The sequence below is a fragment of the Arachis hypogaea genome, chromosome 13 (assembly GCF_003086295.3).
Source record: "Arachis hypogaea cultivar Tifrunner chromosome 13, arahy.Tifrunner.gnm2.J5K5, whole genome shotgun sequence".
Taxonomy (NCBI): Eukaryota; Viridiplantae; Streptophyta; class Magnoliopsida; order Fabales; family Fabaceae; genus Arachis; species Arachis hypogaea.
Window position 1 is genome coordinate 112,991,871 of NC_092048.1, and position 72,089 is coordinate 113,063,959.

General features: G+C 38.7%; 1 protein-coding gene and 4 non-coding genes across 5 annotated transcripts; 3 read left to right on the top strand and 2 right to left on the bottom strand.

The window, feature by feature from the left end:
• Positions 1 to 25,175: 25,175 nt before the first annotated feature.
• LOC112740005 (small nucleolar RNA R71) lies at positions 25,176 to 25,283 on the bottom strand. The gene has a single exon (XR_003170940.1). It is a non-coding gene; the product is annotated as a small nucleolar RNA R71 (small nucleolar RNA).
• Positions 25,284 to 34,438: 9,155 nt separating this feature from the next.
• On the top strand, positions 34,439 to 34,546 carry LOC112739965 (small nucleolar RNA R71). The gene has a single exon (XR_003170898.1). It is a non-coding gene; the product is annotated as a small nucleolar RNA R71 (small nucleolar RNA).
• An 11,281-nt stretch (positions 34,547 to 45,827) lies between these two features.
• On the top strand, positions 45,828 to 49,534 carry LOC140177680 (uncharacterized). The gene is made up of 5 exons (XM_072210828.1): positions 45,828 to 46,305; positions 46,399 to 46,910; positions 47,044 to 47,229; positions 48,058 to 48,619; positions 49,161 to 49,534. Exons 1-5 carry the CDS (start codon positions 45,828 to 45,830, stop codon positions 49,532 to 49,534), a joined length of 2,112 nt encoding a protein of 703 aa, XP_072066929.1.
• Positions 49,535 to 56,036: 6,502 nt separating this feature from the next.
• Positions 56,037 to 56,143, top strand: LOC112739094 (small nucleolar RNA R71). The gene has a single exon (XR_003170035.1). It is a non-coding gene; the product is annotated as a small nucleolar RNA R71 (small nucleolar RNA).
• Positions 56,144 to 71,023: 14,880 nt separating this feature from the next.
• On the bottom strand, positions 71,024 to 71,131 carry LOC112739007 (small nucleolar RNA R71). The gene has a single exon (XR_003169950.1). It is a non-coding gene; the product is annotated as a small nucleolar RNA R71 (small nucleolar RNA).
• Positions 71,132 to 72,089: the final 958 nt, after the last annotated feature.

Genomic DNA, 72,089 nt, shown 5'->3' on the forward strand with positions numbered 1-72,089 from the left:
GTCTGTTTGTCTTCTCTGTGTTTCATTTATTTTGAGTGAAAGGAGAAGAGAAGAGTGGGTGAGTAATTGGGGGGAGGGGGTGGGGCTATAATTAAAATGACGTCATTTTATCACTAAGTTGTCACTTAACGTTAGACGTGTAATACCGTTAATATAATGGATTAAACATTTGACAGAAGGACAAACACGATTGACGTAAATTTTTAGGGGACTGATTTGATTAAGAACTCATTTGGGGATGAAAATGGCGATTGGACAATCTTTTAAGGATTAATTTGACCATTAACCAGAAATCTCACACATGAGGATCCGATGGACATTTGAATATAGATCTTTTCAGGCGATACAAACCAACAGCTGGTAAGGTTTTGTAAGAAATAATATGCTTAGGTCTGGAAGTATAGTTAAGTTCACTGTATCATCCCTTGATGAAACTCTTATGCATGCGAATGTGTTGCCGGTTTCAACCTAAACAGAGAAAAAATGTATCGAAGTGGTCCATTTTGTTATAAAAGGTTACCTTCCCGTATTTTGTGGAGTGATTCCCTGAACCATTACAGCTGGTATTCATAAAAAATTGGAATTCTTGAGTAAAATGTAGTGCTCAAATCATGATGAAATGATGGTTCAGAGAGTTACTTCTATCAGTCTTTCTTCTCACGCGTTTAGTGGTATCGAGGTGGAAGGTCTCTTGGTTATATAACTTATTTGTATCAGTGGCATGCATCTTAAATATATATATTTGTTACTGCTTGTCCTTAATTAAGTTCTATTATTGATGCTGGCGAGGTCAAGTACAATATGTGCAACATAAAAGGAGAGCATAAACCTAATTTCACTTCCTTTAACATTATGCATCTAATACTTGCAATGGAATACTAAACCAATTAAACAAGCATCCTAGTTTAGACCAAATATCTTTCATTCTTTTATAGTAAGCTCCCAAATATCATGTGTTGTAGACTATAAAAACAAAGCGTTATATCCAACTCGCCTTCTATGCATTTAAGTTTTACTCCATTATAAATTAAGATAGTAGATTACAAATTAAAGTAGTAGATTGGCACGATACAAAAAAAGTTGAGATAGAATCATTGTTGTGAATTTTTTCATGAATCTATGTGTCTTCTAACTCACACAAAATATGCAAACATGCATAGAATTTGGCCCTATCCTTATATACCCAACTTGCATCGATATATGTGCTCAACCACCAGAAATTGACAAGCCAATCAATCAACGCCTCTGGCATAACTACCACGATGTGTTTATAATGTGATGAACAGATATTTTATACGCTTTTTAGCATGATTTTCATATAGTTTTTAGTATATTTTATTTAGGTTTTATTAAGTTTTTATAGGTTTTAGTGTTAAATTCATATTTTTGGATTCTACTATGAGTTTTTGTGTTTTTGGACAATTTCAGGTATTTTCTAGCTAAAATTGAGGAGTTAGAGCAAAAGTCTGATTCAGAGACAGAGAAAGTACTGCAGATGCTGTCCGGATCTAACCTACCTGCACTCGGAAGAGCTTTTCTGGAGCTATAGAAGTCCAAATAGAGCACTCTCAATGGCTATGGAAAGCTGACTTCCATTTCTCTCCAGCAATATATAATAGCCCATACTTTTCTTCGGATTATAAGGCCCAAAACTGGCGTCCAACGACAGCTTTCTGCCCCCCTTCTAGGCATCCAGCGCCCAAAAGAGCAGAGACCAATGTACAAACGTCCAAAGAGGACCCCTTAGCTGGCGTTTCACGCATAGAGACCTCATATCACGTGGATCTCATCAAAGCTCAGCCCAAACACTCACTAAGTGGGCCCCAGAAGTGAATTTTAGCACTAAATAGACTGTTTTACCCTTACTAGTCATTTGTTTAGTATTTAAAGTGTATTTTTCATAATTATTCGAACAACATCTACCTCTTTATGCTATTTTCGAGTTTTACCTTGTGTTTTACATCAGTATAAGTTTCTAAACTTCCTAGGTTGAGGGGAGGAGCCCTGCTGAGTCCTATGAATTAATAAAAGTATTACTATTTCTTGATAGAAGAGCGCAACCAAGAGCAAGGGTAGGAATTTTTCTCAAAATTGGGATTAGCGTCGTAAGTATAGTCCTAACCCGAAGGATTGGCCCCTCAAATAAAATTAGAGGTTCACAAGATATGCCACAAGCAAAACCAAATTAAAACCGAAAGTATTAGACTCCTGAGTCATCTCCCTAGGAGCACTTTAGAACAATGAGTGTGCAATTCCGGTTGTAGTGATCAACGGGTTATGAATGAAGAAATGAACTTATAAAGCAATAAAAGAACATGCAAAATTGTAATGATTGAACTAATTAAGAAATTAAAGAACCGACTATGTAATATAAACAAGTAAAGTATGAAAGAAATCAACATATAAAGGTATAAAAGAGTGAAAGCATTAAAAAGAGTCTTGGCTTGGAGTGAGCTAAGGGTCCTTTCCTTGTTGGAACCACAACTATGACAATTATGATGGATTAGTCTCACTTGATCAACCCTCACATAAGAAAGTAAGTTAAATGGGCATAAGTGTCCTTAACCCACAAATTCTAACTTGCTTGCTAATTACCTTAGCAACAAATTAGCGTTAGTGGGAACAAGAACAATTAACAACCCACGAATTAAAACTAAATGTTGGACATTCCAACTCTAGGAACCCAATTGCTCACTTTACCCAAGCCAAGAACAAAAAATTTAGCCTAAAACCATGTTTGATATTTTATCAAACACTTGGTGGGCAAAAAGCTTAAACATGAGGAAAATGAGTAGAGACTTGAAACTAAAAGAAACAATTGATCTCAATCAACAAGAATAACACAAGAAAGCATGTATCAACATAAAACATCAAATTCATCAACAAGAAATTGAAATTGCAAGAGAGAAGCAAAGTTGAACTATAACTTGAATTAGAAGAAAGAGTAATGACAATGTAACTATAAAGAGTAATAACAAGAAAATACTTACAATAAAAGCTTGCAAAATCCAAGATAAAAAATGGAAATGGCACTTGAATGTAAAACCCTAATATAAACCCTAATAGAGATGATGAAAAACTTAGAGAAAAACTAAACTAAAGCTTCCTACTACTACTCCTAAACTATTCTAAAATGATATGCTATGTTATGTCTTCATTTCCCCTCCAATATGAGCTAGAAGACTTCAGAAATGGGCCTCCAAAGCCCTCAAATTACGAGGCACGTGCTATTTTAATGAAGTCATGTGCAGACACCTGTGCGGACGCACAGATACGTGCGTTCGCACACTTTGCAAGAAATCCAGGCCTGTGCGTACGCACACTACGCAATGCTTGGCTGGACACGCGACGCGCTCGATGCAATCCACGCGCTCTGCTTGGGTGGCTGTGCGTACGCACAGGTAGCTGTGCGCACGCACACGTCTCTGAGCTCACTCCTTTGATTTCTCTTGCTTCCTCCACTTTGCATGCTCTTCTTCTATTTTCTCCAATCCATTCCTACCTTATATACCTGAAAGCACTCACCAACAACATCAAGACATCGAATGGAAGGCGAATGGAATAAAATAGATTCAATTAGGTGTAAAAGATCATATTTTCATAATCAAGCACAAATTGGGAGGAGAGATCAAAAGCATGCTATTCAGGGGAATAAGTGTGAGTTTATGTGATGAAAATCCATTCAATTCTAACCAAAAATCATCATCAAATATGGATTCATCAATTCTCCCACACTTAAACACTCGCATGTCCTCATGCTAAACACACAAAGGAGATAGATGAAAGGAAAAATGACTTATGCTATATACTACTTAAATGCATGCAACTATCCTAAGGCTAATCACTACTATGTACTATGATGTGAGTTGGTAGAAACAAACCATGAAATTCCAATCCATTACAAAAAAAAACTTTAGGGCCAATGCAAAGAGTTCATGCATTAAGATCAATGTCCAAAGAATTGAATTGAGTTTATCAAAGCCATCCAATTAAGCAACTTGCAAGAAGACGCAGTATGAGGTGTAAAAACATGGAATTGAGCGATCGAACCCCTCACTGGATGTGTATCCACTCAATTAGCTCAGTGTTTAGGGTTTAACCACTCAATTATCCTTTTATCATGCTTTTCAAAGATTTGCAAGTCATCTACCAATCAACTAGTATTTAATGCATGAATAACAAGTATCATGAGGTCTTCAGAGGGATGTAATGGGGCTAGGGTTTAGGTAGGATTTTTTATGGTCAAGTGGACTTAAGGAATTAGTTCTTTGATTAGCTTGAGCGTCCACCTAATCCTATATAACCTATATACACATAACAATGCAACCTTCCCACCCATTTCCTTTTTATATCTCATCTTACTCATGCATTTTCTTTTCAAACATGGCATATGCATCCTTTATTTACTCTTTTTATTCATACTTTGTTATGCACAAGGTTTTTTTTTAAATTGAGCTATGAATTCATATGTTTCAATTAATGAAATGCATGAGCCTTACCTAATTGCCCAAAAGATTTTTTTCACAAAGAATTTATGCCTCTATCATCAATGCTTCCTAAATTTCTCCCACACTTAGAATTTACACACTAATCTACCCAAGCTAATCAAAGAGTAATTCAAGGACATCAATGGTTTTTCGCCTAAGGGGAGTAATATGCTATCATCATAACAAAAGGGGATCCATAGGATCAAAGGGATTCACAAAGGTGAATGCAAGGGTTGGTCATATAGGTTAGTGAGTTTATCATCAAAGATGGCCTCAATCATGCTAAATGCATCCAAACACAAATACAGGACATAAGGAATCATGCAAATCAAAGATCACAATAAAAAAGGACTACAATCGCACACAAGAACAACATTATGGTTAAAAAGTGCAACCAACTATTAAAGCTCAAATCTCACAAGGTATGTTGTTCGAGCTCCTTTTTCCATGTTCTACAAACAAAATACTCCAAGCAAGTTGGTAAAATATATTCAATCAATGGTATGCCCTTAGAAAAGGATTTCATGGAAATTCCTTGGTGTTTCACCACTTATTCATCATATCATGCAGAATGCAAATATTAACTACTAAATATCCATAAACGATAAAGAAATATTCACAACAAACCAAACAAGATGCAATAGGAATAAAGCTACTCAAAATAAAGAAAAAGTACTACAAGAAACATTACAAAGTGTCTCTAAGAAAGAAATTTTTTACCCCCTTGAAGTCATCGATCCTCCCCCACACTTAAATTGTGCATGGTCCTCCGTGCATGCTCACGATCCGGGAGGAAGAAGAGGGGGCCACCTTCAACTGGTGGGCTAAAAAATGGGATGGTCAACTGCATCAAGCTCCTCTCCAGCTAGCTCAGATGAAGCCATAGGAATCGGGCCAAGGTCTCTTCCTTCTAACTTTGCCGCTATCCACTCAAAACGTTTGTGCTCCAAATGCTCCATATGGTGAATATCGTGCAAGATATCGCGGAATAGATCTGGAAGAGGATGGAGAAAAGGTAAAGTAGTTGATGGAGTTGGTAGACTTGATGGTGGTGCTGTGGGTGTCTTCCTCTTGGAGGAAGTAATTTTTGTTGATCTCTCTAAATCTCCCCTCAGAATGAACTTGTTGCCTCTAGGAAACTCAAGCATTATATCCATTGGTCGCCTCTCTACCCCGCTGTATTTGCTAAATGCATCACCATCGATGGAAATGGAATGCTGACATTCTTCTTCTCAATTAATTTCCAAATTGATTTGTGCAATAAGGGCAAGATGGCTATATGCTTCCCTTGCATAATAGCCCAAAGTAGCAAAGCAGTTCTCAATCTCACATGGGTAGTGTGGGTGCTCGGGATGATGTAGTCTGCCACAATTTGATGCCATATACGAGCTTCAGCATTCAAATCAGAGTATACAATACTATTGGGAACATAATTCTTCCCTTTGCAATACTCCCAAGATGCACCAGGACGGCCTATTATCTCAAGAATGGGAGTCAGAGATACTTTTCCTTCGAAGACATCCTCTTTTATCTTGGAGTATCCATCTTTCTCAAATGGAATGTGGGAGATATTCAGGATAGCTTCTAGAGCTTGATTGGATGTATCCAATATCCTACCCCGGAGGAAGACTGACTTTGTTTCCCAAGCTTGGTAGTTTGCATAGAATTCCCGCACCATAGTCTCATTGACTTTAATGGGTTCTCGCTCGAGAAACTCCCAATGAAGCGAGGCGATCCTTTGGTGAATAATCGCCTTGTATTGGCTTGGAACCTTCAACGGCCGCTCCCAATGGATTTTTCATTTCTCAATAGCCTCGTATTGAGAGTTAGCCCTTCGGTTCACCAAGGTATATTATCACCACGGCGATTTCACCAAATATCAGGAGAGCGAGCGGTAGTTTGCTCAACCGGCGAAGAAACCGGTGCCTTACCCTTCTTCCTCATCCTGAAAATACAAACAAAAGGATTTCGAGATCATAGGGCAACATTAAAGTAAAAATCATTGAGGAAGCACTAATAAGATTAAAAGAGGCTTAGATAAGTGGTGTGATTTACAAAAACACGGTGTATATATTCCAATGATGCACGCGGTTGGAATACACACACCGGCCGGTCATCACGACAATCATACCCTTAAAGCAATTCACAACTCAAAGCTTTAAGCAAGCACCGAAAGGGAATTGGCAAATGTTCATTCTCAAGAAGTGGTAATCACACATATAATGGTCTTAAATTGAGTGCAAAAGATGTTTGATCAAGACATCAACTAAGGTTGAACCATTGTATAGTGATTACTGTTCATACCCTGGGTCGAGCTATCCGACCCGGGATGTTTAGCAACAAAGCAACCGACCTCTTCAGGTCAGACCATCCGACCTCTTCTCAAAGAGCTCGGCCAAATTGCCAAGAAAGCCTAATAAAGGGCCCGAATAGAGGAACACGACCCAAATTCAAAGGCAGCCCAAGCCTATAGAGATAAGGGTGGTTCCCTTGAAGATAAGATAACCTCACCCAAAGATAAGATAAGATAAAGATAACTAACTTATCTTATCTAAAAAGGTCACTCCACACCATTATAAATACACTGGAGCACCCAGGTATAACTCATACTCTGATTCTACTAAAAACCTGCTTAATACCCTTGCTAACTTAAGCATCGGAGTCCCTTACAGGTACTCCCACCCTCTGGTGACGAAGGATCAGTAGCATAGCCAGTCCACAAGTCGGATACAACAGCTCCGGCCGCCACACACCAGCCAGACACGTCATCTCCGACCAGTGCGGAAGATCTCGTCCGAGATCGACGTACAGTTTCAGGTAACCCTCGGAACATTGGCGCCGTTGCCAGGGAACCTGGAAGTCATCCCATCACCATGGCAGATGACCATGACAACGACCACGATTCGGATCTGGAAGATAGAACGCCGCACAAGAACGCGGACACTACACCAAAAGATACTCCTCAACCTAACAAAAACAACGATTCATCAAACGTGGGAGCCATGGAGGAACTTCAAAATCGCTTAAAGCAACTCGAAAAAGAGGCGGAGCACCAACGAGAAGCTGAGAAAAACCTATAAAGGGAAATAAAACGACGCCGGGAATTGAAGGACAAACTCCTAAAAATCGAAGCCGATCTCAAGGTCAAAGCTAATCGATCCTCTCATGAGGATAGCTCCCGCAAGGACCAAGATCCATTTACCAAGGATATCATGAAGAACAAAATCCCAAAAGACTTTAAACTCCCAGATATGACTTTGTACGATGGCACTACAGATCCCGGATATCATCTCAGCAATTTTAGAAGTAGAATGTACCTCACCGACGCCTCAGATGCAGTTCACTGCAAAGGCTTTCCAATAACTTTAACAAAGACAGCAATAAAATGGTTCGACAATCTACCTCTTAGGTCCATCTCAAGCTTCGACGACTTAGCCAATAAGTTTTTGGCCAGATTCTCCATCCAAAAGATAAGGCTAAACACGCCCTAAGTCTATTAGGAATCAAGCAAGGAGATCGGGAAAGTCTTCGCAACTACATGGAAAGATTCAACAAAACATGCCTGGACATACAGAGCCTACCAACAAAATCCGCCATTATGGGCCTCATCAATGGCCTGTAAGAGGGACCTTTTAGTCAATCTATATCAAAAAAACACCCCACATCTCTGAACAAAGTGCAAGAACGAGTAGAGAAGTACATCAACATGGAAGAAAACTCTCGACTCGAGAAGACCTCAAAATCTAGATTCACCTATCCCTCCCGGGATAAGGATAAAGAGCCCAAAAAGAAGGAAGATCAACATGGGGAAAAAATAAAAAAATATCACAATTACACTCCTCTTCGGGTGTCCCTTGTGGATGTCTACAGAGAAGTTTGTCACACTGAAAAAATACCCCCAGCTCAACCACTCAAAGGCAAAAAAGAGGAGAAAATCGGACTGAATATTGCGACTACCATCGAATCCGTGGGTATTCTACCAACGAATGTTTTGACTTAAAGAATGTCATAGAAAAACTGGTAAGAGAAGGGAAACTAGATCAGTATCTGGCCACCCGGGACAATGAGCAAAGAAAAAGAAGAAGGGACGAAGATGTCGGACGAACCGAGCGATCACCTCGTACACCAGAAAGACACGTCCATATGATACATGGAGGGTTTACAGGAGGAGGAATCTCCAAATCATCTCGCAAAAGATATCTTAAAGAAGTATATCATGTTGAGGGAAAGGAGGAAGCACCCAACATCCCTGCAATTACTTTCACCAAAGAAGACGCATCCGGTATCATATCAGGACACGACGATCCCATGGTCATCACCATTATACTAGCAAACGCAAATCTCCAACGCACACTGATAGACCAAGGGAGCTCTGCCGACATCTTATTCAAAATTGCCTTCGACAAGCTCGGCCTGGAAGAAAAAGAACTTAGAGCATATCCGAACAGCCTGTTCGGACTGGGAGACACCTAGTGTAATCACTTGGATACATCTAACTACATACAACCTTCGAAAAAGGAAACCAGTCAAGAACACTCAAGATAGACTATATCATGGTCGACGTGAGTTCTGCCTACAACGCCTTAATAGGTCGGACAACATTGAATCAGCTCGGCGCAATAGTCTCGACTCCACATCTATGCATGAAATTCCCAACTGCGGAAGGGGTAGCTACAATAAAAGCAGACCAGAAGATGGCGCGCCGCTGTTACAACGAAAGTCTAAACCTCAGAGGTAGAGGAGAAGAATTCCACACAATCGAACTCGGTGGAGTTCAGAGGCAGGAAGAACTCCGCCCACAACTCGAAGGTGAAGTAGAGAAAGTCCAGATCGGAGATATCCCGAACAAAATAACCAATATTGGTACTGATATGACCAGTAAACATCAGTTACGAGTTATAGCTCGGGAACGCATAATCTTCGGTCATAACCGACGATCTATAATAATTGTCATTGATCTCTATTCAAATAACATCGGTTACGCAATTACTTTTCCTCTTGGGTGTTATAACTCGGCCAAAACGGCTAACCTCGTCCAACCAGGTATAAAGCAGAAAGGAGAAATAGTAAAAGGTACGCAACTTGTTCTAGATAACATCTCCTATTAATTAATACCTCTACTGACTTGAGCGTCGGAGTGCCTTTGCAGGTACCCACCTCCCCTGTTCCTCCATTGCCGACGTATATCAAGCACCAGCTCTGAGGAGTCCGCCGACCTCCATCAAGGGAAGAGATATACCTCGGATCAACCAGGCAAGAACATTTGGCGCCCACCGTGGGGCCCGAAGAGTAAAAGATATAACTCACTAAAGGTCCCAGAACACCCTAGCATTCGCATATGGCCGACACTCCCCCTCCTACCTCATCCGAGCTTCTGAGGATGGTGACCGAACTTCAACAAGCAAATCAACAGATGGCGGAAGACAATCAAAGGATGCAGAACCAAATCGCGGAACTGATTAATGCCCGAATAGAGCATCATAATAATCACCGTGAGCGACAAGAAAATGATGAGCGTCAGTCAGCTCGGACCCATGTCTCTGAAACACCTCAGAGTAATGAGGAAGGAGGCCATCATCATGAGGAGGGCCAACCCGAAGCTGACGAGGATGGACGCGACAACTCTGCTGGCCCATTTACGGCCGATATAATGAATTTTCAATTGCCTCGGCAGTTCACCTTGCCGACGACTTTGACACCATATGATGGGCTTGGGGATCCCAAGCAACACATTAAGAAATTCCGATCTATTATGATCGTTAACGGTGCATCAGATCCCATTTTATGTCGTTGTTTTCCCTCATTTTTAGATGGACCTGCACTTGACTGGTTTTGCTCTTTGCCTGCAGATTCCACATCACGTTTTCAGGAGTTGGCAAAGCAGTTTGAGGATCACTTCGCAGCGTCAGCAATATACTTACATGATTCTGACTATCTGACGACCATTAAACAAGGTCCTTGGATTCATTCTTACTAGCCGAGGCATAGAAGCTAATCCAGACAAATGTCAGGCAATACTCGATATGCAGAGTCCAACGACAATAAAGGAGGTCCAAAGGTTGACAGGGCGCATGGCCGCTTTATCAAGATTTTTACCATGTTTAGCAACCAAATCCTCAAACTTTTTTCAATGTTTAAAAAAGAACACAAAACATTTTGAATGGAACGAAAACTGTGAAATGGCCTTCACGAGCTTAAAACAATTTCTTTCTAAACCCCCTGTTTTACAAAGACCAAAGCTCGGTGAGCCATTATATATATATTTATCTATTACTGATGTTGCAATTAGTTCTGTCCTTGTGAAAGAAACAGATAATGTCCAATAGCCGATATATTTTGTGAGTAAGTCACTACAAAGCGCCGAGCTTCGTTACTCGAAGTTAGAAAAGCTCGCCTTGGCCCTAGTTTTCTCATCAAGATGCCTCCACCATATTTCCAGAGTCACACGATCATTGTCAGAACTGGACAACCTCTTCGGCAGGTCCTCTCGAAACCCGAACTTGCAGGGAGACTTATCAAGTGGGCCATCGAGCTTTCAGAATTCGATATTCAATATCAGCCGAGAGGATCAATAAAGTCTCAATACCTGGTGGATTTCCTAGCAGAACTTACAGAACCATACACAGACGAACCAAGCTCAGAATGGACCTTGTTCGTTGATGGAGCCTCCAACCCTCAAGGGTCAGGAGCAGGAGTGTTATTAGAAAGCCCGGACGGAATCACCTTAGAACATTCTCTACGCTTTTCTTTCAAGGCCAGCAATAACCAGGCAGAATACGAAGCCCTTATCGCTGGGCTCAGGTTAGCCATTGATTTACATATTGCCAACTTAAAAGTTTATTGCGACTCATTATTAGTTGTTCAACAAGTAAATCAAAGCTTTCAAACAAAAGATCCGATTTTATTGAAATATCTGGATATTGTTCAGCAATTGATGAACAATTTTTTAAAAATCGAAATTTGCCATATTTCTAGAGACCAGAATAACAGAGCAGACATTTTATCAAAATTAGCAACTACACAATCACATACAACAACACTTTTACAATCCACATTAGATAAGCCGAGCATTCATACAATTAACATCTTAAGCATTTCAAATAATCAAAGTTGGCAGCAGCCTTATATTACATACCTCCGAGACGGATCCATTCCGAAGGACGTCTCGGATCAGAAAAAATTTCGAAGGCAAGCCTCTTTCTTTACGATTATAAATAACACCTTGTATAGGCGGGGCTATTCCCGACCACTTTTGAAATGCTTAGACAGGTCCGAGGCCGATCTTGCCCTTGCCGAAGCTCACGAAAGCATCTGTAGCACACACTCAGGAGCAAGAAGCCTAGCACAGAAAATACTTCGCGCCGGATTTTACTGGCTGACATTATAGGAGGACAACAAACAAAAGGTCAAAACTTGTGGCCACTGTCAGAAGCATGCCCCAGTCATTAACATACCGGCCAAGCATCTCCACTATTCAACAATAAGTTGGCCATTTAACCAGTGGGACATTGATATTCTCGGGCCATTCCCTACTGCCCCGAAGCAGATGAAATATCTGGTGGTTGCAATTGATTATTTCTCCAAATGGATTGAAGCACAGCCCCTAGGAAAAATCACATCGTCACAAATGATATCCTTTGTTTGGAAAAACATCATTTGCCATTTTGGTATACCCCGTCATATAGTAACTGACAATGGTCGACAATTTACCGACCATAAATTCAAAGATTTTTTGCAGAATTTAAAAGTAAAGCAACACTTCTCATCTGTGGAACATCCACAGTCGAATGGACTGGCAGAAGCAGCAAATAAGGTTCTCTTACAGGCCTTAAGGAAAAAGCTCGACACCGTGAAGGGACTGTGGGCCGAACTTATCCCCGAAGTACTATGGGCATACAACACTACAACACATTCAACAACCAAGGAGACTCCATTTCGCCTAGTATATGGATCTGAAGCAATGATTCCCATTGAAATATCCCACAATTCAATACGAACGCAAGCTGAGCACCATGATCAAGCTCGGCAAGCAGAGCTTGACTTAATCGAAGAGGTACGCGACACAGCTGCTGTTTGGCACCGAGCATTACAACAGCAGCTCGGTCAACGATATGCGAAAAAGATATTACCAAGATCCTTCAAAGTCGGCGACTTGGTCTTGCGAAAAACTGAACAGGCTCGCCGACCTTCTTCCCACGGAAAACTCGCCGCCACCTGGGAGGGTCCATACCGGGTAAACGATGTCCTTGGCAGAGGAGCTTATAAGTTAGAACAGTTGGACGGCACCAAAATTCCCAGCACTTGGAATGTCAAATCTTTAAAGCAATATTTTAGCTGATGCAACATGCTAGTACTCTTTTTCCTACCTTGAGATTTTTTCCACAAAAAAAAAGGGGTTTTGCTCAACGGAGGTTTTAACGAGGCTAGCTTACCTAGTATGCATTGTACAGGTACTACTTTCAATAAACTCTGATTTCTATATTAGATCTCCACGACATATAACATATTTCCTTTTGGCTCCATTTATTTCACATCATATTACGTCCTAAAAACAAGCATACCAATCGAAGCAAAGTCGCATTATTCAGACACGAATGCGCAAACATAAGCAATACATTGCTCAAAACAGAAACAGACAATCATAATTCCCTCCCAAGGGTGTCAGAACAGTAATTAGGAAACCATAAAGCCTAATTCGCCAGATGTTCCATAAATACATATATATCAAAAAGCAAACAAAGCAGAGTTGATCACAAAACTCTTCAGACGACATCAAAATTCAAAAGCAATCATAAAACAGTCCACTATACTTAGCCAATAAACTATTTCGACAAAAACCAAATACAAAGAAAATAGTTATTCAGCCAGATTGTCCCCATTTTCTTCAGCAACTTCTTCATCATCCACGAGTTCACCATCTCGAATTATTTTACTCGGATCCATGGAAGAAAATTCCCCATCAGGAACAAGGAACTTAGCTTGCTTAACAGCTCGCTCAAATCCTTCTGCAAAAGCGTCCAAAATATCGCCCTCCTTGTTACTTTCCATCTCCTTCATTTTTGCAGTCAACTCAATAACCTGATTACTAATATCAACAAGATCGTTTATTTTCTTTGTCAACAACTCAGCATCTTTAACCCGAGTTTCTTTTTCTTTTTTCAATTCCTCCTCAACATCCGACAATTTTTTCTTCAACTCAGCCATAATGGTATCTTTCAAATCTAACTCTCCCCTTAAAACTGTAATTTCAGAGGTCTCTTGCAATGCCTTTTGGTGTTTTTTCTCTTGGCTACGACCAATGCTGGCCAACCGGAACCCTAGTACCTACAAGTTCAAAAACAACACAAACCATAAAAAAAAAACAACAAAAACAAAACAAAAATGACAGAACAAAGCCTGACCTGCAGAAACTGGTCGACCCCTATATCTCCAACTTCATCGACCAGGGTGATATCAGACGCGGATTGAACAACCTCGTCTGCCACCGAGCTAAAAGGAAACTTACGACTCCAGACAGAAGATCCCCCCTCTTCCCTCCCAAAGTAATGCAATTTCTCCTGTCCAGATAAATCTTCGAGCAGAATCACTTCACCTTTGCTCTGCTCAGCATCCAGCACTATGGTATCCGATTTTCTTTTCTTAAATACAATTCCCTTTTTCTTTAAGGGCTGGTTAACTTCCGCTTCACCATCCACCTTATCTGCATTAGAAGAAGAACCCTCAAAGTTTTTGTTTTTGAAGCGGGACCTTAAAGTCGAAGCCGACACGCCCGGAAATTTGCCAGCTGTAAAAACCACCAAAAAGACATCATTAAATCAAATGTCAATAACAGTAAGAAAACTCACCATCTAAATCCCTCACCAAAATAATTCAGTACTGCCGACCTATCCTCCTCCCACGGAAGTAAATCAGACACCGATATTAAACCTCCTTTGTCCACCATCTCAACCAAAAACCCAATAATACATTCATTCCGGCTAGTAATCAACTCTGGACTAAGTATGTGTTGTGGTTGACAACACCAGTACATTGGGAATTTTTCTCCCAGATTCTCATCCAGGTAAAACGGAAACTCTTCATCCACGGATTTCACTTTTAAAAATATTTCTTTAAAATCCTTAAAGGATGATTTGTACAGTTTGAAAATCGAAAATCCTGGAGTACTATTCAAGTTTATCCACAAGCCCTTCCAAACCCCCTTTGCCTGAAACAGAGAAAAGAATAATTCCAGATCGGTTTCAAGTTCAAAAAATTCCATTAGGACCTGGAAACATTTGATAAATGCCCAGCCATTAGGATGGATTTGTGAGGGCACGCAGTTCATCTGTTTCATTACATCACATTCGAAATTGGAAAAAGGAAGTCTAACACGTAGTTCTTCCAGAACACAGCTATACATATAAAAACTTTCAAAATATTTTTTTCTATGAAAAACACGGTCAGCTCGGCTGCATGGCAACAGTTCCAGATGAAACCCAGGCTTCACTATCCTAACAAGGTTGACTCTATCAACACTATCCCTATCAGAGAATAGCGATGCCCGAATATGGACATCACCATCAACCCAGTCGTACGATTCACTGTCTTCAATTTTAGGTAGGGCTTTTTTCTTCTTATCACTCATATTTTCAACAAAACAGAAAATTAATTTGCGAGAGTAAAAGGTGAAAAAAAATTACTAACCTCTAGTTGTCATTTTTCTTTAAAAGACCTTGAAGATAACTCCCAGGTTACCCCACTATGTGATCAACACATTTACAAACCAAACCACCCTTTAGTTAACCTTTTCAGTTCCATTATGGCATCTTAGCCATTTAAGACTAGCGCACTTTCAACGGTTAGAAAGCTACGTTGGAACTCGCACCTCTTTATTAAAATAATAAATACAGCACGCGTTGAACGGTGAGAAATTTTTACTTCACACTTGCAAAGCCTTTTCAAATACTTAAGATATTTAAACGAGCCACATTGGCTTGGGGGCTCCATATACCGAGCTATAACTCGCTAAAACTTAAAAGCTCAACCTGTCTCCTTTAAGTCAGGACAAGCTTGGGGGCTGTGATATGACCAGTAAACATCAGTTACGAGTTATAGCTTGGGAACGCATAATCTTTGGTCATAACTGACGATCTATAATAATTGTCATTGATCTCTATTCAAATAACATCGGTTACGCAATTACTTTTCCTCTTGGGCGTTATAACTCGGCCAAAACGGCTAACCTCGTCCAACCAGGTATAAAGCAGAAAGGAGAAACAGTAAAAGGTACGCAACTTGTTCTAGATAACATCTCCTATTAATTAATACCTCTACTGACTTGAGCGTCAGAGTGCCTTTGCAGGTACCCACCTCCCCTGTTCCTCCATTGCCGACGTATATCAAGCACCAGCTCTGAGGAGTCCGTCGACCTCCATCAAGGGAAGAGATATACCTCGGATCAACCAGGCAAGAACAGGTACGATCCTAAAAGGAGACATAAAAGAATCACTCGTACAGTTCTTACGAGATAATGTCGACCTCTTTGCATGGAAGGCTTGACGTTGGGATTTCTACCAGTAAAGAGATTCATAGAAACAGTCGCGTTGTAGATATAGTCTCTAAACCGACAAAAATCCCTTCGTACAAACGTTTTGGGTGTCACAAGTAACAAACCCCTTTAAAAATTTTTAACCGAGTATTCAAACCTCGGGTCGTCTTCTCAAGGAACTGCGAGGAAGTATGTTCTTATTATTGGCTATAAAGGTTGTAATCGGGGTTTAGAAGATGAGAAGCAAGTAATTTAAATGACAAGTAAAGTAAATGGCAATTAAAATAAATAAATACTATAAAGCAGACTTTTGGCAAGGTAAGAGAAGTTGGAGGTCCAACATAGTTATCTCTCTCAACTATAATAAAAGTTGAATCTAAACTCCACTTGATCAACCTGTACTAGGGCAACGGAAAGTCAAGGGACTAATTAAATTGACCTTTGAATCCTATTTATTTCCTAAGAAAAGGTTGGGATTACTTAAGTTCAGCTCAATTAGCAAGATAACGATTATCAATTATGTTGAGTTTAATAACTGTTGAGTTACTGAATTCTTAACCAGAACCAAAAGGGGAGAAAGTAAAATTGATAGAATAATAAAAATATCCTTAGATGGGAAGCAATGGTAACTTAATTCAAAGAGAACAATCATAAACTGAAAATACCTCAATTATCAATAATTCAAATAACAGTCTGTAACATGGAAGAAATTCATAAATTCACTGATCAATTCAAGTGCTGGAATAAATAAAAGTAAAAGGAAGCTAAAACAAAGGAACGTAAAACCTGGATTGAGAGTCACTCTTAAAGCAAGAAGAAATCCTAAATCCTAATCCTAAAAGAGAGAGAGGAGAAGATCTCCCTCTCAACTAAATCTAAATCATTGAAAAGTAAAAATATGCGAGCTCTCTTTGAATGGGTGCATTCCCACACTTTATAACCTCTGGTCTATGCTGTCTGTACTTGGATCTGGGCCAAAAAGTGCTTCAGAAATCGCTGGGGGCGCATTCTGTAAATTATGATACGTGGCCTCTATCACCCGTCCGCGTGGGTCACGCGGTCGCGTCATTCGGAGCTTTTCCTTGCCACGCGGTCGCGTCAGTCACGCGTCCGCGTCACTGCATCTTCACTTCTGGCACGCGATCGCGTCGTCCATGCGATCGCGTGAATACCAGTTTCCTTCAAAGCTCCGTTTTGCCTTCTCCTTCCATTTTTGTATGTTTCCTTTTCCATCCTTTAAGTCATTCTGCCTTAGAAAATCTGAAACTACTCAACACACTAATCACGGCATCGAATGGAAATAAAGGTAATTAAATTAATTAATTTTAAAGCTTAGGAAACATGTTTTTCATTTACATCACATAATAAGGAAGGGAAGGTAAAACCATGCAGTTAATATGAATAAGTAGGTGGAGGATTGAATAAATCACTCAAATTAAGCACAAAAGAACTCATGAAATATGGGTTTATCAACCTCCCCACACTTAAACACTAGCATGTCCTCATGCTAAATCCAAGGTAAATAATTAAGGTTAAAGTGATGGAATGTCATGCAATGCAACCTAATTTAAATGCAACTACCTAAATGAATGATGCATCATGCAACTCTAATTGATTCACTCATATATAAATCTTACATGTAGCCAAGTTAATTCACATTCTCAAGGAGTCATGTATATATATAGCCAACCCTTAAATAATAAAGCAATTTAGCAAATGAGATGGGAAAGAAAACATTGTACAAACTTGCAAAACAATTAGTAAATTTAAGCATTGATATATGTTGATGAGTTATTGAACCCTCACTGCATTTTGTGTTTACTCTCTAGTCACTCAGTGTTTATTGGGTCTATTCACTCTATTTTTCTTTTTTTTATTCTTACTTTCTATAGCTTTGTTCTTCATCTAACCAATCAACAATTATAGAATATAGTCATACCAAAAAGTCATGAGGTCTTTAATTGAGGTTGTAATGTGGTCAAGGTAAAGGTAAGAATTTATATATAGGGACAAGTGAGCTAATAAGTGAATCCTTAATTAGACTAAGATCTCACCTAACATACATATTTAGTAAAACAAAAATCTCTTTACCTATTTTCCCATATTATCCCACTTATTGTTACATGCTCATGTTTCACTTTTTATTTTATTTTATTTTTATTCTATGTGCATTGCTTTTATTTTGCATTGGGAAATTTCTTTTGTATCCCCTTTTATTAAATGCTAAAAAAAGTTATTATATATATATATACATATATATACATATATATATAATAAATTAGTAATTTTATATTTATATGGATTTAACGGGTCTTGGTGCACGAAATTGTGATCCTTAACAACGGCACCAAAAACTTGGTGCTTGGAACGTGATTCACACACTTTGTCACAACTTCGCACAACTAACCAGCAAGTGCACTGGGTCGTCCAAGTAATAAACCTTACGTGAGTAAGGGTCGATCCCACGGAGATTGTCGGCTTGAAGCAAGCTATGGTCACCTTGTACATCTCAGTCAGGCGGATTCAAATGGTTATGGTGATTTGATAGTAAAAATATAAATAAAATATAGGATAGAGGTACTTATGTAATTCATTGGTGAGCATTTCAGATAAGCGTATGGAGATGCTTTGTTCCTTCTGATTCTCTGCTTTCCTATTGTCTTCATCCAATCCTTCATACTCCTTTCCATGGCAAGCGTTATGTAGGGCATCACCGTCGTCAATGGCTATATCCCATCCTCTCAGTGAAAATGGTCCAAAATGCGCTGCACAGCACGACTATTCATCTGTCGTTTCTCGATCATACTGGAATAGGATTGAGTAATCCTTTTGCGTCTGTCACTATGCTCAGCACTCGCGAGTTTGAAGCTCGTTTCCGGACCTCAAGAATGGCCACCAATAATTCTAGCCTATATCACGAAGACTCTGATCTCACGATCAGAAGGCTAAGAGATACACATTCAAGCTTGTTTGCATGTAGAACGGAAGTTTTTGTCAGGCACGCGTTCATAAGTGAGAATGATGATGAGCGTCACATAATCATCACATTCATCATGTTCTTGTGTGCGAATGGATATCTTAGAGAAGAAATACGCTTGAATTGAATAGAAAAACAGTAGTACTTTGCATTAATTCATGAGGAACAGCAGAGCTCCACACCTTAATCTAAGGTGTGTAGAAACTCTACCGTTGAAAATACATAAGAACAAGGTCCAGGCATAATGGCCAGCCCCCAAAACATGATCCCAGGATCAAAAGATAATCCAAAGATTCGACTCAAAATACAATAGTAAAAAGTCTTATTTATACTAAACTAGTTACTAGGGTTTACAGAAATGAGTAAATGATGCAGAAATCCACTTTCGGGGCCCACTTGGTGTGTGCTTGGGCTGAGCATTGAAGCTTTCATGTGTAGAGGTCTTCCTTGGAGTTAAATGCCAGTTTGTAACCTGTTTCTGGCGTTTAACTCCAGAATAGGACAGAGAGCTGGCGTTAAACGCCAGTTTGCGTCGTATAAACTCGGGCAAAGTATGGACTATTATATATTTCTGAAAAGCCCTGGATGTCTAATTTCTAACGCAATTGAGAGCGCACCATTTGGACTTCTGCAGCTCCAGAAAATCCACTTTGAGTGTAGGGAGGTCAGAATCCAACAGCATCTGCAGTCCTTCTTCAACCTCTGAATCTGATTTTTGCTCAAGTCCCTCAATTTTAGCCAGAAGATACCTGAAATCACAGAAAAACACACAAACTCATAGTGAAGTCCAGAAATGTGATTTTTATTTAAAAACTAATAAAAATATACTAAAAACTAACTAAATCATACTAAAAACTATATAAAAACAATGCCAAAAAGCGTATAAATTATCTGCTCATCACAACACCAAACTTAAATTGTTTCTTGTCCCCAAGAAACTGAAAATCAAATAGGATAAAAAGAAGAGAATATACTATAAATTCCAAAATATCAATGAAACTTAGCTCCAATCAGATGAGCGGGACTAGTAGCTTTTTGCCTCTTGAATAGTTTTGGCATCTCGCTTTATCCATTGAAGTTCAGAATGATTGGCATCTATAGGAACTTAGAATTTAGATAGTGTTATTAATTCTCCTAGTTCAATATGTTGATTCTTGAACACAGCTACTTTATGAGTCTTGGCCATGGCCCTTAGCACTTTGTTTTTCAGTATTACCACCGGATACATAAATGCCACAGACACATAACTGGGTGAACCTTTTCAGATTGTGACTCAACTTTGCTAGAGTCCCCAATTAGAGGTGTCCAGGGTTCTTAAGCACACTCTTTTTTTTTTTTGCTTTGGACCTTGACTTTAACCGCTCAGTCTCAAGTTTTCACTTGACACCTTCACGCCACAAGCACATGGTTAGGGACAACTTAGTTTAGCCGCTTAGGCCAGGATTTTATTCCTTTAGGCCCTCCTATCCACTGATGCTCAAAGTCTTGGATCCTTTTTATTACCCTTGCCTTTTGGTTTAAAGGGTTACTGGCTTTTCTGCTTGTTTTTTCTTTTTCTTTCTCTTTTTTTTTCGCTAATTTTTTTTTCACATTTTTTTCTACAAGCTTTTGCATTCACTGCTTTTTGTTGCTTCAAGAATTAGTTTTTATGATTTTTCATATTATCAATAATATTTCTCCTTTTTCATCATTCTTTCAAGAGCCAACATATTTAACATTCATAAACCACAATATCAAAAGACATATGCACTGTTCAAACATTCATTCAGAAAACAAAAAGTATTGTCACCACATCAAAATAATTAAACCAATTTCAAGGATGAATTCGAAACCATGTACTTCTTGTTCTTTTGTTTTTAGAACAGTTTTCATTTAAGAGAGATGATGGAGTCATAGGATATTCATAGCTTTAAGAAATAGACACTCAGATACTAATGATCATATAGTAAAGATACAAACATAATTAAACATGAAGCATAGTAAATGAAAAATAGGAAAATAAGAACAAGGAGATTAAGGAACGGGTCCACCTTAGTGAGGGTGGCGTCTTCCTCTTCTTGAAGAACCAATGGTGCTCTTGAGCTCCTCTATGTCTCTTTCTTGTCTTTGTTGCTCCTCCCTCATAGCTCTTTGATCTTCTCTAATCTCATGGAGGATGATGGAGTGCTCTTAGTGCTGCATCCTTAGTTGTCCCATGTTGGAGCTTAATGATGAGCGGACAATTTATACGCTTTTTGGCATTGTTTTTAGTATGTTTTTAGTAGGATCTAGTTACTTTTAGGGATGTTTTCATTAGTTTTTATGTTAAATTCACATTTCTGGACTTTACTATGAGTTTGTGTATTTTTCTGTGATTTCAGGTATTTTCTGACTGAAATTGAGGGACTTGAGCAAAAATCAGATTCAGAGGTTGAAGAAGGACTGCTGATGCTGTTGGATTCTGACCTCCCTGCACTCAAAGTAGATTTTCTAGAGCTACAAAACTCGAAATGGCGCGCTTCCAATTGCGTTGGAAAGTAGACATCCAGGGCTTTCCAGAAATATATAATAGTCCATACTTTGGCCAAAAATAGATGACGTAAACTGGCGTTCAACGCCAGCTTTCTACCCAAATCTGGCGTCCAGCGCCAGAAAAGGAGCCAAAACCAGAGTTGAACGCCCAAACTGGCACAAAAGCTGGCGTTCAACTCCAGAAAGGACCTCTACACGTGCAACACTCAAGCTCAGCCCAAGCACACACCAAGTGGGCCCCGGAAGTGGATTTATGCATCAATTACTTACTTCTGTAAACCCTAGTAGCTAGTTTATTATAAATAGGACATTTCACTATTGTATTGGAAATTTTTGGATGCCTGGTTCTTAGATCAGAGGGGCTGGCCATTCGGCCATGCCTAGACCTTTCACTTATGCATTTTTAACGGTAGAGTTTCTACACTCCATAGATTAAGGTGTGGAGCTCTGCTGTTCCTCAAAGATTAATGCAAAGTACTACTGTTTTCTATTCAATTCATCTTGTTTCGCTTCTAAGATATTCATTCGTACTTCAATCTGAATGTGATGAACGTGACAATCATCATCATTCCCTATGAACGCGTGCCTGACAACCACTTCCGTTCTACCTTTGATTAAATGAGTATCTCTTAGATCTCTTAATCGGAATCTTCGTGGTGTAAGCTAGAATGATGGCGGCATTCAAGAGAATCCGGAAGGTCTAAACCTTGTCTGTGGTATTCCAAGTAGGATTCAATGAATGAATGATTGTGACGAGCTCCAAACTCGCGATTGCGGGGCGTTAGTGACAGACGCAAAAGGATAGTAAATCCTATTCCAGCATGATCGAGAACCGACAGATGAATAGCCGTGCCGTGACAGGGTGCGTTGACCATTTTCACTGAGAGGATAAGATGAAGCCATTGACAAGGGTGATGCCTCCAGACGATTAGCCGTGCCGTGACAGGGCATTGGATCATTTTCCCGAGAGATGACCGAAAGTAGCCATTGACAGTGGTGATGTATCACATAAAGCCAGCCATGGAAAGGAGTAAGACTGATTGGATGAAGATAGCAGGAAAGCAGAGGTTCAGAGGAACGAAAGCATCTCTATTCGCTTATCTGAAACTCTCACCAATGATTTACATAAGTATTTCTATCCCTATTTTATTATATTATTTTCGAAAACTCCATAACCATTTGATATCCGCCTGACTGAGATTTACAAGGTGACCATAGCTTGCTTCATACCAACAATCTTCGTGGGATTCGACCCTTACTCACGTAAGGTATTACTTGGACGACCCAGTGCACTTGCTGGTTAGTTATGCGAAGTTGTGAAGATATGTTTAGACCATGGTTCTGTGCATCTATTTTTGGTGCCATTGCCAGGGAATCAATTTCGAACAACAATTCACAACCCGAGTAGCAATTTTGCATACCAAGTTTTTGGTGCCGTTGCCGGGGATTGTTCGAGTATGGACAACTGACGGTTCATCTTGTTGCTCAGATTAGGTAATTTTCTTTTTGTTTTCTTTTCAAAAATTTTTCTTTTGTTTTCGAAAAAAAAATGTTTTCAAAAATATATTTTCCTTCAGAATTTTTAAGAATGAATTCTAGTGTTTCATGAAGCATGTTGAAGCCTGGCTGGCTGTAAAGCCATGTCTAATACGACTGTAGGGCATGTCAGGCGTGTCATGTCTGAGTTACATACTAAAGCTTGGCTGGCTATTAAGCCATGCCTGACCCCTTTGATTGGAGCTTTAGACTAAAGAGCATAAAATTCCTGGAATTCATATTAAAAATTTTGGAATCCTTATTATTGTTTTTTTTCTAAAGAATTTTCGAAAAAAAAAATAATAATACAAAAAAAATTAGAAAATCATAAAAATCAAAAATATTTTTTGTGTTTCTTGTTTGAGTCTTGAGTCATGTTATAAGTTTGGTGTCAATTGCATGTGCATCTTGCATTTTTTTCGAAAATTCATGCATTCATAGTGTTCTTCATGATCTTCAAGTTGTTCTTGGTAAGTCTTCTTGTTTGATCTTTGCATTTGCATATTTTGTGTCTTTTCTTGTTTTTCATATGCATTCCTGAATTCTTTATGTCTAAGCATTAAAGAATTCTAAGTTTGGTGTCTTGCATGTTTTCTTTGCATTAAAAATTTTTCAAAAATATGTTCTTGGTGTTCATCTTGACATTCATAGCATTCTTGCATGCATTCATTGTTTTGATCTAAAATTCTCATGCATTGCATCATTTTCATGTTTTTCATTAAAAATTCAAAAATAAAAAAAATATATTTCCCTTTTTCTCTCATCAAATTCGAAAATTGAGTTGACTTTTTCAAAAATTTTTAAAATCAAGTTGTTTCTTATGAGTCAAATCAAATTTTCAATTTGAAAATCTTATCCTTTTCAAAATCTTTTTCAAAAATCAAATCTTTTTCAAATTTCTTAGTTATTTTCGAAAATTCCAAAAATATTTTTCAAAAATCTTTTTCTTATTTTTATATCAAATTTTCGAAAATAACAATAACAATTAATGTTTTGATTCAGAAAAATTTCAAGTTTGTTACTTGCTTGTTAAGAAAGATTCAAACTTTAAGTTCTAGAATCATATCTTGTGATTTCTTGTGAATCAAGTCATTAATTGTGATTTTAAAAATCAAATCTTTTTCAAAAACTAATTTCAATCATATCTTTTCAAAAATATCTTCTCATCTTATCTTTTTCAAAAATATGATTTCAAAATATCTTTTCTAACTTCCTAACTTTTTATCTTTTCAAAATTTGTTTCAACTAACTAACTAACTTTTTGTTTGTTTCTTATCTTTTTCAAAACCACCTAACTAACTCTCTCTCTCTCTAATTTTCGAAAATATCCTCCCCTTTTTCAAAAATTTCTTTTTAATTAACTAATTATTTTAACTTTTGATTTTAAAAAAAAAAATTTGAAAAAAAAATTACTAACCTTTTTCAAAAACTATTTTCGAAAATCACTAACTCTTTTTTCAAAAATAATTTTCAAAAATTCTCTTCTCTCTCATCTCCTTCTATTTGTTTATTCATCTACTAACATCTCTCCCTCACTCACAAAAAAAAAAAAAAGAGGATCTCTATTATTATTATTTTTCTGTGCCCTCTTCTTTGTCATATGAGCAGGAGCAAGGACAAGAATATTCTTGTTGAAGCAGATCCAGAACCTGAAAGGACTCTGAAGAGGAAACTAAGAGAAGCTGAATTACAACAAACCAGCAAGCACCTGTCAGAAATTATCAAACAGGAAAAGAAGATGGCAGCTGAAAATAATAATAATAATGCAAGGAGGATGCTTGGTGACTTTACTGCACCTAATTCCAATTTACATGGAAGAAGCATCTCCATTTCTGCCATTGGAGCAAACAACTTTGTGCTGAAACCTCAGCTAGTTTCTCTGATGCAGCAAAACTGCAAGTTTCATGGACTTCCATCTGAAGATCCTTTTCAGTTCTTAACTGAATTCTTGCAGATATGTGATACTGTAAAGACTAATGGAGTAGATCCTGAAGTCTACAGGCTCATGCTTTTCCCTTTTGCTGTAAGAGACAGAGCTAGAATATGGTTGGATTCTCAACCTAAAGACAGCCTGAACTCTTGGGATAAGCTGGTCAAGGCTTTCTTAGCCAAGTTCTTTCCTCCTCAAAAGCTGAGTAAGCTTAGAGTGGATGTTCAAACCTTCAGACAAAAGGAAGGTGAATCCCTCTATGAAGCTTGGGAGAGATACAAAGGACTGACCAAAAAGTGTCCTTCTGACATGCTTTCAGAATGGACCATCCTGAACATATTCTATGATGGTCTGTCTGACTTAGCTAAGATGTCATTGGATACCTCTGCAGGTGGATCCATTCACCTAAAGAAAACGCCTGCAGAAGCTCAAGAACTCATTGATATGGTTGCTAATAACCAGTTCATGTACACTTCTGAAAGGAATCCTGTGAGTAATGGGACGCCTATGAAGAATGGAGTTCTTGAAATTGATACTCTGAATGCCATATTGGCTCAGAACAAAATATTGACTCAGCAAGTCAATATGATTTCTCAGAGTCTGAATAGAATGCAAGCTGCATCCAACAGTACTCAAGAGGCACCTTCTGAAGAAGAATCCTATGATCCTGAGAACCCTGCAATAGCAGAGGTAAATTACTTAGGTGAACCTTATGGAAACTCCTATAACTCATCATGGAGAAATCATCCAAATTTCTCATGGAAGGATCAACAAAAGCCTCAACAAGGCTTTAATAATGGGGGAAGAAACAGGTTTAGCAATAGCAAGCCTTTTCCATCATTAACTCAGCAACAGACAGAGAACTCTGAACAAAATACTTCTAATTTAGCAAACTTAGTCTCTGATCTGTCTAAGGCCACTATAAGTTTCATGAATGAAAAAGGTCTTCCATTAGAAATTTGGAAGCACAAGTGGGCCAGCTGAGTAAAAGGATCACTGAAATCCCTCCTAGTACTCTCCCAAGCAATACAGAAGAAAATCCAAAAGGAGAGTGCAAGGCCATTGACATAACCAAAATGGCCGAACCCAATGAGGGAGAGGAGGACGTGAATCCCAAGGAGGAAGACCTCCTGGGACGTCCAGTAACCAATAAGGAGCTTCCCTCTGAGGAACCAAAGGACTCTGAGGCTCATCTAGAGACTATAGAGATTCCATTGAACCTCCTTATGCCCTTCATGAGCTCTGATGAGTATTCCTCTTTTGAAGAGAATGAGGATGTTACTGAAGAGCAAACTGCCAAGTTTCTTGGTGCAATCATGAAGCTGAATGCCAAATTATTTGGCATTGATACTTGGGAAGTTGAACCTCCCTTGTTCATCAATGAACTAAGTGATCTGGATCAACTAACATTGCCTCAGAAGAGACAGGATCCTGGAAAGTTCATAATACCATGTACCATAGGCACCATGATCTTTAAGGCTCTGTGTGACCTTGGTTTAGGAATAAACCTCATGCCCCTCTCTGTAATAGAGAAACTGGGAATCTATGGGGTGCAAGCTACTAAAATCTCATTAGAGATGGCAGACAATTCAAGAAAACAGGCTTATGGACAAGTAGAGGACGTGTTGGTAAAGGTTGAAGGCCTTTACATCCCTGCTGATTTCATAGTCCTGGATACTGGAAAGGAAGAGGATGAATTCATCATTCTAGGAAGACCTTTCCTGGCCACAGCAAGAGCTGTGATTGATGTTGACAGAGGTGAACTAGTCCTTCAATGGAATGAGGACTCCCTTGTGTTTAAAACTCAAGGATCTCCCTCTGCAACCATGGAGAGGAAGCATGAAAAGCTTCTCTCAAAGCAGAGTCAACCCAAGCCCCCACAGTCAAACTCTAAGTTTGGTGTTGGGAGGCCACAACCAAACTCTAAGTTTGGTGTTGAACTCCCATATCCAAACTCTAAGTTTGGTGTTGGAGAGTTTCAACAATGCTCTGAACATCTGTGAGGCTCCATGAGAGCCCACTGTCAAGCTATTGACATTAAAGAAGCGCTTGTTGGGAGGCAACCCAATGTTTATTTATCTAATTTTGTTTTTGTTTTTCATGTTTTATTAGGTTCATGATCATGTGGAGTCACAAAATAAATATAAAAATTGGAAACGGAATCAAAAACAGCAGAAGAAAAATCACACCCTGGAGGAAGCACCTGCCTGGCGTTCAACGCCAGAACAGAGCATGGTTCTGGCGCTGAACGCCCAAAATGGGCAACATCCTGGCGCTGAACGCCCAGAACAAGCATGGTTCTGGCGTTCAACGCCAGAAATGGCAACAAATGGGCGTTGAACGCCCAGAGTTGTGTGCAAAGGCATTTTACATGCCTAATGGGTGCAGGGATGTAAATCCTTGACACCTCAGGATCTGTGGACCCCACAGGATCATCTCAAGATCTGTGAATCCCACAGGATCCCCACCCATCTCGCCCTCTCTCTCTCCATTCATGACCATCCCTTCTGTTTTCCATCCATACACACATCCCTCCATCTCCTCCATATCTTCTTCTTCTTCTATTCCTTCTTCTTTTGCTCGAGGACGAGCAACATTCTAAGTTTTGTGTGGTAAAAGCATAGCTTTTTTGTTTTTCCATAACCATTAATGGCACCTAAGGCCAGAGAAACCTCAAAGAGGAAAGGGAAGGCAAGTGCTTTCACCTCTGAGCCATGGGAGATGGAAAGATTCATCTCTAAAGCCCATCACTAAGAAAAGGATGGAGCAAACAAGAGAGCCCACTCATGGAGCTCAAGAAACAAATGAGGAAGCTCACCATCAAGAGACCCCTGAGATACCTCAAGGGATGCTCCTTCCTCCACAAAACTATTGGGAGCAAATCAACACCTCCCTAGGAGAACTAAGTTCCAACATGGGACAATTAAGGGTGGAACATCAAGAGCACTCCATCATCCTTCATGAAATAAGAGAAGATCAAAAAGCAATGAGGGAGGAGCAACAAAGACAAGGAAGAGACATAGAAGAGCTCAAGGACATCATTGGTTCCTCAAGAAGGAAATGCCACCATCACTAAGGTGGATTCATTCCTTGTTCTTATTTCTTCTGCTTTTCGTTTTCTATGTTATGTGCTTATCTATGTTTGTGTCTTCATTACATGATTATTAGTAGTTAGTAACTATGTCTTAAAGTTATGAATGTCCTATGAATCCATCACCTCTCTTAAATAAAAAAATGTTTTAATTCAAAGGAACAAGAAGTACATGAGTTTCGAATTTATCCTTGAACTTAGTTTGATTATATTGATGTGGTGACAATGCTTCCTGTTTTTTTGAATGAATGCTTGAACAGTGCATATGTCTTTTGAAGTTGTTGTTTAAGAATGTTAAATATGTTGGTTCTTGAAAGAATGATGACTAGGAGACATGTTATTTGATAATCTGAAAAATCATAAAAATGATTCTTGAAGCAAGAAAAAGCAGCAAAGAACAAAGCTTGCAGAAAAAAAAATAGGCGAAAAAAAATATAGAAAGAAAAAGAAAAAGCAAGCAGAAAAAGCCAAAAGCTCTTAAAACCAAGTGGCAAGAGCAAAAAGCCAGTAACCCTTAAAACCAAAAGGCAAGGGTAAATAAAAAGGATCCCAAGGCTTTGAGCATCAGTGGATAGGAGGGCCTAAAGGAATAAAATCCTGGTCTAAGCGGCTAAACCAAGCTGTCCCTAACCATGTGCTTGTGGCGTGAAGGTGTCAAGTGAAAACTTGAGACTGAGCGGTTAAAGTCAAGGTCCAAAGCAAAAAAAGAGTGTGCTTAAGAACCCTGGACACCTCTAATTGGGGACTTTAGCAAAGCTAAGTCACAATCTGAAAAGGTTCACCCAGTTATGTGTCTGTGGCATTTATGTATCCGGTGGTAATATTGGAAAACAAAGTGCTTAGGGCCACGACCAAGACTCATAAAACAGCTGTGTTCAAGAATCATCATACTAAACTAGGAGAATCAATAACACTATCTGAACTCTGAGTTCCTATAGATGCCAATCATTCTGAACCTCAATGGATAAAGTGAGATGCCAAAACTATTCAAGAGGCAAAAAGCTATAAGTCCCGCTCATTTGATTGGAGCTATGTTTCATTGATAGTTTGGAATTTATAGTATGTTCTATTCTTTTTATCCTATTTTGATTTTCAGTTGCTTGGGGACAAGCAACAATTTAAGTTTGGTGTGGTGATGAGCGGACAATTTATACGCTTTTTGGCATTGTTTTTAGTATGTTTTTAGTAGGATCTAATTACTTTTAGGGATGTTTTCATTAGTTTTTATGTTAAATTCACATTTCTGGACTTTACTATGAGTTTGTGTGTTTTTCTGTGATTTCAGGTATTTTCAGGCTGAAATTGAGGGACTTGAGCAAAAATCAGATTCAGAGGTTGAAGAAGGACTGCTGATGCTATTGGATTCTGACCTCCCTGCACTCAAAGTGGATTTTCTAGAGCTACAGAACTCGAAATGGCGCGCTTTCAATTGCGTTGGAAAGTAGACATCCAGGGCTTTCCAGCATTATATAATAGTCTATACTTTGGCCAAGAATAGATGACGTAAACTGGCGTTCAACGCCAGCTTTCTACCCAAATCTGGCGTCCAGCGCCAGAAAAGGAGCCAAAACCAGAGTTGAACGCCCAAACTGGCACAAAAGCTGGCGTTCAACTCCAGAAAGGACCTCTACACGTGCAACACTCAAGCTCAGCCCAAGCACACACCAAGTGGGCTCCGGAAGTGGATTTATGCATCAATTACTTACTTCTATAAACCCTAGTAGCTAGTTTATTATAAATAGGACATTTCACTATTGTATTGGAAATCTTTGGACGCCTGGTTCTTAGATCAGAGGGGCCGGCCATTCGGCCATGCCTAGACCTTTCACTTATGTATTTTTAACGGTAGAGTTTCTACACTTCATAGATTAAAGTGTGGAGCTCTGCTGTTCCTCAAAGATTAATGCAAAGTACTACTGTTTTCTATTCAATTCATCTTGTTTCGCTTCTAAGATATTCATTTGTACTTCAATCTGAATGTGATGAACGTGACAATTATCATCATTCCCTATGAACGCGTGCCTGACAACCACTTCCGTTCTACCTTTGATTAAATGAGTATCTCTTAGATCTCTTAATCGGAATCTTCGTGGTGTAAGCTAGAATGATGGCGGCATTCAAGAGAATCCGGAAGGTCTAAACCTTGTCTGTGGTATTCCAAGTAGGATTCAATGAATGAATGACTGTGATGAGCTCCAAACTCGCGATTGCGTGGCGTTAGTGACAGACGCAAAAGGATAGTAAATCCTATTCCAGCATGATCGAGAACCGACAGATGAATAGCCGTGCCGTGACAGGGTGCGTTGACCATTTTCACTGAGAGGATAAGATGAAGCCATTGACAAGGGTAATGCCTCCAGACGATTAGCCGTGCCATGACAGGGCATTGGATCATTTTCCTGAGAGATGACCGAAAGTAGCCATTGACAGTGGTGATGTATCACATAAAGCCAGCCATGGAAAGGAGTAAGACTGATTGGATGAAGATAGCAGGAAAGCAGAGGTTCAGAGAAACGAAATCATCTCTATTCGCTTATCTGAAACTCTCACCAATGATTTACATAAGTATTTCTATCCCTATTTTATTATATTATTTTCGAAAACTCCATAACCATTTGATATCCGCCTGACTGAGATTTACAAGGTGACCATAGCTTGCTTCATACCAACAATCTTCGTGGGATTCGACCCTTACTCACGTAAGGTATTACTTGGACGACCCAGTGCACTTGCTGGTTAGTTATGCGAAGTTGTGAAGATATGTTTAGACCATGGTTCTGTAAATCCGTTTTTGGTGCCATTGCCAGGGAATCAATTTCGAACAACAATTCACAACCCGAGTAGCAATTTCACATACCACTTAATTCTCCTAGGAAAGTGTTGATTTGCTCCCAATAGTTTTGTGGAGGGAAGTGCATCCCTTGAGGTATCTCAGGGATTTCATGGTGAGGAATTTTCTCATGCTCTTGTTGAGGTCCATGATCTCTTGTTTGCTCCATCCTTTTCTTAGTGATGAGCTTATCCTCATCAATGAGGATGTCTCCCTCTATGTCAATCCCAGCCGAATTGCAGAGGTGGCAAATGAGGTGAGGAAATCCTAACCTTGCCAAAGTGGATGACTTGTCAGCCACCTTGTAGAGTTCTTGAGGTATAATCTCATGAACCTCTACTTCCTCCCCAATCATAATACTACGGATCATGATGGCCCGGTCTATAGTAACTTCAGACCAGTTGCTAGTAGGAATGATTGAGCGCTGAATGAACTCCAACCATCCTCTAGCTACAGGCTTAAGGTCCAGTCTTCTTAATTGAACCGGCTTGCTTCTTGAGTCAACCTTCCATTGAGCTCCTTCTACACATATGTCCATGAGGACTTAGTCCAACCTTTGATCAAAGTTGACCCTTCTAGTGTAGGGGCGTGCGTTTTCTTCCATCATTGGCAAGTTGAACGCCAGCCTTACATTTTCCGGACTGAAATCTAAGTATTTCCCCTGAACCATGGTGAGCCAATGCTTTGGATTCAGATTCACACTTTGATCATGGTTTCTAGTGATCCATACATTTGCATAGAACTCTTGAACCATTAAGATCTCGACCTGTTGAATGGGGTTGGTGAGAACTTCCCAACCTCTTCTTTGGATCTCAAGTCGGATCTCCGGATACTCATTCTTTTTGAGCTTGAAAGGAACCTCAGGGATCACTTTCTTCTTGGCCACAACTTCATAGAAGTGGTCTTGATGGACCTTTGAGATGAATTTCTCCATCTCCCATGACTCAGAGGTGGAAGCAATTGGCTTCTCTTTCCTCTTTCTTAAGGATTCTCTGGCCTTAGGTGCCATTGATGGTTATGGAAAAACAAAAAGCAATGCTTTTTACCACACCAAACTTAAAATATTTGCTCGTCCCCGAGCAAAAGAAGAAAGAAAGAAGGAGAAGAAGAAAAAGAATGGAGGAGAGGGAGAGAGGTGTGTATTCGGCCAAGGGTAAGAAGAAAGGGTTGTGCTGTATGAAAATGAAGGAATGAGGGGTTTATATAGGGGTGGGGGAGGTTTAGGGTTCGGCCATTAGGGTTAGGTTTGGGAGGGAAAGAGTTTGAATTTTGGAGGTAGGTGGGGTTTATGGGGAAGAGGGGATGGATGTGAGTGGTGAAGAGGTGATGGGGAAGAGTGATTGAGGTGATTGGTGAGGGGTATTTGGGGAAGAGAGTTATGAAAAGGTGTGAAGAGGAGAGAAGAAAATGTGGAGATCCTATGGGATCCACAGATCCAGTGGGGTCAAGGATTTAACATTTCTGCTCCAATTAGGCATGTAAAATGCCCTTGCTGTGTAATCCTGGCGTTTAACGCCAGACTGCTGCCTGTTTTTGGCATTAAACGCCCAAAAGTAGCATGTTTCTGGCGTTTAACGCCAGGTAGATACTTGTTTCTGGCGTTAAACGCCAACTTGGTGCTTGTTTCTGGCGTTTAAATGCCAGAATGCTCCTCTTCAAGGGTGTGCTATTTTTTTTATGCTATTTTTCATTTTATTTTTGATTTTTTTGTAGTTTTTGTGACTCCACATGATCATCAACCTAATAAAACATGAAATAGAAATAAAAAATAAAATAGATATAATTAAATAACATTGGGTTGTCTCCCAACAAGCGCTTATTTAATGTCAATAGCTTGACAGTGAGCTCTCATGGAGCCTCACAGATGTTCAGAGCATTGTTAGGACCTCCCAACACCAAACTTAGAGTTTGAATGTGGGGGTTCAACACCAAACTTAGAGTTTGGTTGTGGCCTCCCAACACCAAACTTAGAGTTTGACTGTGGGGGCTTTGGTTGACTCTGCAGTGAAAGAAGCTTTTCATGCTTCCTCTCCATGGTTACAGAAGGAGATCCTTGAGTTTTAAACATAAGGTTGTCCTCATTCAGTTGAAGGATCAACTCTCCTCTGTCCATATCAATCACAGCTTTTGCTGTGGCTAGGAAGGGTCTTCTAAGGATGATGGATTCATCCTTATCCTTCCCAGTGTCTAGGATTATGAAATCAGTAGGGATGTAAAGGCTTTCAACCTTCACTAACACGTCCTCTACTTGTCCATAAGCCTATTTTCTTGAGTTGTCTGCCATCTCTAATGAGATTCTGGCAGCTTGCACCTCAAAGATCCCAAGTTTCTCCATTACAGAGAGTGGCATTAAGTTTATTCCTGACTCCAGGTCACACAGAGCCTTCTCAAAGGTCATGGTGCCTATGTTACAGGGAATTAGGAATTTACCAGGATCCTATTTTTTTTGAGGTAATTTCTGCCTATCCAATGCATTTAGTTTATTGGTGAGCAAGGGAGGTTTATCTTCCCAAGTCTCATTACTAAATAATTTGGCATTCAGCTTCATGATTGCACCAAGGTACTTAGCAACTTGCTCTTCAGTAATGTCTTCATTCTCTTCAGAAGAAGAATACTCATCAGAGCTCATGAAGGGCAGAAGGAGGTTCAATAGAATCTCTATGGTCTCTAGATGAGCCTCAGATTCCTTTGGTTCCTCAAAGGGAAACTCCTTATTGGTCACTGAGCGTCCCAGGAGGTCTTCCTCACTAGGATTCATGCCATCCCCCTCCTCTTTGGATTCGGCCACACCATGTAAGGTAATGGCCTTGCACTCTCTTTTTGGATTTTCTTCTGTATTTCTTGGGACAGTACTGGGAGGAGTTTCAGTGACCCTTTTACTCAGCTGGCCTACTTGTGCCTCCAAATTTCTAATGGAGGACCTTGTTTCATTCATGAAACTTAGAGTGGCCTTAGATAGATCAGAGACTATATTTACTAAGCTATATGGATTCTACTCAGAATTCTCTGTCTGTTGCTGAGTGGATGATGGAAAGGGCTTACTATTGCTAAACCTGTTTCTTCCACCATTATTAAAGCCTTGTTGAGGCTTTTGTTGATCCTTCCATAAGAAATTTGGATGATTTCTCCATGAGGGATTATAGGTATTCCCATAGGGTTCCCCATGTAATTCACCTCTGCTATTGCAGAGTTCTCAGGATCATAAGCTTCTTCTTCAGAAGATGCCTCTTGAGTACTATTGGATGCAGCTTGCAATCCATTCAGTCTCTGAGAAATCATATTGACTTGCTGAGTCAATACTTTATTCTGAGCCAATATGGCATTCAGCGTATCAATTTCAAGAACTCCATTCCTCTGAGGCATCCCATTACTTACAGGATTCCTCTCAGAAGTGTACATGAACTGGTTATTTGCAACCATGTCAATGAGTTCCTGAGCTTCTGCAGGCATTTTCTTTAGGTGAATGGATCCACCTGCAGAATGGTCCAGTAACATCTTTGATAACTCAGACAGACCATCATAGAATATATCCAGGATGGTCCATTCTGAAAGCATGTAAGAAGGACACTTTTTGATCAGTTGCTTATATCTCTCCCAAGCTTCATAGAGGGATTCACCATCCTTCTGTCTGAAGGTTTGAACATCTACTCTAAGCTTACTAAGCTTTTGAGGAGGAAAGAACTTGGCTAAGAAAGCCGTGACCAGCTTATCCCAAGAGTTCAGGCTATCTTTAGGTTGAGAGTCCAACCATATTCTAGCTCTGTCTCTTATAGCAAACGGGAAAAGCATGAGCCTATAGACCTCGGGATCAACCCCATTGGTCTTAACAGTATCACAGATTTGCAAGAGTTCAGTTAAGAACTGAAAAGGATCTTCTAATGGAAGTCCATGAAACTTGCAATTCTGTTGCATCAGAGAAACTAATTGAGGTTTAAGCTCAAAATTGTTTGCTCCAATGGCAGGGATTGAGATGCTTCTTCCATGTAAGTTGGAATTTGGTGCAGTAAAGTCACCAAGCATCTTCCTTGCATTGTTATTATTTTCAGCCATGTCTCCTTCTTTTTCGAAATTTTCAGTCAGATTTTCTCCAGAGAGTTGTGCTTTAGCTTCCCTTAGCTTCCTCTTCAGAGTTCTTTCAGGTTCCGGATTAGCTTCAACAAGAATGTTCTTATCCTTGTTCCTGCTCATATGAAAAAGAAGAGAACAAAAGAAAATATGGAATCTTCTATGTCACAGTATAGAGATTCCTTATGTAACTATAAGAAGAGAAGAGTAGCAAAAGAAAAAGATAAGAATCCAAACACAGGGGAGAGGAGTGGATTCAAATTTTTGAGTGAAAGAGGGGTGTTATTAGATAAATAAATAAATAGAAAGAGATGAGGGGGAGAGAATTTCGAAAATTAAATAAATTAAAATAAAAGTATTTTTGTTTTTAATTTAAAATTAAAGTTAAAATTTGAAAATAAGAAAAGAAATAAAATTAAAATAAAACATAATTAGTTAATTAAAAAGGAATTTTGAAAAAGAGGAAGGTGATTTTCGAAAATTAGAGAGAGAATTAGTTAGGTAGTTTTGAAAAAGATATGATTGAAATAGTAAACTTTTAAAATCAAACAAAAAGTCAAGTAGTTAATTGAAAAAGATTTGAAAATTAATTTTTGAAAAGATAAGAAGTTAGAAAAGATTTTGAAATTGATTTTGAAAAAGATGTGATTGAAACTTAATTTGAAAAAAAAAGATTTGAAAAAGAAATTTAAAAAGATCTGATTTTGAAAATTAAAGTTGATTACTTGACTAACAAGAAACAAAAAGATAGGATTTTAAAATTTAAAGATTGAACCTTTCTTACTAGGCAAGTAACAAACTTAAAATTTTTGAATTAATCACATTAATTGTTAGTAAAGATTTTAAAGTTATGAAACAAAATAAGAAAAAGATTTTTGAAAATCAATTTGAAATTTTCGAAAATTATGAAAGAAAAATGAAAAAGATTTTATTTTTTTGAAAAGGATTTGAAAAAGATAGAATTTTTAAATTGAAAATTTGATTTGACTCATAAGAAACAACTAAATTTTAAAAAGTTTTGAAAAAGTCAACTCAAATTTTCGAAATTTATGAGTGAAATAAGGGAAAGATATTTTTTTATTTTTGAATTTTTAATGATGAGAGAGAAAAACAATAAAAAGACTCAATGCATGAAAGTTTTGGATAAAAAAAAATGATGCATGCAAGAACACTATGAATGTCAAGATGAACACCAAGAACTTATTTTTGAAAATTTTTAAGAAAAGAAAAACATACAAGACACCAAACTTAGAAAATTTCAATGTTGAGACATTAATAATTCAAAAATGCATATGAGAAACAAGAAAAGATACAAAACAAGAAAATATGAAGATCAAACAAGAAGACTTACCAAGAACAACTTGGAGATCATGAAAAATGCAATTCATGAATTTTCGAAAAATGCAAGAAAGAGATAAACATGAAATTGACACCAAACTTATGACTTGACACTAGATTCAAGTAAGAAACATCAAATTATTTTTGGTCTTATAATTTTATTAATTTTTTGGATTTTTTTCGAAAATTCTTTTGAAAAGGAAAATAAGGATTCCAAAATTTTTAATAGAAATTCCAGGAATCTTGCAATGTTAGTCTAAAATTCCGGTCCAGGAATTAGACATGGCTCACTAGCCAGCCAAGCTTTCAGTGAAAGCTCCGGTCCAAAACACTAGACATGGCCAATGGCCTGCCAAGCTTTAGCAGATACCAATCAGACATACAACAGCTGATACTTCATTCAACTTGCTTTTGTGCTGATGAGTGGAAGCCTCGGTCCAAAAGTGTTAGACATGGCTTTACAGCCAGCTAGGCTTCAACATGTTTCATGAAACTCTAGAATTCCTTCTTAAAAATTCTGAAGCCATAGAATAATTTATTTTTTATTTTTATTTTTTTAATAATTTTTGAAAATAAAAAGAATAAAAACAAAAACTTAAAATTAAAATAAAATTACCTAATCTGAGCAACAAGATGAACCGTCAGTTGTTCAAACTTGAACAATCCCCGACAACGACGCCAAAAACTTGGTGCACAAAATTGTGATCCTTAACAACGGCGCCAAAAACTTGGTGCTCAGAATGTGATTCACACACTTTGTCACAACTTCGCACAACTAACCAGCAAGTGCACTGGGTCGTCCAAGTAATAAACCTTACGTGAGTAAGGGTCGATCCCACGGAGATTGTCGGCTTGAAGCAAGCTATGGTCACCTTGTACATCTCAGTCAGGCGGATTCAAATGGTTATGGTGATTTGATAGTAAAAATATAAATAAAATATAGGATAGAGGTACTTATGTAATTCATTGGTGAGAATTTCAGATAAGCGTATGGAGATGCTTTGTTCCTTCTGATTCTCTGCTTTCCTATTGTCTTCATCGAATCCTTCATACTCCTTTCCAAGGCAAGCGTTATGTAGGGCATCACCGTCGTCAATGGCTACATCTCATCCTCTCAATGAAAATGGTCCAAAATGCGCTGTCACAGCACGGCTATTCATCTGTCGGTTCTCGATCATACTGGAATAGGATTCAGTAATCCTTTTGCGTCTATCACTACGCCCAGCACTCGCGAGTTTGAAGCACGTCACAGCCATCCCTTCCCAGATCCTACTCGGAATACCACAGACAAGGTTTAGACTTTTCAGACCTCAAGAATGGCCGCCAATAATTCTAGCCTATACCACGAAGACTCTGATCTCACGATCAAAAGGATAAGAGATACACATTCAAACTTGTTTGCATGTAGAACGGAAGTGTTTGTCAGGCACGCGTTCATAAGTGAGAATGATGATGAGCGTCACATAATCATCACATTCATCATGTTCGTGTGTGCGAATGGATATCTTAGAGAAGAAATAGGCTTGAATTGAATAGAAAAACAATAGTACTTTACATTAATTCATGAGGAACAACAGAGCTCCACACCTTAATCTATGGTGTGTAGAAACTCTACCGTTGAAAATACATAAGAACAAGGTCCAGGCATGGCCGAATGGCCAGCCCCCAAAACGTGATCCCAGAATCAAAAGATAATCCAAAGATTCGACTCAAAATACAATAGTAAAAAGTCTTAGTTATACTAAACTAGTTACTAGGGTTTACAGAATTGAGTAAATGATGCAGAAATCCACTTCCAGGGCCCACTTGGAGTGTGCTTGGGCTGAGCATTGAAGCTTTCACGTGTAGAGGTCTTCCTTGGAGTTAAACTCCAGTTTGTAACCTGTTTCTGGCGTTTAACTCCAGAATAGGACAGAGAGCTGGCGTTGAACGCCAGTTTGCGTCCTCTAAACTCGGGCAAAGTATGGACTATTATATATTGTTGGAAAGTCCTGGATGTCTACTTTCCAACGCAATTGAGAGCGTGCCATTTGGACTCCTGTAGCTCCAGAAAATCCACTTTGAGTGCAGGGAGGTCAGAATCCAACAGCATCTACAGTCCTTCTTCAACCTCTGAATCTGATTTTTGCTCAAGTCCCTCAATTTCAGCCAGAAGATACCTAAAATCACAGAAAAATACACAAACTCATAGTAAAGTCCAAAAATGTGATTTTTATTTAAAAACTAATAAAAATATACTAAAAACTAACTAAATCATAGTAAAAACTATGTAAAAACAATGCCAAAAAGCGTATAAATTATCCGCTCATCAGGTCCCATGGGACAAGTACCTATGCTTCCATCCTCATCAATTTCACGTCGTCGAATCTCTACCCGTGGAATTTCACGGGTCTCCATTTAGCTCCCAAATCGCGAGTAACCTTGCAAAAACCTGTTTCGGTTGAGTTTTTTTAATCATCCCTATTGCTAGCGTTCATTGGTTCGTGAAACTACTTCAGCCACTCAGTAAATTCTCAGATAACTAAAGTCCAAACAATATCATTCTCATAAAGTCATATGTATTCTTGTTATAACAATATTAATTGAAGATAAATTGTTAAATACTAAATGAGTCACATTTTTCACGTATATAACAATAATTAATATTATAAATAATAAATTGTGAAATCATAATATTTTAAAAAATGACATGTAGACAACTTTAGAAAAGTGAAAAATATTAAAAACTATATATTGATCAATAATTTTTTTTATAAAATTTACCCATAGTCTATGATTAATAACTTTGGAATTATATATATATATATATATATATATATATATATATATATATATATATATATATATATATATATATATATATATATATATATTATAGAAATTTATACTTTTTTTTCATATTAACGATGTTAATGTATATATAGAGAGAGAGACTTTTATCATTACATGAAATTATAAAAAAAAATTAAAAACAAAATTGATTGATATTTTTCTAATAATTTATTTATTTTTTAATTTTAATTTAAATTAAATTATATATTCAATTTTATATTTGTTTATCCTAATAATTTTATATAATAGATAATATATTTAAGCATTTTTAAAAGTAATTATTCAATTTTACATGGTTAAAAAATAACCATGAGATTGAAAATAAGATGAAGTAAAATATAATAGATATATGATGAGTTAAAGGAAAATAAATAATTAAAAATAAAGTAAATAAAAGCAATTAAAAAAAAGTAGAAGTAATTAGAAAAAGACAATCCACGTAGTCGATAAAAAACTAAATATGTTCTTATTAAAAAATTTTCAAGAAAAATATTATGAATAAGAACTTATTAATCAAATTCTATAAAAATATTATAAAAAATTTGAAATATTAGTAAATAAAAAAGTAACAACCTCAAGAACAAAAATAAAAAAATAATATAAAACAAAATCATAAAAAATTTGGCAAAATGAAAATAAACAAAATCAAAAAATAAAAAATAACAAAAATTATAAATAAAATGAGAAGGGGGTGAAGGAGGTATAAAGCACATTACTAGAAGTAATTCGCCGATTACTGTTGGAATTATCGTCGGATTTTGGGTGGGACGTCTCTGTCGACTTTATCATCAGAATTTTCAAGGGATTGGCATAATATATAATTTATCTGGCCAAAAAATTACCGTCAGATTTGACATTCCATCCCAAAATTTGATGTTAATTTTTGGCGCGTATTTGGATTTTATTGGCGCCAAGTTTACCGTCAAGGACAGAAAAATCTGACAATAACACTAATAAATAAAATGCATCATTGGTGTGCATTTGCTACATGTCACCTCAAATGTCTTCCTAGCTTTGGATCCACATTTCTCTTCATTTTCGGATGATGAACAGGCCTATTTATCAGGAAAGGTTCACATCTTAAAGCATCTATTGGACCAATATCTTCGCTGTTGACAGATTTGATGCAGTATTTGTAAGTGGACCTTATAGCATTCATAGTCAGCCACTTATGTACAAAATTCTCTGTCTTCAATCTAATTTTGTGCATAGTTGTAACTTCATGCATGCAAGACATTCCTGAAATATGAGTGAAATTAGCAAAATAAAGATATCAAGAGTAAGAATCTGTAACAACACATAACTTAAAAATTACCAATTAACTGTCAAACATTGCTGCTGTAGGTCCTTTAAAGTAGATTTTACTCCAACCCTGTAAATTGCTCTATGAACCTCAAACAGAACCTCTCATTGTCCCTAGCCCAAATGGCTCTCCATTTATTAGCTTTGGGCTTGATAAACTCATCTAATCTCTTCTGTTGGACTAGGGCTAACTAACTAGGATGAGCCTTCAATTTTTTCTTATGGGTGGCCATTTTCTTCATTAGGTAGCATCTAAGGTCTTTACATATGGTCATAATTGGTTTTTTCTGTATTCCACAATCTTAGCATTTCACACCTCATACATATTATTTGTAATATTATCTACCTTTGGTCCATGACTAAAGTAGGCCTTTGTCTACACTGCCGGCTCAATCATTGAAGATACTCCCAGGCTCCCAAGTTGACTTGCTTCAGTTTCTCCAATGAACAACAAAATTCTTGTATTGTAGTGTACCTTGCACATTCCTACACCATCAATTTAGTCTATTGATCCTTGAAGTGCTTGATAAATCTTTTCCAAATATAAAACACATTGTTCCTATGGTGTACATTGGGCATTACTTCTTTCAGTGCCAACTCCAAACCCTTCATGAATAATTCAAAATAGATAATAGCAAGAATATATTAGTACTATAAATTAAAGAGATTAGTAAGCTATCATGAAAAATAAAATTAACAAATTATCTTTTGTTGATCTGAAATGAAATTTCATTTATGTTGTGAGACATCTCCCAAATTCTCTTGTAGCAATGTCAAGAACTACTTCTATGTGTCCTTGCACTTATTAAGAACAACTGCATAGGCTATCAGAAAGAAGTGGTCATTGACATCTTGTCTCACTACACTTAGAAGCTGGCCACCATAAAATCTTTTCAAGAAATAACCATTGATGAAACCATATTTTACGATAAAGCTTTAAAAGATTGTCTACCACATGAGGGCAGATGCTATAAGAACCGCGATTAACCAACCGGTTAATTAAGTAATTAATATTGTCCAAATTAGATTCCGAATAGTTAGAGAGAGAATTTGAGGATTTAAAGGTGATTTTTGGACTCAGTGGGTTTTTCTGAGTCAGAAAATGTGCTTTCTACGAAAAACCATGAAAAATCGCAAACTGACAGTTGAACCAGTTGAACGGGTTTAAGTATGCCCGGTACCGCACGAGAAAAAGTGAAAACAGTCAAAAAGTTTAGAGAAATGTTAGAAATGGAAAACCGGGCTTTAATTTTAAAGGTTTGGCCCGAAGTTGGGCCAAACGGACTAAAAATGCTAACGGGTTGGACCGGGCCCAAGTTGGGCCCAAGCCCAACATATATAAGGGCTCATTAATGAACCCACACAGCATAACACACATAAACATAACCCCACACCAGCTGAGAAGAAGAAGGAGAGAACCTCCATTTTCGCTATTCATTTCAATCTTCCAAAGCTCATATCTTGAGCTAGAGATCTCCGATCGTCGCACCGTTTGCGGCTATGCGTTCTTCGTGAAGAGCTCTACAAAACTCATACAAGAAACTGGAGAGGTAACCACAAAATCCTTTCTATTATTCTCTCCAAAATTTCGGTTCATAGGATTTGTGATTAAGTGAGTTTTTGTGATTTTGGATGTTTAGGTTCACTATAATCTTTGCTTAGCTTTGGGTTTCGACATCCAAATCGGTTGGAAAAGGTAAGAGCCACTAAAACATTATGAATTTATGTTTAATTGGAACCCTAGGTTGATTTGAGGTGATTTATATGCATATAGTTTGATTGTTGTGGCTTTGGGAGCTATTGTAACTTAATTGTGCTTATTGGAGTGGAATTGAAAACTTGGATTGTGGTTGGAAGCTTGTTTGTACTAAATTGGAGTTTTTGGCACATATAGGGAATCGTTCAAGGTATGATTTCGTTTTTCTCTATGTAGTATATATTCATGGACACTTAGGCTAGTGACCTATAGGATAGGTTAGATTTATATGGTTGTTGATGATAGTTGGTTGAAGTTGTATGCTAAATTGATGTTGTTTTGTTGGGAAATGACGATGTTGAGTTGAGATGTTTGATGATTTGAATGATTGTATGTGGTGGGATATTGATATAAGTATGAAGGAAATTGATGATGAGAATTGATAGGAATAAATTGATGGTTGGTAAATGTGTTGGTGGAACAATGAGCTTAGTGTCACATATTTTGTGTTTGATGATTGAGAATGGTACAATGTGATTTAAAAGGGTAGATTGTGCTGGAAATGAAAGTTTGGTATTGATCTAGTTGGATGTGGCTTGTGAATTTGGTAAATTTGGGTACATGTGAAAATTGGGTAAAAAGGAAATTTTGGTGAACTTTGTTCGATCATAACTTTTTCCTTCATTTTCGAAAATGATTGAAATTTGATTAAAATTAAAAATCCTTAAAAACCCTTTAAATTGATATAAAGTTTGTTAAAATTGGAATTTTGTAGAGGAAGTTATGATCATTCAAAGTTTGTGTTAAAAATCTGAAATTCTGCTAAGTTGCAGAATTACATGATTTCTGATATGTGCGAGCGCACATCCTTGTGCGGATGCACACCCTGTGAAAATTTGATCTGAACGGACGCACACACCTGTGCGCACGCACAGGCAGGGAAATGCGTTCTGTTTACAGCGCTAGCACAGTTTGTGCGCGCACATATCTAAGGAAGAATTCCAACCTATGCGGACGCACACGTTGGGAAGGCCAGTCTGTTAGGGGCACTGGCACAGGTTGTGCGAGTGAACATATTCTGTAAGTTTTACCACCTGTGCATACGCACACCCCTGTGCGTACGCACACATTTTAAAATCTCCTGGGCGTGCGCACGCACACACCCCTGTGCCGCCGCACACACCCTGTTTCTCAAATTTTACTTGTTTTCAACTATTTTACCTTCCCAACAAGGTTGTAAGCTTCTATAACACTATTTTAAGACTTTTGGGCCTAGTTGTGAGTATTAGAACATGGGATATAGCCTAAGGGTTCTAGTAGATGATTTTATGATAAATTAGAAAACGGCGGCCTAGGTTTCTGGCGTACTGAGAATGATTTGATGTTAGGTGAAGGATGATTGATATATGAGATGAGGAATGATGAACTGTTGATATTTGGAAATTGAGTTATGAATGGACAGTGGTTGAGATGAGTCGCGGACTCTGAATGAGATGATGGATCCAAGTATACTGAAAATATTTTTTGAAAACCACTGAAATATTGTTTTACTGAGATTATAAGACGTTATGCGCCCGGCAGGAACGGCGGTTGGATCCCGCCTGTCGAGGTAGCGGCGGCAGCGTAAGGGCGGTGGTTCGTCCCGCTTGCATTGAGATGTGAGGTCTGTGGCAAGAGTATCCCGCTCGCATCCCTTTGGATCTATAAAGCGTGAAGGCGCCAGTACCTGGACAGTGATCTGAGCACTATATCTCAGGGGTTCCCATATGAGAATTCCGAAGGGCGACGTCTCGATGGAGATGTGTCGGGTTGGTAGTTGAACCGACAATGTGATATCACAGCCAGTAGGGCAGGCATTTATCATATGCATTTCCTATCTGTTTGCATGCTTTGACTATTTGAAATGGTTTGCCTATTTGTATAACGTGCCTATTTGCTATTTGAATTATTGCCTTATATGCTTCTACTTGTGTTTTACTTGCATTGTATATTACCTGTGTTTTCTACTGGGATTGAGGAGGTTCGAAAGGCGGTGGTGATGGGATTGCATGGAGGATAGGTTGGTGAAGGCTGTGGGACAACGGTGTTTGGTTAGAATAGTATTCCCCTAAGATAGAGTACCCTGTTTAGTTATGTTAAGGTTTCATATAATTATGCTTATTTGTTTTAGAATGCTTAAGTTTGAATCTTGTGATGGATATGGAGCTTAGGATTGTCTTTTGCGTCCCGGGGTGGGCACTGTTACCATACTGAGAACCTCTGGTTCTCATACCATATTTCTGTTGTATTTTTCAGATGCAGGTCGCAACCCACCTCGGTGAGTTGCTTTAGATGGTGACAGAAGCGGAGGATCTTGGATTCTTTTGGAGTCTTTTTGGTTTATCTTTTTTATACATCTCTGTTTTTGTATTTTGTCTTTGTCTAGAGGCTTGTATTATGAGAGAAAAACTTGTATAAGCTGTTTTTAAACTGTCAGGTTTCTGTATGGTTCTGTATACTTGTATATGGCTAGCCGGCTTAAACTCCGCGAGCCGTGGCTAGTTTCCTATGATATTATATACTTATCTTTTATTATATCTTATCTGTTTCTTGTGCCTTAAGCTAGTAGCCTCATTAGTACGTTTTGTGCTTTTCAAATCCAAAATTTGAGCTATATCCTTCATCGGACTTCTAGATTATACTATTCTTTCTATATATATATAATGTATGAGCGTAGAACTGTCGTAATCTCTGATTAACCTTCGCTTTATGATGCGAGGTAAAGCTTAGGCTAATTAGGGTGTTACATTTAGTGGTATCAGAGCGGTTCATCCTCATGAGCCTAAGGATGGACTGATTGTGCTTCATTGCATACTCTGTGTGTCTTTTTCCTCGATGCTATTAAGTTATCTATTTGATATTGCATAGCATGCTTGTTTGTAAGTGCCTATTTGGGATAATTGAAGCACTAGGCTTTTGATATTGAGACTGATCACCTTGATATCGATTGTTTGGTGTAGATAAGAACCCTACATGGCCACTCGCGAGCGAGGTCGAACGCGTACCCGAGAAAGTAGGAATGAGCAACCAGCTGACAATCATGTCAAATTCATGGCGGAAATAGCGAATCTCGATAATACCATGGAAGCTAATGCTGCTGCGACTCTGCAAGCTGTGCAGAGGTTAGGCCAACCGGCGGGGAATGGCAATAGGAACGGAGAAGGAAATGCCAATGATAATGCTGAGGGAAACGGCGATAACACGGGAGGAATTCCGATTACCTTGGCGACGTTCCTCAAGGTTCATCCGCCAACTTTCCGAGGATCCACTAATCCTACTGAAGCGGATCACTGGTTTTAGGCTATGGAGCGTGCTTTACAAGCGCATCATGTTTCCCTCAATCAACATGTCGAGTTTGCCGCTTATCAGCTAGTGGGAGAGGCCCAACCCTGGTGGCAAGCTGAGTGTCACTTGCTACAACTTTAGAACACCGACATTCCATGGGAGGTGTTCCAAACAGCGTTCTACAAGAAATACTTCTTTGAGTCTGTAAGGGAAGCAAAGGAGATGGAACTATTGCAGCTGAAGCAAGGTTCCCAATCTGTGGCGAAATACACCAACAAGTTTGAGGAGCTCTGTAGGTTTTCTAGGGTATGTCAAGTTGCCCTAGAGACTTACGAGAGCTAGAAGTGCATTAAGTACCAGAGAGGTTTAAATGATAGCATTATGACTGCTGTGGCTCCTATGGAAATCCGTGTCTTCTCTGACTTAGTGAACAAGGCTAGAGTAGTGGAAGAGTATGCCAAAACTGTGGCAGCATCCAAGGACACTCATGGAGGGAGCTCTAGTCAGGGGCGTGGCAAGTATTTTCATCCGAGAGGACAAAGCTTCAAGAGAGGAGGATATGCGCCTCAAGGGCAAGGAGGCTTTAGAAAGAACACCCATAATCAGATTCAGCGTGGCAAAGGGAGAGAAAATCAGAGTAAGAGTTCTTCGGATTTAGCTTGTGATCGTTGTGGATGGTTTCATCCATATGACTCTTACAAGATTGGTATAGGTGGGTGCTTCAACTGTGGCTTATCTGGTCATTTTGTGAGGGATTACACACGTGGGAAAAACCCAAGTGCGGGTCAAGGACAGCACCAGGGGCGAGTTTTTGCTGTGAATCCCAAGGATGCTTCCAAGGCGGATCCGTTAATAAGAGGTATTTGTTTAATTGGAGATAAGACTTTAATTGCATTATATGATACTGGAGCTTCGCATTCGTTTATTTCATTTGCTAAAGTTGAGTAACTAGGCTTTAAAGTGTTAGAGTTAGCATTTGATCTGCATGTACATACTCTGCATCAGACAGTTATGACTAGGTCAGGGTGTAGGCAAGTAGGTTTTAAGCTTGAGGGTAAAGATTTTGTGCATGACTTAATCTGTTTGCCAATGGTTGGATTGAAGATGATTTTGGGGTTTGATTGGTTGTCGAAGAATCGAGTTTTGTTAGATTGCTTTGAACGGACAATTCGGTTTATGCCGGAAGGAGAAAATGGAGCAGTGGTAGCTATGGGGTATTACCTGAACTTTGTAATGGTGCATTGTAGTGGGGAGGAGTGTCAGGGCTATATTCTGTTGGCTGCTAATGCGTTGGGTGATGCCCAGAACTTGGATCAGATACCGGTGGTTAGAGATTTTCCTGAGGTATTCCCGGATGATATCCCTGAGTTCTCACCTCAAAGGAAAATTGAATTTGCGATTGAATTGGTGCCGGGAGCCGGACCAGTGTCGATTGCGCCGTATAGAATGGCTCCGATAGAGCTGGCAAAATTAAAGACTCAGTTGGAAGAGATTCTGAACAAGAGGTTCATTTGACCGAGTGTATCACCGTGGGGCGCCAGTTTTATTGGTAAAGAAGAAAAATGGAGGAATGCGACTGTGTGTGGACTACCGACAGTTGAATAAAGTGACTGTGAAGAACAAGTACCCGCTGCCAAGGATAGATGACTTGATGGATCAATTTCAAGGAGCTGGAGTGTTTTCCAAGATAGATTTGAGATCTGGTTACCATCAAATAAGGGTGAAAGAGGATGATATCCCTAAGACTGCCTTCAGAACGCGCTATGGACACTACAAGTTTGTGGTAATGTCCTTTGGGTTAACGAATGCACCTGTTGTTTTCATGGATTACATTAACAGAGTCTTTTGTCCCTTTTTGGACAAATTTGTGGTGGTTTTCATAGATGACATCTTATTTTATTCTAAGACGGTGAAAGAGCATGATGAGCACTTGAGGATTGTGCTGCAAATCCTAAAGGAGCGAAAGTTGTACGCTAAGTTGTCGAAGTGTGAGTTTTGGAAGGAGAAAGTGAAGTTCTTAGGTCATGTGGTGAGCAAAGGAGGAATAGTCATAGACCCTCAAAGGTAGAAGCGGTGATGGAATGGGAAATATCGACGACTGTGATGGAAGTCAGGAGCTTTTTGGGTTATATTACCGGAGACTTATCGAAGGATTCTCCCAGATTGTGCTACCGATGACGAAATTAACGAGGAAAAAGGTGCCATTTGTGTCGACGTCGGAGTGTGAAGAGAGTTTTCAGACTTTGAAGCAGAAGTTAACTTCAGCGCCAGTTTTGATTTTACCGAAACCGCATGAACCATTCGAAGTGTACTGTGATGCTTCTCTGAAAGGTTTGGATTGCGTGTTGATGCAACATCGGAATGTGGTGGCTTACGCATCGCGTCAGCTGAGACCGCATGAGGTGAATTACCCCACATACTTGGAATTAGCGGCGATTGTGTTTGCATTGAAGATTTGGAGACACCACTTGTATGGAGTGAGGTTTAGTGTCTTTTTGATCATAAGAGTCTCAAGTACATCTTTGATTAAAAAGAGCTAAATATGCGTTAGAGGAGGTGGATGGAGTTGCTGAAAGATTATGATTTTGAGCTGAGTTATCATCCTGGAAAGGCGAATGTAGTAGCAGACGCATTGAGTCGGAAATCTCTAACAATTGCTTGGATGAGAATTAAAGAAGAGGAGCTAGTAAATAAGTTTGTGGATCTTAAGCTGGGTATTGGTGAAGTTACCGGAAGAGCTTGTTTAAACCAGCTAGAAATCTCAAGCATGTTTAAATCAGATATACAAAGGGCTCAGCAAGATGAGCAGAAGCTTCTGCAATTGCTTCAACCAGTTAGTGATAAGAGGTGCGAAGAATTCACTAAGGATGATGAAGGGTTATGGAGATACAAGGGAAGGATTAGCATACAGGATTTAGGAAGTTTGAGACAAGATTTATTGTCGGAAGCTCACAATAGTGGGTTTTCTATTCATTCCGGAAGCACGAAGATGTATTATGACTTAAAGAAGATGTTCTGGTGGCTTAGGATGAAAGGTGATGTAGCTACAGTAGTATCCAAGTGTCTAACTTGCCAGAAGGTGAAGATAGAGCATCAGAAACCGTCAGGGATGCTACAACCACTTGAGATTTCTCATTGGAAATGGGAAGGAATTGCGATGGATTTTGTGACCGGTTTACCGAGGACTAGGTTGGGATTTGATGCGATTTGGGTGATCGTGGATTGCTTAACCAAATCCGCTCATTTTCTGCCTATTCGAGTAAACTGTTCTATGGAGGAGTTAGCAAGATTGTATATAAAGGAGATAGTAAGGTTGCATGGTGTGCCATCAAGCATAGTGTCGGACTGTGATCCCCGATTCACTTCAAGGTTTTGGGGAGCTTTAGTACGAAGCTATGTCTCAGTACCGCATATCATCCGCAAGCCAATGGACAATCGGAAAGGACTATTCAGACGTTGGAAGATATGCTCAGAGCATGTGTGTTGGATCAACTCGGGAGTTGGGATCGTTACATGCCATTGGTGGACTTTGCATATAACAACAACTTTCATGCGAGCATAGGAATGGCTCTATATAAGGCCTTGTATGAATGGAAGTGCCAATCTCCACTTTGTTAGTATGAATCTGGTGAAGCAAGTGTTTTGGGTCCTGAGGTAATAGGAGAGACTACTGAGAACATTAAGAAGATTTGTGCAAGGATTCTAACTGCTCAGAGTCGACAGAAGTGGGAGAGCAGAGAAGGAAATCGTTAGAGTTCGAAGTGGGAGAGCACGTATTCCTTAGGGTTACACCGACAACTGGGATTGGAAGAGCAATCAAGACCAAGAAGTTGAATCCAAGGTATATAGGACCGTTTGAGATTGTGAAGAGATACGGGCCGGTGGCGTATCAAGTATCTTTACCACCTCATCTGTCTAACTTGCATGACGTATTCCACGTGTCACAACTCTGTAAGTACACATGGGATGCAGCTCATGTGTTGGAGCATGAGTCGGTGGAGTTGAAGGAGAACTTAACTTTCCAAGTAACGCCACCGAGGATCGACGACACTAGTGTGATGAAGCTGCGAGGAAAGGATGTTCCATAGGTTGAAGTTGCTTGGGAGCGAACAGGAGTTAAAGAGCGCACTTGGGAATTGGAGTCCGAGATGCGAAAGGATTATCCCGAGCTATTCTTAGGTAATTCAAATTTTGAGGGCAAAATTTCTTATTTGGTGGGGAGAATATAAGAACCGCGATTAATCAATCGGTTAATTAAGTAATTAATATTGCCCAAATTAGATTCCTTGGGGGGTTGTGTGGTTGCTTCCAACGTTAGTGACAATGTTGGGTGTCACTAACGTTGTCGACCATGCTTGCTTCTTACGTTAGCTCCCATGTTAACTAAGTTAATGTGGGAGTTAACGTGGGAGCTTTCTCCTTAGGCCAACGTTAGTGACAATGTTGAATGTCACTAACGTTGGCGCTTCTCCCCCTTTCTAACGTTAGAGGCCACGTTAACTAAGTTAACGTGGACTCTAACGTGGCCACTTATGAGCATTTGCCAACGTTAGTGACAATGTTAAGTGTCACTAACGTTGGCTCTACTTCCCTTCTCCACGTTAGAGTTCACGTTAACTTAGTTAACGTGACTCTTAACGTGGTCAATGATGGCTTTGAGAGCGTTATTGGCAATCACTTTTCTCATTAACTTTGCAAGTTACCTCCCATTCCTTGCTTCCTTTGGTCCTGAAATCAAGCAATAGAGTGCATCAAAGTTCTAGTCCAAGTCATGGGCAATGCAACATACAATTTGTCACTAAACTTATGCAAAATCCTCATGAAATAAAATAAAATGCACAATGTATGCTTGAATCAAGGTGTAAGTGAATATCTGCCCAAAACTAGCTTATTTCCTAAGGAAATGCATGAAACTAACCTAAAAACAGTAAAGAAAAGGTCAGTGAAACTGGCCAAGATGCGCTGGCATCACAACACCAAACTTAAAGCTTGCTTGTCCCTAAGCAAGTACTGGAACAAGAGAATGATGAATGGAATGCCAAGAGCAATGAGTCATTCTTGTGGAAGTCATATCACTGATTTTATGGTGGTTTCATGCATAGCAACTTAGGTTCATTCCTGGCTTTCAGACCTTTATCATGTCTTAAAACACTCACTTTGCCTACATCCCATGAGACTTTTATTCATTGATCCCTTTATTGTCATTTCAGAGCTTATTGGTGTTCTTAGGCTAAGTGCTCTGTAAGGGGGCAACTTTTTAAGATAAGCTTTCAGCCAACACTCCCAAACCAGTCGGTTCAAGGTGCTAGGTATTGAAGCACCCCTAAGGACTTACTCCCTCAAGTCTCTCCCTCATACATACATACCACATGCATATAGTTCATTTATTTTCCTTCTTGAGACCTTGGTGTCCAGCACCTCTTTGGGTTACTAAATGCTCTGTGGTGAGGGTTACTCTTGATAATGGACTTTCAGCTGATAATTCCGGGTTAGTTAACCCAAGTTACCAGGTGATAAAGCACCCCTAAGAGCTTATTCATCCAAGTAGATCCCTCACACAGGAACACCACAGACACATATCTTAAGATCAAAACCATTGGTGCCTAGCCTTATTGCTTACTCTTTTTCTTTTGTTTTTCTACTTTCATTATTCTTTTCTCTTTCTCTTATTAGGATCTTGTCATATACTTAGTCTCATGAGTATATTCAAAGCAAAGTATTCAGGCCAGATAGTTGTCATCCCACCTTATGGTTGAACCAACTTAGCTAACTTATGAACATACCACAAACTCATGAATGTACTCCATAATATGAACTCCGCTCTGGTCTTTTGAAACATAAGCCTTCTCTCTTCATTTGATTAAAAAGGGACAAGCATACAAGTAAGTAAAGTAGGGATGCAGTGACATAAAGACTAGTGCATATAGACCTCTTCAGAACTTAAAAGACAGAATTTAAAAAAAAGAATTTTAACTAACATGGAAGCATGTTCTATTTCATACAAGATCTTCCTTATTTAAAACATAGAGAAAGGTGAACTAAAGAAGGAACTCGACCACCTTTTATTGTTGTGGATGTCCATGCTCTTTTCCTTGCTTGTCCTCCTTGTTTCCTCTTGCATTTCCTCGCATCCGTGCCAATCTTGCTTGCTTCCAATCCTCAAGTGCCTTCCTCACTGACTTATGACTCTCTTCCACCCTTTGTCTTTTCTTTCGTGCTACTTCATCCTTCATTTCGTCATACCTGGCTATTTTTGGATGCAATATTGGCAGCTGTCCCACTAAGTAGCCGAGCCTAGCTTGAGTGTTTATGTGATGTCCTGTTTCGCTCATGTAAACTCCTTCTGCGAATGCCCTTTGCTCGTCCAATAGTTCTGCCTGTTCTATTTGTCTTCGATGCATCTCATGTATGTGTGCCCATTGATGTGCTTGGATGTTAATTAGCCTCTGGGTGGATTCTTGTTGCTCGTTTTGCCTTTGTTCCATCCTGTTGAATGTTTCTCCCCATTGTTGTCCTTGACTTAGTTGCTGTTCCATCATTTGCCTTTGCCACTCACCTTGCTGAGTCATCCATCTTGAGAGTTTTTCCTCTTGCTGCCCCATCATTTGTAGTTGAAGCTCCTTCTGTGCTCCTTGGCTTTCCAAATATTGTCTAGACAAGCCATCGATGGCCTCCTGCAACTGGTGCATGTCCAAGGTCTGTTGTGCTTGACCCTCTAAGACTTGTCCTTCCACTACTTGAGGGGCTGTCCTCTTCCTTTGCTTCTGTTGAGGCAAAGGGAATGATGCAGCATTCATCCTTCGTACAGTTATTGGGATGCCTTCCTTTATCCACATGGGGTTCTCATCTTCAAAAACTACCCCATCTTTCTTGCATATTCGGTAAATAGTGCTGGGGTAACCTAACGTTCCTCTCGAGTCGCTTTTCTCTGCCATCTTTCTAATACCTTCAGCTATGAGTTCATGAACCTTGATTTCTCCTCCCTTCAGTATACAGTGCACCATTGTGGCTCTCTTGACATTCACCTCCGAGTTGTTTGCAGCTGGGAGAATAGACCTTCTCACTAGCTCAAACCACCCCTTGGCCTCAGGAGTGAGATCTGTTCTCTTGATGAACTTTGGTTTATTTCCCGCACCCCTTTCCCAGTCAGCTCCTGGTACACAAATATCTTGCAGAATCTGGTCATAATTGGGGTTGTCCAATCTTGAGTGATAGCTTTCTTCTTCAAACTGTATAGACCGTAACTTTAATGCCCTCATGACACTCATGGGACCAAAGTCCACCATCTTTCCTCTCACAAAGCTTGTGTACGACTCATCCTTCTTATCATATCGAACCACATTTGCATAAAATTCTCTTATGAGGTTTGCATTCACCTTAATGACCGGGTCAGTGAGGAGCTCCCATCTTCTCCTTTCTATCTTCTCTGTGATTTCGGGGCACTCAGTCTTTTTAACTTGAAATCCCAGCTCATAAATTATTTCCTTATCAACCATCCACCCGTATTGCAATACATGATGCAAGCTTCTAAATCTCTTTTCATCATATGGGTGTTCTTCCATGGGTTCCTTTCCCTTCCTTCTTGTAGAACCCGAAGACATCATGAATGATAGTTAATATGTGAAGGTGGCAAGGTTGTGGAGATTTTTGATTTTTTAAGGTTTTATTGCGATGAAGAGAGTGAGGTGGGAAAAAGGCTTTTAATGGGGTAGGGAGTGTCTTGTACCGAAATGGAGAGTGGTGAACATTGGGTAATGACAATGAAGGTGGGTACGGAACAAGGGTCATTATATAGAGAAGTTGTGAGAGAATGGAGGGTGTAGATTGATTGAGTGGTTGCTTGATGGACGATTGGGGTTATGCATGGATAAAAGACAAGGATCATCACTTTATGAATGAGATTGCTCGGTCTTTTAGGAGTTCCATTTTTCCCATGTTGCATGGCAACATTTTCCAATGTATTCCCTTTTTAAAACAAGTGTGCAGCCCTTCCTTTTGTGGTGCCGATCCTTCTTTGTTTAGTTGTCCAATCCATCCCTTTTTATGCTTCTTTTCTTTTCCTATAAAGATTTAAAATAAGGAAATTAACATCATAAAAATCAAACTCTACGGCTAGAATAATAAAGAGAAGAAAAAGAGTTTGTTTATTTATGAATTTCAACTAACTAACTACTTGTGTATCCTTATGCATTTTGGTGGCACCATGGGGTGACACCAAACTTAGTTTGAAGCAATGTGATGAAAAGTTTTGTTCAAAGCTCCCAAGACTAGCATGCATCTTGGTTTGCTTTGAACACCAAACTTGTTCTTCACTATATACTGCATGATAAAGATTTCACCAAGTGTTTGTCAAGTTTGGATTGAAATTCATAAACATTGATTTATTCATTAGTTTAAAAACATATAGAACATGGGTTGCCTCCCATGAAGCGCTTCTTTAGCGTCACTAGCTTGACGTTTTTCCCTCATCAGGGTGGTTGGTAGTGCTTAAAGTCCTCTCCTCTTGCTGTGGACTTATATCCATTGGTTGGATCAATGATCTCCACATGTTCCAGGGAAAGAACTCTGTTGATAGTGAAGACCTTAGGTAACTGAGATGGTACAGTAGGGAGATTAGGGGGAATATCTGGGAAATAAGCTGAGACCACTCTATCCCCTGGAGAGAAGTCTTCTGTAGGGATCTTCTTGTTCCTCCACCTCCTTGGTACCTTCTTCTTTGTTTCTTTTGAGGTTGCCTTCCCCTTGGTGACCTCTTTTTCTAAAGGAGTTGTGATGCTGTCTTCACCTGCCTTTAGAGGTTTAGGTTCCTCCAACTTTTCTTTGAGCTGTGGCAATTACTGTTTTCCTTGTTTATCAATTAAGGAAATTTCAGAATGAACTGGCTGTGCTTCAGTGCTTGTCTCCTCCTTCAGTGTCTCATTATCATTTGTGCTTAGTTCCTTATCCTCTTGCTCTGTTTCTTGTGAGAGTTTGAAAACATTGAAGCTGAGTCGTTCATCATGGATTCTCAATATTAGTTCCCCTTTCTCTACATCGATAAGTGCTTTGGCCGTAGCTAGGAATGGTCTTCCCAATATGATTGGGTGAGTGTGACTCTCTTCTATGTCCAGGATGACAAAGTCTGTTGGGAGAAAGTATTTCCCAACCTTTAGCAACACATTTTTCACTACTCCTATTGCTTGCTTTTGAGTTTTGTCAGCCAGTCTGATGATTACATCTGTAGGCATTATCTCATTGATCTGCAGCCTCTTCACCAGGGATAAGGGCAGTAAGTTGATGCTGGCCCCCAAATCACATAGTGCTCTATCGAACATAGTTTCACCTATGGCACAAGGGATGTGAAAACTCCCTGGGTCTCTTCTTTTTGTAGGCAACTCAGGTTGAATAAGGGCACTACATTCCTTGTTCATCACTATAGTCTGGCCTTCTTTGAGTGAGCTTTTCCTGGGAAGAAGTTCCTTCATATACTTGATGAATGCAGGCATTTGTTGAATTGCCTTGATGAATGGTATGTTCACATGCAGAGATGCACACAAGTCTAGGAACCTTGAGTATATTCTCTTTCCCACAGTACCATTGAGCAGTTGAGGGAAGGGTGCATAGAGCTTCAGCAGCTCTTGTTGTGAGATTTCTGGTTCTTGGTGATCTCTATCCTCCTCCTTTGTTGAGTTGTCTTCAGGTTGTTCGAAAAGTGTGTTTTGCTTGTCTTCAGTCTCTTGATCACTTGTAGTGACCATTTTGCAATCTTCCCATCTTACTTTCTTTGCTTCTCCTTTGGGATTTTTCTCCGTGTCACTTTGGAAGCTATCAGTAGGTTTGGGAATCTTCTCAGCTAAATATCCCACCTAGAATTCTAGCTTCCTAATGGTCTCTCCCTGGTTCTTAATATTGGCTCGCACCTCTTCTTTGAACACCTTATTTTCTTGAATCTATTGGCATATTCCTTCAAGTAAGGCTTCAATCTTAGAGAGCTTGTCATCAAGTGATGAGTGATTTGGAGCAGATGTGCTGTTTTGGTTTTGATAAGCATGTGGAGAAGTATTGTTGTGGGGGTGTTGAGATGTCCTCTGTGTGAATTGCTGGTGAGCTGCATTGTTGTTGGAGTTGTAACGTCTCTGGTCTTGGTTTTAATCTTGCTCACTTCCCCACCCAAAGTTTGGGTGGTTTCTCCATCCAGGGTTGTAGGTCTTGGAGTATGGATCATAGTTTTTCCTTGGTGAATTCCCAATGTAGTTGGCTTGCTCCTGACTCCCCTCTGCTTCTTCATTCACTCCTTCTTGGGTTGTTGATGAAGTTGAGATTGCTGCTACTTGGTTCATCTCTATCTTCTTAGTGAGGTCAGCCAGCTGCTGGGTAATGAGCTTGTTTTGGGCCAACAGAGCATCTACATTGTTTAGCTCCATCACTCCTCTTGTGTTCCCTCTTTCGAAAGCATAGAAATAGTCGTTCTCTGCTACTGTCTCAATAACATCTATGGCTTCCTCAATAGTCTTTTTCTTGTTCAAAGATCCTCCGGATGAATGGTCTACGGCCTTCTTTGACTCATAAGAGAGTCCTTCATAGAAAATGTGCAGCTGCACCCATTCGTTGAACATATCTGGTGGGCACCTCCTTGTTAGGTCTTTAAACCTCTCCCATGCTTCATATAGAGTCTCACCATCTTGTTGCCTAAAAGTTTGGACCTCAGCTCTCAGCCTATTGATTCGTTGAGGAGGGTAAAATCTTGCTAAGAATTTGTTCACCACTTCTTCCCAAGTTATCAAGCTTTCCCTCGGGAAAGATTCCAGCCACTTGGCTGCTTTGTCCCTAAGTGAGAATGGAAACAAGAGCAGTCTATAGGTGTCAAGATGAACACCATTAGACTTCACTGTGTCACATATCCTCAGGAAGGTGGTTAGATGTTGATTGGGGTCTTCTTGAACACCTCCTCCAAACGAACAGTTGTTCTGAACAAGGGTGATAAACTGTGGTTTAAGTTCAAAGTTGTTGGCATGGATTGTTGGCTTTTGGATGCTACTTCCACAATTGCCTGGGTTTGGATTTATGTAAGAGCCTAAAACTCTTCTATCCTCCCCAGCATGATTTGCTCTACCTCCTCCCCCATGGTTGTGATCTTCTTCTTCATGATGGTTTTCCATGTTGTCTTCCATGTTTGTTTCAAAGAACTCCTCTTCTTCCTCAGCACCAACCACTTTCTTTCCTCTTGCCTCCCTTCTTAATCTAAGGAAGGTCCTCTCAGGTTTAGAATCGAAGAAAGTTGAAGCCCTGCTTCTTCTCCCTGTCATACAACCATTAAGTGCAAGCAAGAAAAGATAGGTGCAGAAAGTATTTATGTCAGAATTACTGTTAGTTGTGGGTGATGCAATATATCAAACAGTTAGGGGGTTAGCGAACAGAATTGAAAATAACGAAGAAAAACAAAAAAATAGAGGGGGAAGGGAAGAAGTTTAACTAAAACAGAAAGTAAATCATTCAAACAGAAAATGAAATTCACAAAATAAAAATGCTCAATCTAGTGATCTTCCAATTTAATCATTGTTGATGCACAATCAATCCCCGGCAACGGCGCCATAAACTTGATGCACGGAAAACTTGTCTCTCAACAAATCTCCCTTCGGCAAGTGTACCGAATTTGTCGTCAAGTAAAAACTCACAATAGAGTGAGGTCGAATCCCACAGGGATTGATTGATCAAGCAACTTTAATTAGAAGAATGTTCTAGTTGAGCGAATCCAGAATTTGGGTTGAGAGTTGCAGAAGATAAAATGGCGGGAATGTAAATAACGAAAAAGTAAATGCTAGAATTAAAGGACTGGAAGTAAATGACTAAAAATAAATTGCAGAATTGTAAATGGGAATGGGGGATTAGCTCATAAAAGTAAATGGAAGAAATTAAAGAGAATGGGTAAGATCAGAGATGGGAAGTTCATTGGGCTTAGGAGATGTTGCACTTCTCCGGATCAAGTTCATTTTCATCTCTTCCTCAATCAATGCACTCATTGATCTCCTTGGCAATCTTAAGTGATTGAATTACAATTTCTTGCAATTCAATCTCTCAAATCTTGATCAATAGCCAATTCCTTGGTCAATTGCTCATGAGAAGAGATGAAGTATGGTCACTGATTATACCACATGCATTTCCCAAATCAAGTATTGAGAGGGTTATAGTCACATACCCATCCAAACCCAATTTGGTCCAGCATGAGAAAGCATTTCTAGCTTGATCTCTTCATTCCTCTTTCAAGGTTCAAAAGAGATCCAAGTTTGAATAGCTTCTTTTCCAAGATAACTACTCAATTGGATGAAGATCGAAAGCTTTCAAGTAAAATCAAGAGAAAAGATAGAAGAAGAATAATGAAAATTAGTATTGATCCATCAAATTACAACAGAGCTCCCTAACCCAATGAAAGGGGTTTAGTTGTTCATAGCTCTTGAAAATGAAAACCAAGATGGAGAATACATCATAAAACTAGAAATTGCAGAGAAGGTAAAATACAGAGAGTGGTTCTCTTTTTCCCAACTTCCAGAACTCCTTTACAATTCAAAGCTACTCCTATATATACTACTTCTCTCAGCTTCTAGTTGGTTCTTCAAGTCTTGGGCCTTTGGATCTTGAGTTTGAAGCAGTTCTCTACTTCGTTTGGGCTTGGCTTTACTTGCAGAGAGAAAATGTGAAGTGGGCAGAGATTTTAGCTCAGGATGTTAGGGGTGTTAACGTTTAGTGAAAATATAAGTTCAAGAACGTTAGTGACAATCAACTTTCTCACTAACGTTACTAAGTAAAATCCACGTTAATTTCAACGTTAGTGGCATAAACGTTGCCACTAACGTTGCCTCTAAGTCCTTCGCACACGTTATTGAGACTTAACATTTCCAATAACTTTGAAAAGCCCCCTTTGTTCCCACGTTAGAACCCACGTTAACTTAGTTAACGTGGCTCTTTAACGTGGGCTTGCCATCCTTCGAGAACGTTAGTGACACTCAACATTGTCACTAACGTTCCAAGGTGCCCCTATGCCTCACGTTAGAGTCCACATTAACTAGGTTAACGTGGCTTCTAACGTGGCCATGCTTAGCCATCCCCAACATTAGTGATAATGTTGAGTGTCACTAACGTTGGCCATTCTTTCACTCATCAACGTTAGCTTCCACGTTAACTAGGTTAACGTGGAAGTTAACGTGGCTCCTTGGGGGGTTGTGTGGTTGCTTCCAACGTTAGTGACAATGTTGGGTGTCACTAACGTTGTCGACCATGCTTGCTTCTTACGTTAGCTCCCACGTTAACCAAGTTAACGTAGGAGTTAACGTGGGAGCTTTCTCCTTAGGCCAACGTTAGTGACAATGTTGAATGTCACTAACGTTGGCGCTTCTCCCCCTTTCTAACGTTAGAGGCCACGTTAACTAAGTTAACGTGGACTCTAACGTGGCCACTTATGAGCATTTGCCAACGTTAGTGACAATGTTAAGTGTCACTAACATTGGCTCTACTTCCCTTCTCCACGTTAGAGTTCACGTTAACTTAGTTAACGTGACTCTTAACGTGGTCAATGATGGCTTTGAGAGCGTTATTGGCAATCACTTTTCTCATTAACTTTGCAAGTTACCTCCCATTCCTTGCTTCCTTTGGTCCTGAAATCAAGCAATAGAGTGCATCAAAGTTCTAGTCCAAGTCATGGGCAATGTAACATACAATTTGTCACTAAACTTATGCAAAATCCTCATGAAATAAAGTAAAATGCACAATGTATGCTTAAATCAAGGTGTAAGTGAATATCTGCCCAAAACTAGCTTATTTCCTAAGGAAATGCATGAAACTAACCTAAAAACAGTAAAGAAAAGATCAGTAAAACTGGCCAAGATGCCCTGGCATCAGACGCACACCTTGCGAAAATTTTGATCTGTGCAGACGCACACACCTGTGTGCACGCACAGGCAGGGAAATGTGTTCTGTTTGCAGCGCTATCACAGCTTGTGCGTGCACATATCTAAGGAAAAATTCCAGCCTGTGTGGATGCACAGGCCTGTGCAGATGCACACGTTGGGAAGGCCAGTCTGTTAGGGGCACTGGCACAAGTTGTGCAAGTGAACAGATTCTGTAAGTTTTGCCACATGTGCATATGCACATCCCTATGCATACGCAGACATTTTAAAATCTCCTGGGCGTGCGCATGCACACACCCCTGTGTGGGCACACGCCCTGTTTCTCAAATTTTACTTGTTTTCAACTATTTTACCTTCCCAACAAGGTTGTAAACTTCTATAACACCATTTTAAGACTTTTGGGCCTAGTTGTAAGTATTAGACCACGGGATATAGCCTAAAAGTTCAAGTAGATGATTTTATGATAAATTAGAAAACAGAGGCCTAGGTTTCTGGCATACTGAAAATAGTTTGACGTTAGTTGAAGGATGATTGATATATGAGATGAGGAATGATGAACTGTTGATATTTGGAAACTGAGTTATGAATAGGCAGTGGTTGAGATGAGTCGCGGACTCTGAATGAGATGATGGAACCAAGTATACTGAAAATATTTTCTGAAAACCACTGAAATATTGTTTTTCTGAGATTATGAGACGCTATGCGCCCGGCAGGGACGGCGGTTGGACAGTGATCCGAGCACTATATCTCGGGGTTTCCCATATGAGAATTCCGAAGGGCGACGTCTCCATGGAGATGTGTCGGGTTGGCAGTTGAACCGACAATGTGATATCACAGCCAGTAGGGCAGGCATTCATCATATGCATTTCCTATCTATTTGCATACTTTGACTCTTTGAAATGGTTTGTCTATTTGTATAACATGCCTATTTGCTATTTGAATTATTGCCTTATATCCTTCTACTTGTGTTTTACTTGCATTGTATATTACCTGTGTTTTCTACTGGGATTGAGGAGGTTCAGAAGGCGGTGGCGATGGGATCGCATGGAGGATAGGTTGATGAAGGCTGTGCGACAGCGGTGTTTGGTTAGAATAGTATTCCCCTAAGATAGAGTACCATGTTTAGTTATGTTAAGGTTTTATATAATTATACTTATTTGTTTTAGAATGCTTAAGTTTGAATCTTGTGATGGATATGGAGCTTAGGATTGCCTTTGGCATCCCGGGGTCTTATATCCTACATCACTGGGCACTGTTACCGTACTGAGAACCTCCGGTTCTCATACAATATTTCTGTTGTGTTTTTCAGATGCAGGTCGCAACCCACCTCGGTGAGTTGCTTTGGATGGTGACAGAAGCGGAGGATCTTGGATTTCTTTGGAGTCTTTTTTTTTATCTTGTTTATACATCCCTCTTTTTGTATTTTGTCTTTGCCTAGAGGCTTGTATTATAAGAGAAAAACTTGTATAAACTATTTTTAAACTGTCAGGTTTCTGTATGGTTCTTTATACTTGTATATGGCTAGCCGGCTTAAACTCAGCGAGCCGTGGCTAGTTTCCTATGATATTATATACTTATCTTTTATTATATCTTATCTGTTTCTTGTGCCTTAAACTAGTAGCTTCGTTAGTACGTTTTGCACTTTTCAAATCCAAAATTTGAGCTATATCCTTCATCGGGCTTCTAGATTTTTCTATTCTTTATATATATATATATATATATATATATATATATATATATTATGTATGAGCTTAGAACTGTCGTAATCTCTGATTAACCTTCGCTTTACGACGTGAGGTAAAACTTAGGTTAATTAGGGTGTTACAGATGCGACCTTGTTTGGTCCTTAGTACCAAATGTATTGTGGGGACGCCCACACACTGAGAACTGTTTTCCAGATGTAAGCATATTGAAATACATTTAAAAGTCACACTGTATGCGGCCTAGCCGTAAGACTTATATGCACGCTATATGCATCTGGAAAGCCATACCTGGGATTCGTGCCCCAGTAATGTCGGGAGCGGGTAGGCAACCGACATATGAGCTTATGGCCTGCGATAGGAATAGACATACATCGTACTTGTTTGCGCATATTCGTTTGTGAGTGTGTTTTCTGTGCTTGTGGATGTGCTAAATGGCTGTTCGAATTCTGTGCTCTATAATTGTTGAATTGGATTGTCCTATGTTGAATGTTATTGCTGACCAAGTATATATAAAATGAACTAAATTCCTAACCCCGACCCTACTAAGAACTTCCCAGTTCTTACCCCCTATTTCCACCCCGTTTTCGCTACAGGTGTGAAGGTTTAGTGTGGAGCTACAAGAGCATAGAAGATTATGCTTACAAGTTAAGTTGTTAGAATTTAATTTTCCCTCATGGTTTATTTTTTTGGTTTTAGAGGGGTAGGACTTGTAATTGAAGTTCTTTTACTAAGTCTATGTATATAATGCTATGTGGATATATATACTTTTGTGATTAAGTGATTTAAAATAAAGTCTCCTTTCGTTTTCTTAATAAGAGTTTCGGTTCGTATTCGCGAAGGCTCAATATTAAATAAACATAGTATATAATTAAAGGAATAGAGGTAAGTAGTGCTCGGACTTTTAGTACGATCATGAGGTGCTAAAAGTTAGGGTGTTACTACTCCTAACTTTTAAAAATCAAAGAGAGAAATTCTACACTACTCCTACTCCTACTCCTATGGAAGCTTCCTAAAACTAATCTAAGCTCACAAAACCTAATGAAAACCTAATCTAAAGTGAGTCCCCTTTGTTATGTGTGGTTGCTCCTTCATATAGCCCTTGATTTCAGCCTCCAAGCCTTCAGAAATGGGCCAAAAGAGCCCCAAAATCGTGAGTCATGTGCGTTTTTAATGAAGGCACGCACTGGTACCCGTGCATACGCACAGATGTATGCGTGCGCACAGGTCGCTGAATTTACACTTGTGCGTACGTACAGGGAGTTATGCGTACGCACACATGGCTGTGTGCTTCTCCTTTGTTTTCTTCATGTTTTCTTCCTTTGTACATGCTTCCTTCCACTTTTGCCTTGCCAAACTTTCCTCTAGGACCTAAAATCACTCAACAAATATGTCATGGCATCGAATGGCATAAAAGTGGGATTAAAATCACTAACTTAAGCACAAAAATGCATGTTTTCACATTTAGGCACAATCGAGAGAGAAGACACAAAAGTATGCTATTTATATGAATAAATGTGGGTTTATATGATGAAATCCACTCAATTCAAACCAAAATATATCGTCAAATATGGATTCATCAGGTTCCAAATATAATTTTATAAAATATTAAGGATAAAAATAAAATATTGAAAAGTTCGTGATTTAGAAAGTAATTTAAAAAATTTTAAAAATAAGATTTTATAAACTAAGTTTTAAAAGAATATTATAAATATTCTTTTAAATACTTCTTTAAAATTACTCATTTATATTAAACTAAATCATTATTATAATTAGTATTTATCAAAGTTATTATTTTGTAAGAATATTATAATATGTAACATTAATGAGAAAGCAAGCAAGCAGAGTAATCTTAAAAGCAGACTTAATTAAAGTACTTTATCATTCTTTTCCATAAGACATTTCAGGAAAGGCGAGGGAATAATGCGAAGATAAATTATATTATAGAATGATAGGAAAGAAAAGAAGAAGAAAGAAAAAAAAAGAAAAGGAAAGAAAGAACGAAAAGAAAATGAGAGAAGCAAAGATATAGTGGTGAGTCCATCGAGATTTGCTTCCAGAGATACATTGGCCAATCCAGGGGATGGTCGCACCTGTAAGACAAAGGTTGCTTACAGAGGTTATTGATACATATATTGGCTAGAGGAGCCTCACCTGTAAGACTAAGGTTGCTTACAGAGGTTATGTTTGCATACATCGGCTCAAGAGAGTCGCACCTGTAAGACAGAGGTTGCTTACAAAGGTTATGGCACTGGAAGCCAAACTCAGACAAAGGTTGCTGGGTTAAATGGAAACATAATTTATTAAATAAAAAAGAACAAAAGAATTAAAAGAATAAAAGAAACTAAAGAACCTCTGCCACATGAGAGTAAAGAATATAAGAGAAAGGAATGTATTAATTAAAGGATTCTCTGTCATAGAAGAGTAGAGAACAAAGATTAAAAGAATCCAACGAATCTCTGCCACGGGAGAGTAGAGCACAGAAAAGAAAAGAATATATTAACTAAAGGGATCTCTGCCACAGGAGAGCAGAGGGCAAAGATAAAGAAAAAGCTTTAAAAGACTGTCTGCCACAGGAGAGCAGATGCGACCTTGTTTGGGCCTTAGTGCAAAATGTATAGTGGGGACGCCCACACACTGAGAACTGTTTTCCAGATGTAAGCATATTGAAATACATTTAAAAGTCACACTGTATGCAGCCTGGCCGTAAGACTTATATGCACATTGTAGGCATCTGGAAAGCGATACCTGGGACTCGTGCCCGGGTAATGTCGGGAGCGGGTAGGCAACCGACACACGAGCTTGTGGCCTGCGATAGAAATAGACATGCATCATACTTGTTTTCGCATATTTGTTTGTGAGTGTGTTTTCTGTGCTTGTGGGTGTGCTAAGTGGCTGTTCGAATTCTGTGTTCTATAATTATTGAATTGGATTATGCTATGTTGACTGCTATTACGGACCAAGTATATATAAAATGAACTAAATTTCTAACCCTGACCCTACTAAGAACTTTCCAGTTCTTACCCCCTATTTCCGCTACAGGTGCGAAGGTTTAGGGCGGAGCTACAGGAGCATAGAAGATTATGCTTACAAGTTGAGTTGTTAGAATTTAATTTTCCCTCGTGGTTTTTTCTTTTGGTTTTAAAGGGGTAGGACTTGCAATTGAAGTTCTTTTACTAAGTCTATGTATATAATGCTCTGTGGATATATATACTTTTGTGATTAAGTGATTTAAATTAAATTCTCCTTTCGTTTTCTTAATAACAGTTTCGGTTCGTATTCGCGAAGGCTCAATATTAAATACACATGGTATATAATTAAAGGAATAGAGGTAAGTAGCGCTCAGACTTTTAGTACGATCATGAGGTGCTAAAAGTTATGGTGTTACACTTTACGCTTAAGTTCATAAAATAGAGGTGGTGAGGTTTTACGACCTCTAAAAATAAAATATATATGTATAGATGAAGTTGAAGAAAGTTGTATCTAGGAGCCTTGAAAAAAAAGGTTAAGCAAAATCCCCAAAAGAAAAATGCATCACACTCAAAAATGTAAACTGGAAAACAGATAAGGATAAGACATGAAGTATATGAAGGATTGAGTACCAAAATAATAGGATATCAAGCTCCAAACTCAACCTGCAAAGCTAAGGCCGACCGGAGAATGTTTACATACGTAGGTATAGATATACAGCACAAAGTATGCCAAAACAGAAGACAAAAAACCTGATTCTCCACGTCGACCTCTAAATATATATATAGACACACACACACACACACACATAGGAGAGTCTACAAACTTAAATACATAACAACAGCCCAAAACATAACAACCCAAAAGAGATACTTCGCTTACTCAAAACTCTAGACGCTCATCAAGATATGTCTCAACTTGCATCTGAAAACAACAACATAGATATGGAATGAGAATAGAGGTTCTCAGCATGGTAATGGTTCCCACACAAATATATTATAAAGTTCTGGAAAAGCCAAAGGCAATCCTAAACCTTTAACACTCAGATTTAAAACTTAAATATTAAAACTAGAAACCATTAGCAGGGTAGTTCGTCTAAGGCTCTTAATCCTAACTCAATTCTAACTTAATTCTAACTTATTCCCTCAGCTTCTTTCTTTTCTCCAATGCTCCAAAACTCTGGTGGAACTGCCCTCGTCACCCTTTCGCCAGACGCGGGGCCTCTCAGTTGCACAGACATACAATACATACAAAGAAAACACAGATAGAATGCAGTTACAGTAGGTAGAACATATAGCAAATAAACATAGATATTCAAATAGGTAAACCTAAGTAATGCAAACTCAAACAAGACAAAAAATGCATATGATGTATGCCTTTCCTACTGGTCGTGAGCTCACATGTCAGTTACTTTGGCAGAACCTGACACACCCGGTAGCTAACCTAGATATCGTCTCTCTAACATGCCTCCACACTCTATAGATATAGTTCCCTTCACACTCTTGGAATATAGTGTCCGCCACACTCATGGGATATAGTGCCCGTCGCATTTCCTAGGTTAAAGTGTTCCTCGCGTACGCGAGTGAGCAAAAATGATACCCCCGCGTACGCGCAACATGGCACGCGTATGCGGGACCCTATTTTTTAGCAAGTTTGTGCTTTGTGATTTAAATAATATTTCAAACTTCTAAACCTCTTTTTTTACTTTCTAAGACCTTGAAACTTGGTTCTATTCATAGTGAGGGAGTTGAACCTTGAAAGGGTGGTGACTTGGAAGTGAAGAAAGTTTGTGAAGTTGTAAATTATGATTGAGAAGTGCAAAAACACTGAGTATATAATGAATATTGACTATGATGAATAAGAATAATTGAACTTGAATGAATAATGATAAAAGAGGATGATTGGTGATGATTATGTTTGAGTTTCTCTCTGTTGTAAAGTGTGTCGGGCACTATATCCCATGAGTGTGTCAGGCACTATATCACATGAGTGTGTCGAGCACTATATCCCAAGAGCATGGTGGGAGCTATATCCCAAGAGTGTGGCAGGCGCTATATCCCAAAAGTGTGAGAACACCTTAACCCAGAAAATGCGACGGGCACTATATCCCATGAGTGTGGCAGGCACTATATTCCAAGAGTGTGACAGAAACTATATCCCAAGAGTGTGGAGACATGTCAGAAAGACAATATCCGGGTTACCTATCGGGTGTGTCAGGTTCTGGCAAAGTAACCGATATGTTAGCTCATGGTCAGTAGGAAAGGCATACATCATATGCATTTGTTTGTCTTGTTTGAGTTTGCATTACTTGGGTTTGCCTATTTGAATATCTATGTTTATTTGCTATATATTCTACCTGATGTAACTGCATTCTATCTATATTTTCTTTGTCTGCATTGTATGTCTGTGCAACTGAGAAGCCCTTTGTCTGGTAAAGGAATGACGAGGGCAGTTCCACCAGAGTTTTGGAGGATTGGAGGAAGGCGAGAAGCTGAGGGAATAAGTTATAATTAAGTTAGAATTGAGTTAGGATTAAGATCCTTAGACAAACTACCCTGCTTATAGTTTCCAATTTTAATCTTTAAGTTTTAAATCTGAGGGTTGAAGTTCTAGGATTGCCTCTAGCTTTTTCGGGATCTTATATATTATTTATGTGGACCCCATTACCATGCTGAAAACCTCCGGTTCTCATTCCATATCTATGTTGTTGTTTTCAAATGCAGGTCGAGACGTACCTCAGTGAGTGTATGGAGTTCTGAGTAAGCAAAGTCTCTCTTTTGGGTTGTTATATTTTGGGATGTTGTTATGTATTTAAGTTTGTAGACTCTCCTATGTGTGTGTGTATATATATACGCTTTTTGGCATTGTTTTTACATAGTTTTTAGTATGATTTGGTTAGTTTTTAGTATATTTTTATTAGTTTTTAATAAAAATTTAATTTTCTGGACTTTACTATGAGTTTGTATGTTTTTCTATGATTTCAGGTATTTTCTGGCTGAAATTGAGGGACCTGAGCAAAAATCAAATTCAGAGGTTGAAGAAGGACTGCAGATGCTGTTGGATTCTAACCTCCCTGCACTCAAAGTGGATTTTCTGGAACTACGGAACTCCAAATGGCATGCTCTTAACTGCGTTGGAAAGTAGACATCCAGGGCTTTCCAGCAATATATAATAATCCATACTTTGCCTGAGTTTAGACGACACAAACTGGTGTTCAACGCCAGTTCCATGTTGCATTCTGGAGTTAAACGCCAGAAACAGGTTCAAAGTGGAGTTAAACGCCAAAAATAGGTTACAAACTGGCGTTCAACTCCAAGGAAGACCTCTACACATGTAAAGCTCAATGCTCAGCCCAAGCACACACCAAGTGGGCCCCAGAAGTAGATTTCTGCATCATTTACTCATTTCTGTAAACCCTAGTAACTAGTTTAGTATAAATAGGACTTTTTACTATTGTATTTACAATCTTTGGATTATCTGTTGACCCTTTGATCACGTTTAAGGGGCTGGCCATTCGGCCATGCCTGAACCTTCATCACTTATGTATTTTCAATGGTAGAGTTTCTACACACCATAGATTAAGGTGTGGAGCTCTGCTATTCTTCATGAATTAATGCGAAGTACTATTGTTATTCTATTCAACTCAAACTTATCTAAGATGTTCATTCGCACCCAAAAACATGATGAATGTGATGATTATGTGACGCTCATCACCATTCTCACCTATGAACGCGTGCCTGACAACCACTTCTGTTCTACATGAAGATGAGATAGAATGAGTATCTCTTAGATATCTAATACAGGGGACCGAGTCTGAGATATTAGAGTCTTCGTGGTATAAGTTAGAACCCATGGACGGCCATTCCTGAGATCCGAAAAGTCTAAACCTTGTCTGTGGTATTCCGAGTAAGATCTGGGAAGGGATGGCTGTGACGAGCTTCAAACTCGCGAGTGCTGGGCGTAGTGACAGATGCAAAAGGATAGTAAATCCTATTCCAGTATGATCGAGAATCGACAGATGATTAGCCAAGCAGTGACAGCGCATTGGACCATTTTCACAGAGAGGACAGGATGTAGCCATTGACAACGGTGATACCCAACATATAGCTTGCCATGGAAGGGAGTAGGAATGATTGGATGAAGACAGCAGGAAAGCAAAGGTTCAGGAGGAACGAAAGCATCTCTATACGCTTATATGAAATTCTCACCAATGAATTACATAAGTATCTCTATCCTAGTTTATATTTTATTTATATTTTTATTATCAATTCACCATAACCATTTAAATCCGCCTGACTGAGATTTACAAGGTGACCATAGCTTGCTTCAGGCCGACAATCTCCGTGGGATCGACCCTTACTCACGTAAGGTTTATTACTTGGACGACCCAGTGCACTTGCTGGTTAGTTGTGCGAAGTTGTGACAAAGTGTGATTCACGTTTGAGAGCACCAAGTCTTTGGCACCATTGTTGATGATCACAATTTCGTGCACCAAGTTTTTGGCGCCGTTGCCGGAGAGGGAACGAACAACAATTTCGCATTTGTTTCCGGTAACATCAGTGCCAAGTTTTTGGTCCGGCAACAACACCAAGTTTTTGGCGCTGTTGCCGGGGATTATTTGAGTTTGAACAACTGACGGTTCATCTGGTTGCTCAGATTAGGTAATTTTATATTAATTTTAACTTTTTTGTTTTTATTATTCTTATTTTCAAAAAAAAATAAATATTTTCAAAAATATATTTTTCTTCAGAATTTTTAAGAAGGAATTCTGGAATTTCATGGAAAATGTTGAATCCTGACTGGCTGTAAAGCCATGTCTAAATTCTTTTGGACTGAGGCTTCTTCTTCACATGCTTGAACTATGTATGCTGAAGCTTGGCTGGCCATTGGCCATGTCTAGTATTTTGGACCGTAGCTTTTACTGAAAGCTTGGTTGGCTAGTAAGCCATGTCTAATTCCTGGACCGGAGTTTTAGACTAACATTACAAGATTCCTGGAATTCCTATTAAAAATTTTGAAATCCTTATTTTCCTTTTCAAAAAAAAATTTTCGAAAAAAAAATCCAAAGAAAAATTTAATAAAATTATAAAACCAAAAATAATTTGATGTTTCTTGCTTGAATCTAGTGTCAAGTCATAAGTTTGGTGTCAATTGCATGTTTATCTCTTTCTTGCATTTTTCGAAAATTCATGCATTGTATTCTTCATGATCTTCAAGTTTTTCTTGGTATGTCTTCTTGTTTGATCTTCATATTTCCTTGTTTTGTGTCTTTTCTTGTTTCTCATATGCATTTTTGAATTATTAATGTCTCAACATTGAAAATTTCTAAGTTTGGTGTCTTGCATGTTTTTCTTTTCTTAAAAATTTTCAAAAATAAGTCTTGATGTTCATCTTGATCTTCAAAGTGTTCTTGGTATTCATCTTGACATTCATAGTGTTCTTGCATGCATCATTTGTTTTGATCCAAAATCTTCATGCATTGTGTCTTTTTTGTGTTTTTCTCTTTCTTCATTAAAAATTCAAAAATAAAAAAAAATATATTTCCCTTATTCACTCATAATTTTCGAAAATTTGAGTTGACTTTTTCAAAACTTTTTAAAATTTAGTTGTTTCTTATGAGTCAAACCAAATTTTCAATTTAAAAATTCTATCTTTTTCAAATCTTTTTCAAAAATCAAATCTTTTTCATTTTTTTCTCATATTTTCGAAAATTTCAATTTGATTTTCAAAAATCTTTTTCTTATTTTGTTTCATAATTTCAAAATCTTTACTAACAATTAATGTGATTGATTCAATTATTTTAAAGTTTGTTACTTGCCTATTAAGAAAGGTTCAATCTTTAAATTTTAAATCATATATTTTTAAGTTTCTTGTTAGTCAAGTAATCAACTTTAATTTTCAAAATCAAATCTTTTTAAATTTCTTTTTCAAATCTTTTTCAAAATAAGTTTCAATCACATCTTTTTTAAAATCAATTTCAAAATCTTTTCTAACTTCTTTTCTAACTTCTTATCTTTTCAAAAATTGATTTTCAAATCTTTTTCAATTAACTACTTGACTTTTTGATTGGTTTTAAAAGTTTACTATTTCAATCATATCTTTTTCAAAACTACTTAACTAATTCTCTCTCTAATTTTTGAAAATCACCTTCTTTTTTTCAAAATTCCTTTTTAACTAATTGTTTTAACTTCTAATTTAATTTCATTTTTCTTTTTTTATTATTTTTTTCGAATTTTAATTTTAATTTTAAATTAAAAACAAAAATATTTTTCTTTTCTTTTCAATTATTTTCGAAAATTCCCTCTCTCATCTCCTTCTATTTATTTATTTATCTACTAACATCTCTCTTGCACTCAATAATTCGAACCCATTCCTCTCCTCTGTGTTTGGATTCTTATCTTTTTCTTTTTGCTACTCTTCTCTTCTTATACTTACATAAGGAATCTCTATACTGTGACATAGAGGATTCCATATTTTCTTTTGTTCTCTTCTTTTTCATATGAGCAGGAGCAAGGACAAGAACATTCTTGTTGAAGCTGATCTGGAACCTGAAAGGACTCTGAAGAAGAAGCTAAGAGAAGCTAAAACACAACACTCTAAAGAGAACTTTACTGAAATTTTCGAAAAAGGAGACATGGCCGAAAATAATAACAATGCAAGGAAGATGCTTGGTGACTTTACTGCACCAAATTCCAATTTACATGGAAGAAGCATCTCAATCCCTGCCATTGGAGCAAACAATTTTGAGCTTAAACCTCAATTAGTTTCTCTGATGCAACAGAACTGCAAGTTTCATGGACTTCCATTAGAAGATCCTTTTCAGTTTTTAACTGAATTCTTGCAGATCTGTGATACTGTTAAGACCAATGGGATTGATCCCGAGGTCTACAGGCTTATGCTTTTCCCATTTGCTGTAAGAGACAGAGCTAGAATATGGTTGGACTCTCAACCTAAAGATAGCCTGAACTCTTGGGATAAGCTGGTCACGGCTTTCTTAGCCAAGTTCTTTCCTCCTCAAAAGCTTAGTAGGCTTAGTGTGGATGTTCAAACCTTCAGACAGAAGGACGGTGAATCCTTCTATGAAGCTTGGGAGAGATATAAGTAACTGACCAAAAAGTGTCCTTCTGACATGCTTTCAGAATGGACCATCCTGGATATATTCTATGATGGTCTGTCTGAATTATCAAAGATGTCATTGGACCATTCTGTAGGTAGATCCATTCACCTAAAGAAAACGCCTGCAGAAGCTCAAGAACTCATTGACATGGTTGCAAATAACCAGTTCATGTAGACTTCTGAAAGGAATCCTGTGAGTAACGGGACGCCTCAGAGGAAGAGAGTTCTTGAAATTGATGCTCTGAATGCCATATTGGCTCAGAACAAAATATTAACTCAGCAAGTCAATATGATTTCTTAGAGTCTGAATGGATTGCAAGTTGTATCCAACAGTACTCAAGAGGCATCTTCTGAAGAAGAAGCTTATGATCCTGAGAACCCTGCAATAGCAGAGGTGAATTACATGGGTGAATCCTATGGAAACACCTATAATCCCTCATGGAGAAATCATCCAAATTTCTCTTGGAAGGATCAACAAAAGCCTTAACAAGGCTTTAATAATGGTGAAAGAAACAGGTTTAGCAATAGCAAGCCTTTTCTATCATCCACTCAGCAACAGATAGAGAATTCTGAGCAGAATTCATCTAGCTTAGCAAATATAGTCTCTGATCTATCTAAGGCCATGTTAAGTTTCATGAATGAAACAAGGTCCTCCATTAGAAATTTAGAGGCACAAGTGGGCCAGCTGAGTAAAAGGGTCACTGAAACTCCTCCTAGTACTCTCCCAAGCAATACAGAAGAAAATCCAAAAAGAGAGTACAAGGCCATTGATTTGACCATCATGGCCGAACCTACAAGGGAGGAGGAGGACATGAATCCTAGTAAGGAAGACCTCCTGGGACGTTCAGTGACCAATAAGGAGTTTTCCTTTGAGGAACCACAGGAATCTGAGGCTCATCTAGAGACCATAGAGATTCCATTGAACCTTCTTCTGCCCTTCATGAGCTCTGATGAGTATTCATCCTCTGAAGAGGATG

What these genes read in the sequence shown, in the direction of transcription:
- LOC140177680 (XM_072210828.1), top strand. Translation starts at nt 45,828, where the DNA reads ATGACTGCTGTGGCTCCTATGGAAATCCGTGTCTTCTCTGACTTAGTG. An exon ending in ATGGACACTACAAGTTTGTG is followed by an intron (nt 47,230 to 48,057) that starts GTAATGTCCTTT and finishes CATCCTGGAAAG; the next exon opens with GCGAATGTAGTAGCAGACGC. An exon ending in TGCGATGGATTTTGTGACCG is followed by an intron (nt 48,620 to 49,160) that starts GTTTACCGAGGA and finishes CTAACTGCTCAG; the next exon opens with AGTCGACAGAAGTGGGAGAG.